Here is a 72,089-nt window from a genome sequence, read left to right as displayed (position 1 = left end):
GGGGAACACCTAGGGTTCGATTTTCTGCTTTACATTTTGGTGAACCCGACGTGAACATCCTAATTCTGATTATTCATGGTTAGATCTAAAAAATTGGCTTCCTTAATTACATTTCCATGTTTGATCTTTTGGCAAATTTTAGAGGTTAATTGCATAAAAACCCTAAATTCTCTTTTTAGTAATTGAGCTTGTGAAATGTTTAATTGTTAATGCTTGTTTCAGATCTACCCTTCTATTGTAAATTGTCAAATCATATTTGTGCTTTAATTCTGAAAATTAAGTGGTTAAGTGTCAAAACCCTAATTTTTAAAACCCTCTTGATTCAACCTTTGACCGACGATTTCACTGATCAAAACACCTCCAAATCGGCTATAACTTTGGATTCCGCAACAAAATCACAATATCTCTCATCCCTGAAAATTTTGAAAAAAGTTGCGAGGACCGTGTGCACCCCGAGCGCCATCATCCCCGACATTTTTTCTAAAATTTCAAGAGCTAGATCTTACTGTATTTTTCTGCTAAAATCCAGAATCTTGGCTGATTTCGTCAATTCTAACACTTTCAAAATTAAAGTCAAAGTTGGTCTAGTGATTGCTTGGATAAAGGCTTATAATCATTCAAAAATTGTTGAAATTGAAATTTTGTGTTAAAATTGTGTTTCTTACTGTCCTAAATTTGAAAAGTGTGTTGGCATTCATTCGAAATTTCAGTGCTTTATTCAAATTTTTGCAATTTGTGACTTTTGAAATTAAGTGTTTAATTGCAACAACCTTGATTTCCGCTTTCAAAATTGAATTTTGCATAAAATTGAGTCAACTTTTAAATTTCAAAGCTTGCATTGCTTTCAGTATTTCCTCTAAAATCATAAAATTCAAAATTTCAGTTTCCCTCTCTTTTTCAAAATTCAAATTTTGCATTTTTCAACAATCTTGGTAGGGTTCAATTTTGAGATTGCAACTTTAATTTGGCCTATCTACAGATCGTAAAATCACTCAATTTTTTCAGATTAGCTTTAAAATCACCATAACTTTCATCTCTGAAAATTTCGAAAAAAGTTGCGAGGACCGTGTGCACTCCGTTCGCCACGGTCCCCGACATTTTTTCTAAAACTTTGGGAGATTGTCATGATTGCATTTAACAGCTTAAATCTAGGAGATTGGCTGATTTTATTGAAATTTGCTACCTCTAAATTCAAAAATAAATTCAAAATTCAAGTTTTCAATTTTCAAGATCTCAATTAAAATTAAGTGCTACCCCCTTGGCCCTAATTTTCAATTGTGCCTACCTTTCTTGGAAGTTGTGCATGAGTTTTACAACAATAAGCCCTACTTACACTATTCCCATTAGACGAAGCCTTAGAATTAAGTCTTTCCAAGGTTTAATTACCGAAGAGATGGAACCTAATTTGAATGGCCTTTTTAATGAGGACACGGGTAATTCCTCTAATCCTCTTAATGATGAAGAAGCTCTCCATGAGGTTTTTGTAGAACAACTTTCGAAATTGGATAACCAATTTGATGATTTTCAGCAATGGATGTCTCAAGAATATCCCGATAGTCAAGCTCTTTCATTAATCGAGGGTCTAAAACGTATGGTTCAAAGTGATAAGAATGGAATTGATATTTTGCGTGGTATTTCACACATCGTGGATTCGAATGTAATGCCTATGAAGAGTTGTGCCGAAACTTTAGGTTATACACAACCTCCTACTCAAGTCAATCATTCTATTCCTTTGACAACTTCTATTGCTAGTATACCTACTTTCACATCAAACATAATGACTACCTCAATACAAAACATTCCACCTATGATCACTAGTCATGGGGGCAATCCTTCTTCTTCAATCAACCCTCTTCCTTCATTCAATCCGACTTCTTCATTCATTCCTTCAATGAGTGCTCCTATTACATCTCCACAAATGAACCTAGCGCAAGGGGGCAATTCATTTAACCATTCCATTCCTCCTTGTAGTGCTCCTTTTTTCCAATCATCTCCTATGACTAACCATCATAGTGTCCCGCCACCTTACTCTCAATCAATACCTTCTTTCAATAACATAATACCTCCATCACAATCTAACATGTCTAATATGAACTCTTCGACTGAAGCGACCCTTAACAATCTTGCACAAACTGTCTCTTCTTTACATCAACAAATTGCCTCTATGAATCAATCTAAGTTTAGTGTGCCCACATTTGATGTTGCGAGCCCACTTTCTCTTGACATTGTTCGAGCTATCCCCCCTAAGCATGTTGAAATCCTGCAGTTGGAGCTTTATAATGGTAAGGGTGATCCTCTAACACATGTTAAGACATTTCAAACAATATGTACCGATTTTGCTCATGACCAAAGGTTGCTTGCAAAACTGTTTACTAGAACATTAAGAGATAAGGCTCTACAATGGTATTGGTCATTGCCTTCCTATTCTATTACTTCTTTCCAACAACTTGCAAATGCTTTCATTCAACAATTTCAAAACAATATAAGTCCTAAAGTTACTTTGATTGATTTAATGCATTGTAAACAAGGTGTTAAAGAAAAAGTGACTGATTTCATTGGTAGATATAAGCATTTGTGTGCTCAAATTTCTTTTCCAGTACCTGACAATGATATTCAAAGAATCTTTATTTCTAATTTACAAAAAGATATTAGAGAAAAACTTCTATTTTCTGAGTTTACTTCTTTCCAACAGTTGTGTGCAACTCTTCACAATTATCAACTGACTGTGAGTCAAATGGAACAAGCAAATCCTATGGCTCCGAGTGATAAGGGTGATAGTAGTCAACAACCATTTGGGAAGTTTAAACCGAACAAAGAGTTCATTAAGTTCAATGAAAACATCATCAACAACAATGTGAATGCAGCATCAAGTGTGCCTCCTATTTCTAAGTTTTTCAAGAAAGAAAGGAAGTTTACTCCTTTGAATGAATCATTGCATAGTATTATGAATAAGTTATTGGAACAAAATGTGCTTACTCTCCCTCCTATAAAGAAAATAGATCCTGCAAAGACTAATTCACCCTATTTTGATAACAAATCTTTTTGTCAATTTCATCGTCAACCTGGGCATGATACTGAAAAATGTTTTGCTTTAAAGGGTAAAATTCAAGATTTGATTGATAATAATACTATCTTTGTTTCTAGTGTGAATGATAAAGGCAACACATCTGTAGCTCTTCCTAACCAAAATCTTAAAATTTTTACTGATCCATTACCTTCTCATACCTCTAATGTGATTGAGACTAATGATTCCTCTTTCTCACCTGATGGTCTTGTGTCTATGACTCCGAATGTGATTAACTTTGTGGAGCAGCAAAAAATCCCTAAAGAACCTTCCATCACATTTGATTCCAGTGAAACCATCAGGGCACCTGATGGTCCTTTATATATAGTTGCAAAAGTCAAGAATACACCTTGCCATGGAGTGCTTATTGATCCTTCTTGTATGGTTAATGTCATTACCGAAGAATTTCTTTTTACTTTGCAATTGAATCAAGTGATCTATGACAAAACAAATGTGGTTGTGAAATTATTTGATGCATTTTCTTCTCCTGCAATTGGTTCTATTACATTACCTATTGAGGTCCATAACAAATCCCTTGATGTGAGATTTGCTATTATTCCATTGTCTGAACAATTTCGTGTGAAGCTAGGCTATCCTTGGCTATCTTCCATGAAAGCTATTGCTTCTCCTATTCACAAGTGTTTGAAATTTCCCCATAATGGTGAAGTTGTTACTATCAATCATAGTCTCTTTAAACCAGCTGAAAGAGCTTCTAGCATTCCTATTGATTATTTTTGGCCTAAACAATTTCAATCTCTTCCACCGCGAAGTGATCATCTTTTCAAATCTTATCAAAAGTGGAAAAAAGATATGATCCTATCTCTAAGTGAACCTAGAACACCCAAACTTGATATTCCTATCATTCTTGAGAAGGAAGTTCTTCCTTTGAAAGATAAAACTAATGTCTTTCCTCAAGAAGATTCCCAACCCATCCTTATGGATGTGACTATGTTTATATCTAAAAAACTTTCTAAAGGTAGACATATACCTCCTCGTCATGATGGACTTGGTCTCCTTCCTAAACCAAATATTCCTCCTTTATATGGAGCAGTTCCTCCTCCTTCCTTTTATAGAGAGAAGAGACCTTCCTCTTCTCCTATTATTCAACCTAAGAGACCACAACCTAAACACCCAAGTGATAAGGATGAGTTCAACTTCCTACTAAGACTAGACAAAATCATTCTGCGCGTGAACGCCGATGAAAGCGTCGTCTTAGAGCTCGTGTAGCTGTGTCTCAAACTTTGCAATCCCCAAAAACACCTTCAGCTAGTATTATTCCATTTTCTCCTCGGCCGAAAATTGAGCCAAAATCTCCTAAACATAAGATGCATGATGGTTTTGATCCTGTGCGAGTTAAAGATCCTATTTTTATAAATCTTGATGATGATATAGATGAAAATGTTATTCATGATGAAAATGTTACTCCTCTTTCTTCCGATAGCAAATATGAATATGTTGATGTTGATAGCCATTTATCTAACGCATTTTCTAAAGCACTTATCCTAGCTCCTAGACAAGAACAACGTGGCTTGGAACATGAACATAGCCCTTGTTTGGATCTTGTGATAGCTCCATCTGCTGTGTTGGATGTTCCTCCTCTAGCGTGTTTCCTGCCTTCCCGAAATATTGATCAGCAAGATCGGGGGGTGGATGATGTGCTAGAATAGTTCATTAGCATAGCAGACTCTCTCCTCCTCTCTTGATATCTTTTGTTACTTCTTCTATGTGTTATTCTCATTCTTCTATTTGTTGTCCTTAATGTTGTCTACTTGAGGACGATGCAAAGCATTGAGATCTCTTTTGGTCTCTCTCATGTTGACTCAAAAGACACATGTGTTCCCTTCTTCTGGGTGACCTTCCTTGATTGGGGAATGAAGAACAATTATGCATACATACATATGATATACATGAATTATCATACAACATACTGACCCCAAGGAAAGCGAAGTCACCTCGTGCTTTGTGTTTTGTGTCTATTATCCTTGGGTTTATCTCACGCTTGGGGGCTAAATCTTTGTGATAACGTGCTCCTTTCCCTTCTCATTTCTTATACGTATCACTACCTTAAAGCAATCACCCCCGATGAGGCGTGTGCGATCGCTTTAATGTAGGTGGCATACACCCCGTTCATATCTCTTCAAGATACTTGAAAATCTCTTGGCGAACTTAGCTTTGCCTTGAAAATTTTTGGTATTTTTCTTACATGACTCATAGTGAGGGAACCTTACTACTGATAGTCATGGTTCTCCCTTGTGATCTTCCCTTTTACTTTGTCAATCGAAGTCATAAGATCCTTAGTCCACTAGGGGCTTGGTGTATCTTGCCTCCTTGACGTGGTGAAAGTCTTGCAATGTTGTTTCCTTGTACTTTACCGGAAGTATGGGTGTACGCTTATACTCCCGCTAAAGTGGGGGCTAAATGTAGCGTCCTAAAATTATGACACTTGCAATTTCGACTGCATTTGGGTCTTCACGATGGCGGCGCAACATTGAACCTGAATGGAGACCCCGAAACCTATTTACGACATCAAAAACTGCATCTTTCTGCACCTTGGCCTGATCCTCCTTGCACCCTGCTGTCCTGGGAGGTGGGACCATGGCGCCCAGCGCCCTGGTCCTTCAGGACCATGGTGCCTAGCACCTTGGTCCCTCAGGACCATGGTGCCCAACGCCCTTGTCCCTGGCCCTATTTTGGGCCTGGTCTCTTGTTGGGCATCGGGTCTTTAAGTTTGCAATTTGGAAAATAATGTTCCTGGGTCGGCCTAAGGTTGGAATAATCAGTCTCCTAACCCTAATTGACAAGTACATAAACTACATTTCCTCTCCCAAAAGCGGAGGAAAAACAGATGTGTGCAAGACGCGGAAGCGATAGGCAAATATTCAAACATTCAAGCATTCAAGCATTCCTTCAAGCAATTGAGCATTCTAAGTCTCCATTCAAGGCTAAGTGTTGCATTTAAGACAAGGATTCAACCATTGAAGAGGAGATCACTTACAACATACAACATACAACATCATTACACCTTCGCATGTAAGAATACAAACATTCTTACAACAAGGTATCAATACTTGATTACATTACAAACATTTACATTTACAACATTCTCATTTCTTGGTTAATTCCAAAACAGGGGTTTGACCTGAAGGCAAACCCCTAATCCCTAACCCCCCAATCATCCTCTCTTTTCTGTGTGTAGGTTGCAGGTACGCAACTGTAATTGAAGATCTTGAATCCTTGTGCAGAGATGAACAGATCCCCTTTCGTTTCGCGGATTTTTCGAAGGACCGTGTGCCCTCCAGGCGCCATCATCCTGTCAACTTTCGCTCAAATTTGCAGGACAGCTTCGTCTCGACATTTTATTGCTAATTTCAGGTCTGTATCTTCATCCCGTGTCCCTATCTCTGTCTACAAGCAAATCTTTCTTACTTTACATGCATTCCTAGTTCAATCCTTTTATCTACATTCTTTACAAAAGAGGGTATCCTTGATGTCTCAACCCTTGAAACTCATTTAGAATCCAGTCTTGCATTGTGTGGGATTGGATCTTGTGGGTTTTAACCCCTCTTTTGAATGTAAAGTCTCTCCTAAGTGAAAACCGTCAATCCTAGTGACCTCCTTTCTCTCTCCATGGAGTGGGGGAACACCTAGGGTTTGATTTTCCGCTTTACAGTTGCATATTCCACATTCATGGTAACATTCAACATTGATCAGCCACTTAGCTTTCATGCCAATTTGTTTGCTTAAATGCCTGATGGCTGTAGGTATACATTGGGATGCATGACAAGTGTTTGTCTTAATGTCAACTAGCTGTACTAGTTAATTTCAGTCATTACATGTGTGTGTAAAGGTCTAAAATAGCTAGTATATCATTTCTATAACAACTTTGCATTGTTAGAAGCTTTCCATAACTTCATTTGCAGCCTACAAACCCAGAGAAGATAAATAAAAAATTCATAACATCGGCTTCAAACATTGTATGCCAAGTGTTTGACAATATTCCTTGGGGTTCAAATAAGCGAAACAGGGTCAGATTAGCCAAGGGATATTACAGTAACCTCCCCATGAGTCTAACCAGAATAGTGCTTTCTTGCAATTCCCTAGATTCCATTTTAGCTTTTTTTATACTATTTCTGTGCAGTTCATCATGAAATTCCATATTTTGGATCCCTTGGGGGGTGAGAGTACTCTAAAGATGCTGGGTGGATCATTATTATGGAGATATTTTTTGTATAGGATCCTAGCTCATTTTAAATGGGGATTGTTATGCATTCTCCATACCAATTTTGCCCCAAGTGCTTTGCTTTGTAGAATCATATCTTTTATCCCCAAAACCCCTTCCTCTTTAGGTTTGCAGATTTTTTCCTAGGCCATCAAAGGCATTCTGAATTTCTCACTAGCTCCCTGCCAGAAGAAGGTCCTAATGTATTTATTTATTTCATTCTTTTTTACTAAAGGAAGGTCTATACAAGAGAGTTGGTAAATGGGCATAGTAGATAGTACTGATTTTATCATAGTGGCCTTATCAGCTGAGGATAGCCATTTCCCACTCCATGAGCTAATTCTATTTTTTATTTTTGATATAATTTGATCCCACAAATTTGAGGATTTGCAACCTTTGTCCAAGGGGATGCCTAGGTATTTGCATGGCATTATGCCTTTGTTGAATTTGAAGGTTTTGCATATCTTGTCTACTAGTTTCTCTTCAGTATTGAAGAAGAAAATATTTGATTTTGTGGTGTTAATTTATTGTCCTGACACCAATGAGTAGGTCTGTAGAATTTGTTTAATATCTTTGGCTTCTTGAACATCACTATGTCCGAAGAGCATGGTGTCATCCACAAACTGTTGATGTGTAGTTGCTTTCAAGCCACTGGTAATTTTAATTCCCTGAATAGATGATTGTTCTTCTGCAGTATTTAATAGTCTTCAGAGGGACTCAACCATTAGTATGAAGAGGAAGGGAGAGATTGGATCCCCTTGCCTCAGTCCCCTGGAGATATTGAAGAAACCAGCAGGGGACCCATTAACGAGGATTGACATTCTTGGTGTTGATATACACTCATATATAAGATTGATCCATTGTCTAGCAAAGCCAAAAGCTTCAAGGCATTTACATAAGAAGTGTCAGTCAACCTTATCATAGGCTTTTTTTATATCTAGTTTGATGAGAATACTATGGTCTTTATTAGTTTGAACTGTATGTATCGCTTCTTGGGCAATAATGATTCCATCATAGATTGAGCGTCCTGGAACAAAACCTGTTTGTTCGTCACTAATTAACAGAGGGAGTAGATTGTGAAGTCTGTTTGCTATGGTTTTAGTTAGAAGTTTGTATAGTGTATTACATAGAGCAATAGGTCTGAATTCTTCAAAACTTTCAGCTTTGTCTTTTTTTGGTATCAAGGCTATGAATGTATTGTTTAATTCCTTAAGGATCTTCCCTGAATTCCTAATTCCTTCTAATGCCTCAGTGACTTCATCCCTAATGAAGTGCCAACATTTTTGAAAAAAAAAGAGGCAGGGAATCCATCCGACCCAGGGGCCTTGTCTGGATTCATTTGGAAAAGGGCTCTCTCAATTTCTATCTTAGAGAATTTAGCATTTAATAACTGGTTTTTATCCTTTTTTATTATCTTCGGAGTACATTTGAGCACTTCATTCCTTGAGGATAATCTAGAGCCATCTTGATTGTTAAAGATGTTCATAAAGTATTCAATTGCTTCTGCACCTATGACTTCCGGATTACAGCTGAGAACCCCAGACTTGGTTTTGATTTTAGCAATTCTATTAACTAGTCTCCTCTACTTTGTGCTATTATGGAAGAACTTGGTGTTTTTGTCTCCAGACTCCAACCAATTTTCTCTAGACTTTTGTTTCCAAAAGATTTCTTCTCTGGCCATAGTTTCCTCATATTCTATTAATAAGGATTTTTCCTTCATGTAGAGGTTATTGTCCATACCTGATTTAATGACCTCTTCATTCACTTCTTTAGAGCTTCCTCTATTTCTATTTTTTTCTTAAAGAGATTACCAAACCGATTTCTGTTCCAGGCTATTAGATTTTGTTTAACTATTTTTTATTTAGTGACTAATTTGAAGGGTTTAGAGCCTATCACTTTAAATTTCGTCCATCATTTTTCTATTAATTTTAAGATGTTTTCATCTCCCAGCCACATTAATTCAAATCTAAAAGGGCTTTTAGTAGAGGGAATGGTTTCAGAGATAAAAAATTGGACCGGGAAATGGTCTAAACCTGAGAGAGGAAGGATTTTTGCTTCAAAGGTGTTTGAAATGTTGGCCAAATTTCCTCGTATGAAGAATCTATCCAACTTTTCTACAATGTTACAAAAACCTTTCCTTCTATTTTTCCATGTGAAAGAGTTTGTTTCTATTTTAATCTCCATGAGGTTACAATTGAATATCCAATCTCTGAGATCAATAGTGGCCTGGTTGACTTTTTTTATGCCCCCCCTGCCCCCCTCGTTTTTTTTGATAGGTCAATAATGGCATTGAAGTCACCTCCAATGATACATATCTAATTTGGGATAGAGGTAAGAAATTGTTCTATCTCATCCCAGATTTTCTTTTTGTCTTTATTCTGAATAGGTCCATAGATATTGAATAAGACAAAATTTAAATTGCTATTAATATTATTAATCCTGCCACACATCCAGTTAGGGGACTTATAAAGTAGGTTAAAGGCCACGATCCTGGGGTCCCATATTACTGTTATTCCTCCTGAAGCCCCCTTGGTAGGGGAGCCTTCCATTCTCCTTATTCCCAAATTTTTGTCAAATATTTCTAACTCATCTTTACTTAATTTGGATTCTTGTATCATAATTATATCTAGGTTAAATTTAGTTATGGAGCATTTTAAAATACGCTGCTTGTTAGGGGCATTCAGGCCCCTAACATTCCATGTAAAGAGCTTTGTTTCTCCTTTGGAAGGACCTTCCCCTTCCCTACATGAAAGAGATTAGTTAAAGTAGTTTGGCCCTTAGCCTTGTCTGCTTTACTAATAAGTTCTAATATTGATTTCCTACCTCTTCTTTTTACCTCTCTTGCACAATCTGGGGATTCAATATTGTTCAATGTTTTGGTTCAGCCCAACTCCTCTTCTTCTTTATCCATAGAAGATTCAACTTCTAAAGTTTTAGCCTTTGAGATTTTCCCTTCCAAAAGACCTGTCATTAGTAGTCTTCTCTGATAAGAAAGTTCCTCATCATCTGCCACTTCATTTACAAAGGAGTCAGTCAAGTCATTAACTGTTTCATTGCCCACATACTCCAAAATGATTTTATTCTCTTATGTGATCCTCCTGCCATACTCCTCCTTTGTTTCCTCTGTATCTAATATCAGGGGATTGATGGGCGATGACTCAAAGCCATCGTTTTCATGTGTGGTATCTAGTTGGGTAACCTTTTCCAGGCTTTGTTTCATTTCCTTAGGACAATCCATATATGTCTTCTCTCTTGAGTGATCCTCCATGCACCATTTAAGGAGGGTTTGGTCTCCCATGGGAGGTATCGGGATGTCTAGGTCCATTAGTGAGGGAATTTTGGATACACCCTCAGAGCTGCAATCAATTTCCCCTTCCTCCAATTCTAGGGTTGGGATTTCTCTTGGTAGTGGTTTTGGATCTGGTTTGCACTTTGAATTTATTTCTTTTGAATTTGTGTTGGTAGATTTTATCTCCCCCAATTTTTCTCTAATGAATCCGCTTCCAACCGGGCTCTGGGTGGCGTTTACCATATCTTCATATGGTATTTTTTGATCTTTTTTGTGTTGTTTAGGTCTGGGAAGGGTTGGACATGGTAAGATTACTTCAATTTGTTCCACCCCGCCCTTATATATCTTTGGTCTTACCACATACATCGAATGGTTAGTTATTATTTTAATAGGTTCCAAGCTTAAGTCCTTTATATGTAGTTTAGCCATTATTCTGGTTGTTGTAGAGTCTCTATAATTTTCTTCAAAACCTTCAAAACCACCCAGTGAATCCCCTATTCTAATCAGGCAGTGCTCATTAAGAAGTTCTACTAGGAGATTTGGCAGTTCTACCCATCTGGGAACTAAGCAATTCTCAAACATTTTAGCGGAGAAATTTTGCCTCCATTTAAAAAAAGAAAAACACTAACCTTTAAAGAAACAAGGTTGATTGTTAAGTATATTCTCCCTTAACACTGATGAATTGAAGAGAATAAACAAATAATTGTCCTCTAAGGTTGTGATACTTACATGTCCTTTGTTGGTCGATACCAGCCACTGGATGATTTCCGAGGTGGAGGCGCCATATCTGCACCATTTTCCAAACAACCCTTGACTCATATATTCTTCCCAAAGGTTGTTTGTGTATTGATTGCTGATAATAATTTTTTTTTGGTTCGATTTGGAATAACATGTTGCTTGTTGCTCCCCTCCATATTTCAATCTTTTATTTTCAGGGATGGTAACCTGAGGAGGGTTCACTGGATGCTTTGACATAGGCTCAACCCTGTTCCGTTTTTCGCCTAGTTTTGTCAAATTCGCACCAGTGGCGACAAAATTTCCAGGGGGAGATGACTTTGTGGAGGTCGCCTATTGACCATCCCCAGGATTTGAGCTGGTCTAGGGTTCTGTTGTTTCCCATACTAGCCAGAAACTCCTGCGGCAGATGCAGGGGTTATTTTTTGAGATTTCTAGATCTCAATACTGATTGGAGGACCCCTAGGGACCCTAGCCGCCTCCTTGCATCTTTGATTCAGAGAAACCGGGATAGAATTTGCTCCCGTGGCACAGGTGTTTAAGGCCTCGAGTTTGTTTGCAGACCCCACCTTATTACTGTGAGCGAATTTTTGAGGTTGTCCTGCTTGCCATGGTGAGCACTTAGTGATTCCATGATTTTTCTTCTGCCTTGATCTTTTTAAATTTGCAGTCACATTTTTCTGTAATCCACTTTTCGTGGATCCGAAATTTTGCAGAGCCATTATAGTAAAGAGACTTTGTCAATAATTCAATGTAATTATTATTATTAATAGGATGTAGAGCTTTTATTCAAGCGGTTACTACTAATTAATTATTAGGTAGATAGGCACAATGGCAACAATATAGGAGCTCACAAAAAAGAAAACAAAAAGAAAAAATGAATAATAGACAAAGAGACAATATGGACATGTTTTCATTTAGAAAATTTAATTTCATATTAGATTTAAATTCTATTTTTATCTCCACCATCTAAAACAAAAAACATGAGAATGTTTTCATTTAAAGAATTTTATTATTATTATTATTATTTCATATTGAAATTAATTTGATTTTAGAGACAATAAATTTTTATTTTTATTGCTTTTAACTACGACAATTAAAAAAAAAAGTTTATTTTGATTTAAAATAAAAATAAAATATTATCATATATATTTTTATAAAAGATATCTAAAAACAAATTCTATATAGATTAATTTTAAGATATATATACTAATTATCCTAACAATAATACTTCTACTCATTAACTAACTGATTGCATATCTAAATGGCAACTAATGCACCTCTTGTTTATAAAAGAAAAACATTTATCAATGTTATCTTTACCATCAATATTATTGTCATAATTTCCCTAAGTCAATAGCTCACAAAGACATTCTATGATACAAGAATGGGTCGATGCATACTACACGTATACTATCCTCTAAAATCTTCCTCCAATATGTTTTTATCTACCCACCTAAGTTTATTGGAACCAGTCAACAGTAGCCTAGATAACAAATGATGGCATCTGCAGCTTCATATCCGCTTAAGTCCCTCCGTGTTTGTTGTGGGACAACTAATGCGTCCGTTCCAACCGGCGTTGCTGCATATAAAAGTCGTAGTTCCACTCATATTCATCTTACCAAACTCCGAATTCAGCCCATGTTTAAGTTTTTAGCTGGGTTAGGAAAAAACAGAAGTGGGTCGGCGTTTGCTTCAACTGGTTCTGATTCGATGGCTGTACAGAAGTCAGAGGACGAGTGGCGCGCGATTCTTTCTCCAGAGCAATTTCGCATTTTGAGACAAAAGGGCACTGAGTAAGTTCTACTTCTTTGTTTTTCATCCAACTAGTTTTTCCCAATGCCTTTCATTTTGTTGAAGTTCAGGTGATTTTTCCCAATGATTTTCAGTCTGTTGAAATTCATGTATTTCTCCCCAATTATTTTCATTCTGTTGAAGTTCGTATTCTAGTTATATGGCACAATGGTTTTGTTTTTGGTTTCGTGTGCTTGTCTGTGAGAATTTCCACAGGAGTGGCCACGGATAGATGCTTTAGGTACGATACAGTACCGTACGCTATTTTCTGTGCCAATTATTCTTGCTGTCGTGTGTTCATTAGCTGCACATTGTCATTCTTCAACCCTTTGGGCTTTGCAGGCAATTCTCTTGCCGTTGCGAAAACTTTTATGCACCATAAATCATAACACAAGATACCCAAAAATTTCCTCTGCAAATTCTTCTCGCTGTTGTGTGTACATTAGCCGCTCATTATTACTCTTCAACCTTTTAAGCATCGCAGACAATTCTCTTGCCGTTGTGAAAGCTTTAATGCACCATAAACCAGTATGTACAAGATACCCAGAAAATTATAGGAACACAAAGGAACTCTCTTATTTGCTTTCTATTGCATGAGCTACTGGAAAGACAGGAATACTCTAATTATGGCAAGTCGTTTTAAAAAAAAAGATAGATTGGTACTTGTGAGGCTATGGTCCCGTGGAGGTGGCTAGCTTAGCTTTTTCAGGAGGTGCTGTTCAGAAAATAAGTAGACTTTTTCAACCAAATTGTCTCATGGTTTTTTTAAGTTTTTGTGGGGGAAGAAAATTTTAGTGAGACACATGGATTTTTGCATTTATCTTTGGGAACAAATTTTTTGTGGAAGTGACAAATTTAATATGAAAAATTTTAAGTACTATATGTAAATAGATAGTTCCTATTAAAAAAGAAACTAAAGCTTAATTGAAATGAGGAATTTTTAATTTTATATGAGAAATTATAGAAACTATATGCAAACTGATGATCTATTCTTTCTTCAAAAATAATAATTTAGAAAGAGATGTACTGGAAGCTGCTTCATAGCCACATAAGTCCCTAAGCTGGTGCGGAAAACTTTCAGTCTCCCTCCCCAATACCAGCTTAAAACTTATAGGAGATTAAGCCCCTTTGATGGGGCTGCATCTTAAGCCAGACAGTGAAAAGAATTGCGTGAAGTAGATATTATGTGGGGCAGGAACATATCACATTGTTCTTTCCAATTTTTTCGATGATATTTTATCCTGTATAATTGATCTTTGTATCATTCTTTCCACATTTGAAGGAAATTTGATCCTCTTGGTTGGGATTAAGAATACAGAATGCTAGAAGAACGAACCCATCTATATTTCATGAATGTTTTTTAAGCCAACCATTTCTTATCCTCATCACATCAGTGAATGAAGTTTATTGCTGCGGGTGCTAGTAGTAATTGACATTGCTTCTATGATGCATTCAATTCCTGCTCTCATTTTGTTTGGTAACTGATTCCGTCAGTTCTCCACATTCTAAGCTGGATCTTCATTTGTTTCTGCCTGATATGCATGGAGATTGGATCAATATTAAATTCCCCTGACCTATCAACAGCATAGGTATTATTGCTTCTTTGTGTTGCAGTTTCCCATACTCAATATTTTCTTCCTTTAGCTTGTTGTACTTGTACCTACCCTCAGGAAATTAATCGATCGAAAGATACAATATCACTTGATTGCCTTTCTTGAAAATTGTTTTTATAGCTTTTTGTTTTTTCCTGCAACTTTTATTCTGCCTGTGCTTGGACTTATTGGCTGTCTTCTGCAAATGCTAAGGCATCTCTAAGAATATGTGTACCTGTTGGAAATTTTACTAAATGTAGAATGCCATTTAGATTTCTTATTTAAATAATTTGGAATCAAGATCATTGTCTAAAGCCCTTCACACTAAATTTATAAGGATATTCAGCTAGGGGCATTGCCTTATACATTTTTCAGCAGTTCACGACCTTTGTTTGCAATACATTTGTGAATGTCTGGTACAATGATACTGAAGTCTGTTGTCAAATTTTCACCTTTCACCTCGAAGATCCTCAGAAATGGCTGTAGAATTTAGTAGCCATATCAGTTTTGATTTTTTATAGAATACCTTGCAAAAACAAATCCTGATTAAAGGATACATCTCTACCAGGTGGGTAGCATCACTAGTCTTGCCATGAATTGAGGTCTTTCCATGAATTGAGCCATCTTGACATTCTGTCTGCAACAATGAAACTAGAATCATTTGAATGAATGAAGCTCAAAAACTATTGGCAATGATATGTGCATGGATTGTTGGCATTTGATACTGAGTGGTTCAAAATGGGTTAGTTTGATAGTGGTTTAAAATGGATCAGATATGTTTGTGAAGTTCGCTAACATCTTCATGAAACATACAATCGTAGACTTTTTAATTAACCACTCAAATTTACAAATGGTGGTTGGTTCTGACAAGTTTTCCATGTTAGATGGCTTCTTAAGCATCGATCGGATTTTGGTTAAAGAAGCCTAGCACAAAATGACATTCACCATGAAATGGGACACCTTTTCCTACTAAAAAATGCCTTTTGGGCTATCTAATGCTAGAGCAACAATTCAATGAGCAATGGACATTGCCTTAAAGGATCTAATCAATTAAATTATGCTAATATACCTTGATGATCTCCCAGTTTTCTCCAAAAATAGAGAAGATCATTTTGACAATTTGAAAAAGGTTTTCCAAAGATTGCAACAATTTGGAACTTTGCTCAATCCAAACAAATGCATATTCAGTGTGCCTCAAGGGAAATTGATTGGAAACGTGGTCTCCAAAAATAGCATTGCCATTTATCCCAAAAGAGTCTTGTCTATCCTTAATCCTTCACTCCTTTAACATAAGAAGAGCCTAGAATCTTTTTTGTAAAGATAAGTTTATTTAGGAAAATTGTATTTAACTTTGTAGGCATCGTTGGCCCAATGACCTTAATGCTCAAAAAGGATTAGCAGTTCAAATGGATTGAAGAAGGCAAATAGGCCTTTGAATAAATCAAAAAAGCCATTGCAAAGGCACTAGTGCTCACTAACTCGGACTTCTCTAAGGATTTCATTCTATATGTATATGGAGGAGAAGCCAACATGGCTGCAATATTAACACAAAAGGATGGAGTAGAGGAGATAGACAGACACCCTATTGCATTCTTTAGCTAGACACTCAAGGATGTTGAAAAAGGTTTAATTTTGTGGAAATACAATCCTATGCCTTATTGAGAGGGCTAAAAGCCTAAAACAAATCAAGCTTTTGCCACCTTTCAACCAAATTTTTTATTAATATTATCATTATCCGCTCAAGCATAAGGGAATACATTTTGGGTGGAGAAATCAGTGGAAAAGAGGTAGTTGGATCATCAAGATCCTAGAGTATGACATTGATATTAAAATATAGTTACACGACTCACTTGGAATCACTAAGACTTGGTGAGTCGTAAGGCATTGGAGCAAAACGGATCCTGGGGACTTGTGACCTGGGTACGTGGCAAGTTTGGACAAACTTATCGAGTTTGCCTATCTTTTTGGACCTGTTTAGTCCCATCAAGTTGATTCAACCAGGTTTATAAAAATGAGGGGGGAAAGCATTAAAAATTGAAATGCTTAAATGTAAAAGCATGAAAATCATATTTTTTGAAGGGTTTGGAGGATGGTTAGAAGTGATAGAATTAAGAAAAATGGCATGGGTTTGTGTGGTCTCAAAGGCTTTAATTTGGGCTTGGTGGCGCTACCTCTTGACTTGATTGAGGGCATTGTCCCCAAACCCCCACAAGGAGCGTTGCCCCTAGGGGCATTGTTCCTGACCCCACTAGGGGCACTACTACCAAATCTTTGCTTTAATTTTATAATACAAAAAATGAAAATCTTTTTGGTCCATGTTGGATGGAAGAGCAACATTTTTTTTAACATTTTCCCAATTAAATTCCTAGTTATTAAATTACATTTATATTTCTAGCTTGCTAAGTCAAACTCTATCCTAAGTAATGCTCCTAATGCTGTAGCAACATTTGCAGACTTGTTTGAGATACAAGCGCATGATTCCATAGAGTTAGTAATGTTGGGTTGAGGGATAGAAGCTCCTTTCTACTATAGCTCATGACTCCATATTGTGATTTTGCTTTTTATGCTATGGATAAATAATCCATGATTTCTATACACTTTAAACAATATTTATATATCTAAAAATGTTGTTTCTTTTTATAGCTAAAATACACTTTAATTCTCATGTGTTTGATGTATACTCATGTGATAAAAATATCTTCTATTTGATTAGTTTATTGTGTTTTTAATGTTTATTTGTTAAAGTGTGCATGAAACAAGTTTTAAACCCTTGAAAATATCTATATTTCATGGTTTTTTCAGTTTCTCGAGTGTTAGCCAAGTTTGATTTTGGGTAAAAAATCAGTTTGCTGAGTCCTAAGCGAGTCTAAGTCTTGTAACATTGCATCAAACCCACTAAGATAGTCAAAGGGAGAGCCCTATATCAACATTTAGCAAAAGGCATTTTGATACCCAAGGGTCATGAAATAGAAGAAAGTGAAAAGGAAGAGTAAGATAATAGGTGGACATCTCTCTACTAAAACACTAATGATTAAGATTATGAAACTAGGATATTATTGGCCACAAATATTCATTAATGCCCATAAATGGGTAAGAAATTGCCACAATGACCAATTTTATAATGGAAAATTGACGAAGGCACCTCTTCCCTTACAGCCCATATTTGTAGATCAATCATTTACTCTTTTGGGTTTGGTCTTAATCAGAATGATCAACCCCCCATCCAAAATAGGTTATTTGTTTATCTTTACTACCATAGACTACTTCGCTAGTGGATTGAAGCTATGGCACTAACCAATACAATAGAGGTTGTCATAATGATTTCTTGAAAGGGACCATCTAGAGGTTTAGTGTGCCAAAGACAATCATCATGGATAATGCTTAAGTATTCATAGGAGTAGGTGTCATCCAATTTGCTCATGAACTCAATATCTATTTAAAAGAGCTCTCAAACTATCGTCTTCAAGGAAATGGATTGGCAGAAGCTACCAACAACACACTGATAAGAATCATCAAGAGGATTGGAACTGATTCCAAGAGGTAATGACATAAATTGAAGAGATCCCTCTAGGCATATAGGATAACACTAAAGAAAGCTATAGGAGTATCTCTTTTTACTCTAGTTCATGAAGGAGAGGCAAGTTTGCTAAATTCACTTGAAGTTCTAGCTTTGGAGGTGGTTTGGCAATTCAAAATTGATGAAATTGGTGTAATAGGTTCCAGGCTAGACAAATTACTTCAATCAAAGAAGCTAAGAACAACGACACAGGATTAGTTGAGCAAGCACTAGGATACCATCGATTGTTGGTTTGAAAAAAGAGCCATGGGGAAAAACTTGAAGGTGTGTATTTGATATGCAATTGGGATGAAAACATAGCGAAATTAGGTTGACATGAAAAGTTAGATTCTCTCTAGAGTGGCCCCAATATCATCACAACATGCAAGCAATTCAATGCATTTGAGCTGACAAAGCCTGACAATTGCATTACCAATTCTAGTGAACAAGATCCATTTTAAGTCGTTCATGTAGGTGTCTTACAACCCTTGTACATACCTCCTCCTCCCTTGTATATTCTCTTCTTCGTGTATTCACTTATGTCCCCTTGTAAATTCCTTTAATGTTCTCCTTGCTATGTACATTTTTTGTTTCCTTTTGTGATTTTCTTGCATTTACCTCTTTTCATTCTAAGTTTTACCATCAATTAATGCCCTAGGATCAAGATGGTTTAAAAATCCACGTAATTGCCAAGAGAATTTGCATGCTAGTAAGCATTGTGCTGAAACAAAGCACCAATCGTTGATCTTACTATGTAGACATGATCCTATGATTCTTGCTACTACCCCAAAGTTATTTACAAAGTTAGAGTTATGATTCTTGTCGATCGTCCAATATTCCAACTAACTTAATCCAAACCATTAATCCTTCCTTAGTCATCCTTCCAAGTTAAGTAAAGGATATAATGGGATCATTGATCATGCTCACTGAGTATAATTCAATGGCTCCTACTACTTTTCATAAGTTTCAAACTAGATAAAGCCAAAAGCTTCATAAGCCATCCATTATGTTAAGTGTTTTAATCTTGACCGCTAGTTGCAAAAGTAAATTATTATGTACTAATGAAAGATAAAGCTCATCACTAGCCACTAATCGTGCCACAATGGACTCATCCAACGATGCATGCCATTTCAACAAAGTTTTAGGAACCAAAAGAGCAAAAATCCTTGAAATTGTTAGATGAAGCTCTAACATGCAATCATAACCATCCATTCAAAAAGAAAATGGACTCAGAGAAAAAGGGAGTGGATAGTCTATGTTGTCAAACTCGCATGTGAACAACATGCAAGGCATGAGGCTGGGCAAGTTAAGGCAACAAATCAATCATAGGTCCACCACACCAATCATATAGCAAATATTACAAGGATAATTCAAAATTACAAAATTGGTGTGATATAGCTACTTGTGTGGTAGAATTAAAAGTAATTTTGATCACCCTAGCTGCACTATGAATTTAAAAGCCTATAAATGTTTGGTGATAGGCATATTATCAAATATTTGATATACAAAGGATTATGTAGTAAGCTTAAAAATAAGTTGGTGGTCTTTCTAAAGAAAAAAACAAGCACTGACTCATATCTCAGTCTAAACACTGAGCAATAAGGCCATCATAGAAGCATTCACAATGTGCGAGAGAGCTAAGGGCAATGAGCCTATCAAGTAGCCACCCTTTCTTGCCCCCCCACCCTTAGAGAGAGGGAAGCTAGACACACTTGAGCTTTACCTTGCATATTCATCCTACATCTCCCTTTACCTAGATGACAATGTAACCAAGCTAAATAATCCTCTTCCATATTCCCATACAAGTAGCTCAAAGATAATGCAAGATGAGGCCGATTTCATTCGAAATTGTCGTACCTCTACTAGCACCACCTCTTTAAGAGAGGACACATTTGAGCATTGCAAATCTGTTCTTAGAAAATCCCCTTTCCAAGTCACATATAGCTATGCAAACAAGATTTGAACCTCCTTCATTTCTAGATATCTTATGCCCATTATTCACCCCTCCTTAGAAGTCATACTAGCCTATACAAAGAACCTTGATGCATCCTCCCAAACTATGAAACCATCAAAGCAAAGAAAAAAAGGTGCCCTATTCAAATGCCATATATTTGAAAAGATGATAAGAAAGATGCTTGGGATCTTGCTTGTCTCAATTTATTGCAATGATAGTTTATATAATGCATGGGAAAAAGTGCAAATAAATTTGCATTTTTCTGCATTTTTTACCCCATGCAACTGTTGGACTCCATGTTGAAATTTTCAATGGACTTGAATCAATTCAATCTTTTTACCCAAGTAGTTTGTTATATCGTTGCCTACCTACTAGGGGAGAATGATAATAAGGTTTATGCTAAGTAGGTGGCCATTGTTCACAAGCTAGGTAAGCCACAACAAGAGAGATGCTGCGGCTAGACTTCACATTACATTTGGAGGTATGTATTGCAATCAATTGAAGAGCTTACTTCTACCAATATTACCCTCTCTATCTTGACCTCAAGCTCAAGGTAGTCCATATCACCAAGGGATACGATTCAATGAGTCTGGATTCCCCACCTCTATCACCAGCCATACTATTATGTCTTCATGTAGGAGTTCTTCATACCCATACTTTCCTTGCTCAACAATGAGCATACTCCAAAGATTACCAAGGCTTGCGATCTATCTACAAGGGAGATTGGTTCTTCAACTTGGAAAACTCAATAAGTAGGGTATATGGCTACTTAGGTTGATTATACAAAATCCCAAGGCACATTACTAATAGAGTATTTGCTTTGGAGTTTATGCACTAGGTTGACACTATGGACCAATAATATGGCAATGGGAGGAAAAATGGGTTCCTATCACCTCCCGCACCCTTGCAATGAACTAGTGGTAATCAAAATGAAGTTGGCTAAGGTTGTAGAGGCCAAACTCAAGGAGTTACAAGTGGATATGAGTGAGGGCCATTGGACCTATGATCTAATGGGTTCCTTCTTGGTATGGTTAAAAAAATGAATTGTAGCGAGCAAAAGTTTGCTCACCAACCCTAGTTGAAGATAGAATTAAAGAGGAGCCTAAAGGATGAAGAAGCTATTAAAATAATTGATGCATGGTCCATTGCAGTTCGTCCCTTGTTTTACAACCAAATTCGACCTTGAACTAGAAGGTCGAAACATACAGTGTAGAGTTGAGAAATGATTGGTGGATCTTACTCAAAACGCAATAATGGAGTGATAAGATGGCTTCTTGGTGGAAATATAGGCAATAAGTCATATAGGTGAAAGGCTAGGGGGTTTGCTATTTATGATGAATAATGGGAAGATTTGTATGATTAAGCTTGTTCAAGCTTTGCATTCTCCTACTCTCCTCCCATGTCTAAGGGGAAAATTTGAGTCACCTTGTCGGTGGAAGAAGGTGAAGTTGAGTGAAGATGCCTCTTGGATTTAGAGTGGTGCTATAAAAAATTATTGAAGCTTAATCTTGCACTATGTTTGCTAAGGGCACAAGACCTTCAATGCTGGTCACTAGCACACAACAAGAACAAGAACAACAACAACAAGTGACGATAGTGGCCACCATGACTATGACTGTTGGACAAGCGCCAAGTGGCTAGATAGCCAGGTGATATTTCAAACGAGGGGGTAATTTGCCACTTTCAACTCCTCATTACAAAGGGCCTCAATAGGTAAATAAGAACTATTTCAGGTCATTGTAGCTTGTGATGATGATCTTGAGGTAGAAAAGAAGAAAAAAGAATATAAGTTGGATGAACCACCAAAGAAGAAGAGCAAAGAGGCTTAGGCCAAAACAGGGAGAATAGACACAATCGAATGTTGTAGTTGCACAAGGAAGTATCCCTTTCCCTTCTCAATCTGCAAACCAACCTCCTCCATGCCCATTTCACTTGCAACTCCTCTTGGTTTCATCCCTTTTCCCTCTCCTACCCCAACTCCACTCCACCCCCATACGTCCAATTCGCTCTTCCCCCTCCATTTCACCCCCACCACTCTCAGCTATTAGATTTCATATCAATAGTAATTCATTCATATGCCCTCACCATTTCATACCCATCACAATGCTACTATGAATAGTTCTTCATACTCAATTAAACGTCCCAATTTCCACCATTGGTTAGGAACTATTATCTCTTAGCATTCCAAATGCCCATGCTACCACCCCCACAAGTCTTAGATCACAAGACCCCATTTGCAACAAAGGTTGTGTAGTGTGTTGCTCCTCAAACATCAATTCCTATCCAAATTTCACATCAAGTAGCCCCAACAACTTCCATATTCTCCCTATGGGCTACTCAATTAGTACAAGGCATGATTGTGATAAGGGACCATGTCACTTGTTAACACCCGATGAGCCAAATGCAATTGTTCACACAGCAAGAAGAAAAAGGAAAGAGAGAGAAGCTGCCCTCACCACCAAATAGATTAGAACAAAATATGACCTAATCTAAGACATCACGCACTTCATGCTGTTGAAAAATGATCTCAAGGGAAATGCAAGTGATAGATTATCAAATTGAAGCCATCGATGTCAGCATAATAAATTTGTGGGTAGAAGATAGGATGGAGTTCCTTAAAGAGGCACCAAGGCAGTTGGCTCTTCTCTATTTTCGTTAGAGAGGAGGCTTAAAAAGAAAATAGATAAGTTGGAAGCAGCTAAATAGACCTTCAAATTTGCTAAGGTGAAAATGACTACCTTGGAGGATCATGTGACTATAGTCCTCGAAAAGGTTGTAAAAGCGGACACATAAGAGGAATCTAAGAAGCAGCTAGAGGGAGATTAGGCTTAGGTCACTTAGCTAGAAATGAAGCTAATAGTTGCCAAAGTTGAAAGGGATGCCGGTGCAGCCACTACCGAAGACCTTAGAAAGCAAAGAGAAGATTTGAATGCTCAACTTGCGTAGGAGAAAACCAATGCAGTTGCCTCTACAACTCAACTAGCAACCATGAAGCTCAAGACAACAAGTTGCAATGTTTGGACACCTAGAGGGAGACCTAGGCTCAAGTCATAAAGGAGCTAATTGAGAAACAAGAAGGCCTAGAGGCCGAGTTGGATGCGACCAAGTAAGAAATAAAGCAACTTTAGGCCAAAATTAAGGAGATGAAGTTATTTGTAGGATCCATTGAGTTATTTAGTCCTCTTAGGAGAACTTAATGGAGAGAAACTGAGTGCTAGCAATTTGATTGCTGGAATTTGTGAGGAGTTGACATAATTGAGAAGTGGATTTAGTTCAAGAAAGTTGCCATCTCTCCTATGGTTAGTGATGCTTGAGCATGCTTCCCTCAGCACAACATGGCCAACATGGCCAACCTAGGAGTTGTTGGCATCACAAGTTATGTTGCCACCGTACAAGATGTTTTGGATAGAAACAAACTCATCTTGAAATGTAGGGCAGAAACCCAAATGGTGGCAACATTAATATAGGGCATTCAGGCCCAAGTTCAAGTGTTGACAAGGCAAGGAATGCCTTCACCATTTGATTAGGACAAGAAGGATACTTCCAACTGCTCACTTGTAGGAGCAAGCAAGGAAGTGATCGTAAGATGATTTTGAGTTAGATGGACTATCCCCTTTGTCCACCATGAAAGCAATGTTGGCTATTCTCAAGCCAATAGTTCAATTGGAGATGATGGTGAAAACCATGGCTGCTTAGGTTCAAGGCATATCTTATGAGTAGATCAATCAATTGGAGTGGCTATACATTTTGGTGCAAGGGATAAATCTGCTCAGTAATGAAGAGTGGGTAGAGTTGAGAAGAGTGGATAGAGTTGATGACCTTCATTGAGCAATTGTACAAGTATCACCTCCAATAAATTTTGAGATTTTGTTCTTTGATGGACTCTATATCTTATAGGTATTTTGGGTTCACATCCATTTGACATGCTCAAGGAACTTGAGAGTTGCCAAGGCCCCAAACTGTAGTGAATACTTAATGATAGAGAGTAGAATTGCTCTTTCCTTGGTTGTGATGAATAACAATGCATTGCAGCATTGGTGGATTTTAAGCGTCATTCTTTTTTGTAATTTTGGTGCGTCTTGGTTAGCTTGTTGAAAAGTTCAAGTATCAATGCATGCGCATTGTTAGTCTTGCCCAGTCAATTCAATCTGGGGATTTGTGGGGCTTCCCAATAATGCCAGGAGGCCATTGCTTGTAAAGTCCCACCATTGGTCCACGTTAGTAGTCAGGTTCTTTTTATTAACACAGTGTTCTGATATATGATTGACAGTGACACCATCATTTATAAAAGTGTATAGTGCTACTTAGGCATTAATTGCCAAATGTTGCTTGGCATGCTCTTGGGGTTTTTCAAAAGGCAAAGCTTTCACATTTCTTTAAACTTTTGCTAGTTGTTAGAGCTGTCACCACAAGTTCATCTAATGGCTTATGAGATACACAAGCATTACCATGCAAAGTTCCACTACAGCAGTCTCATTCTTCAATTCATGGATTCCATATGGCGTGAATGCACTATTCCTCAATCAGTCACCCTCTTGGTAGGATACATTGCTCTTTCAAAGATGAAATCATCTATAGTGACCAATCTAGTACTGTTCTACATGACACAACGATGGAAATATCACTCACCTAGCACTACGTGGTGCTGTATTTCACGGCAGATTTCAATGGAGCTGTACCAGAAAGTCTACTTACTACACTCCAACCACTCGTGGAAGAAATTATGGTGTCAAACTTGCAGGCATGTGACATCCTCCTCAATTGGCCTGTGGACTTGTTTTTGGGAGGGAAATTGCAGAATTATGGTTGAGGAATTCTCCATAGATATTGATTTGTATCCCATTTATAGGTTAGGTGCTTTCTACAATTGATCTATAAAACTTGCTGTAAAAGTTGATTCTCAGGTTGAGTGATTAGCAGCTGAACCTGGTGCTTGACCTTTGTGTAGACTTTCTTAGAGCTATATAGGGGAGCCTCTGTGCATGTTTCCAGAATTGTATTCATGCAACCAACTGTTAAGTGGCCAATGAAGTTAATATAAGAAGCAAGCTATTGTCCCAATGATTCTAAGACTTGTCTTTGTTCATTGTATACTATCATGTGTGTTAACTTATGCTTAGCTTAGGACAGGTAATGACCTACCTTTCTAATTCCAAAGATTGACTTGCAGGTTCCATCACATGTTAACTTGTCCTTCCATTGTTGGTGGGTCCGACATGGCGCATCTACTCATTAGAACAAATGACACTTGACCTTCATCAATAGGACAAACTTACAAGTGTTGTTTGTAGGTAGCACCATCAGGATTTATTAGAGAACACACTAAGAGCTTTTGGATTCAGTAAACCCATAATTAATTGGATCAACACAACTGAATAATATCTTCATTATATTCTGTTTCAATTAGTAGGGATTTAGGTTGTCTACTAGAGGTTTGTGCCATGGGAATCTCTCAGGCCTTATTTATATATATTAGCATTTTGAGAATTAAAGAAGATTACCTTAAGAAGCAAATCTTAGTAGTAAAATTCATGGACTTACAGCTATCAAAAGAGGAGACTGGATGACACTCATCTCTTCTCTTATCTCATTATCAAATAAGTAAAATTGTCTGATTTAATTCATAGAAATGTCCAAGTGACATCAAGACAGCACATTTGGATAAATCCCATGTGATTTGTTTTCAATCTTGCCAATAAATAGAAGGGGAATTTTTCACATGCTTTGGTTTCAAGAAGATATTCTCTTAATGAAATTCTTAGGATTTCCACTCATATCAAAAGGAAATTCAGTCTATGGGATGGCACAATTTAGTGATTGTGGAACAAATTAGTCCATTAGACCTATTGCTGCCTTTGGTCTGTAGGGAAACTTCAACTCGTGAAACGTGTTGGAAATGTTGTCATTGATGTCAAGGTAATGTTGTCTTTGTTTGTTGGATATATTGTCATTGGTACAAAGAGTATTGATGCATTGATTGTTGACGTCAAAGGTTGTTTTGTTTAAGCAAGAAAGAGATTGTTGAAATTGTGGTTAGATTGAATCAGGCTTTGGCCCATAAGAGTTCAGTGTTTTGTTGGCAATGTGTCTGTTGGTAGGAGGGATGAGGGAGGACCTGTTGGTGTGTTTTTTAGGACTACGCCGAACACAGAGTAAAGTACCAATGGTCACCTTACTCTCTCTTGATCAAAATTAGTCTGTATGCTAAGATTGCATGAAAAGTTCAAACGGCTAACTCCAAGGTTCCTTCAATGCGTAGACGTGACTCAGTCAGTTGATGGGTTTGTTGTTAACCAGAGGGGCTTTACGTATGTTCACCGAAGATTGGCAGGTTCAAGGATTTTTTATGCGAATGATTTGCACTGAAAGCTCTATTTTTGGATTTTTGGGGTTTTAAAATATGCTGAAAGTAAATGAGAACAGGGTAGAGAGAACTATGCTAAGTCTAATCTAATCCTAAGAACAAGAGACAAGATCACTCATGCAAAATCAAACCACGCTTTGTTTCGCCAGTAGAGCACAACTAGGCGAAGGCGGTGCAATCTTCAAAGGGTGTGTAGAGGTTTTTCAGATCACCAATGTAGACCACCAAATCGAACAATCTTCACTGATAATCGAAGTTAAGCATACACATATAACCGAGGCTCAGGCTAACTTTGCACAGTATGCAACAATCAGTTGCACACCAAAAGTATGAGCTCGGACTTTGCAACAAGTAATCCTATCAAATCCAGTTCTTCTAACAACATAAAGCAAAATCTATTCTAACTGAAGAGAGCAAGACCATGCAAATTGCTAAAATAGAACAAGAATACACCATCAAAATCGAACAATGTATTAAGTTGGCTACTTCAACAATCCTTAGCAACAATCTCTGACAACAATCTCTCCTCCTTTCAAATGAGGGGGGGTCACCCCTTTATATAGGCTTCTGGCCTTGACTACATGCAAACCCTAATTAGGGTTCTCCTAAAAGATTCCCCACTCAAGATGCAACAAGGTGGGAATCAACTATTAATGCCCACTAAGCCCATATACAATTAATTCAAAAAACCCAAAAATGGTGTTCGTTTGTGCATTAAATGCACCCCATTACATCAAACTTGCCCAAAATACAACAAATATTCCCATGCAAGAAATAAATGCCCATCATTCCCCATGCGATGGCTACATGCGTAGAGAATCTGCCATAAAACCATTAATAAGACGGCTGCATGCAAGAAGATTCCTCATGCATTCAACATGCATTGACGAGGCTGCCACTAGTCTCATTCATTTATTGCATATGCAATGAATTTACTGATGATGGCTTCCAGCTCTCCGATGGAGATACTTGGCACATTTTCAATATCAAACTCCATCAAGGTAATTTCTTCCTCGCTCTTGGAAAAGAAGCTTTCCCATTCCATCATGATTTCCCGTGTCCTCTTCATTGTACTGGAAAATGAAGAAACATTTGCAAAATGTTCCTTAGTGAATGAGCCTACGAAAAAGAACTCGTGCAACTGAGTTTTCAGGGAGTTCACTGTTAACTCCATTCTCATTGAGCTTCTTTGCAAACAGTGCTTCAATTGCATTGATGACTTCTTCTTGCACCCTTCTGATTGAGTCTTTCAAGGTTAAAGACTCCATGCTAAATTTGTCAAAGGTGTTCTTTCCTGAGCAAACAATGCAAAACCACTGGGGAAAGTCATAAACATCGTTCTCCTGAATTACTTTCCCGTCAATTAGTGCTTGCCTTGGAATCTTTGTTAGAGCCTTGAGCTGCAGAATAGTTAAGTCCTGATATATATGAACATCTTCCCATAATCCTTCCGCTACCTCCAATCTGTTCAAAAGGGCCACGAACCTTGAATGAAGCTACGCCAAATTCTTGATGAATTTTCCTGCTTCAGTGTAAACATCCTCTATCCACTCCCTGGAATTTTGTGCCATTGCTCTAATTACCTCCGCATCATCAACCACTTCCTTAGGAAGAGAAGGAGGAATGAATGAAGGACCTGCTTCCCTGAGTGGCCATTTAAAACTTCTAATGTACTCGCATAAAGCTCTATTTTCTTCCCTCGGCCTTTTACATTTCGCCTTTGTCTTCAACATCTTTTCCTTCATGGCTAAGGAAGATCCTTCGAAGTCTCCAATATCTTCTTGCCCAACTTCATTCCTGTCCTTATCCACTGCAGGGTCAGCAATATGCAAGGTTCGGGATCTGGATTCATCCATCAGGACTTTGGAAAATTTTCGGGGAGCCTTCTTTTCTACTAGCTGATCCATCCTCTTCAACAACTTCTAATTCCCGAGATGGATCAACTTCCTTTTTTGGTTCCTTCCTCAGCATCTGTATCAGCCAATCAGGAGCGGGAAAGGAGTGACTATGGATTTCCATGTGCTCTTGCTCCTGTGATTCTTCTTCCATTTTGCCAAGGATGGCTTCTATGAAACTATCTTGACGAGTCTCTTCCTGGTGTGGAGGACTTTCTTGTCTTTGACCTCTTGACTGATTGGGTCTATGTGAAGCACTAATGCTGAGTATATTTGGTGCTGGAGTATTACCTAGAGGTGGATCCGCTGGATTTTCTTGTGCGAACATCTCTACCTCCTGTACACTGGAAGAACTTGCCGGTGACTGCACCCTTTCTACCCTTGCTCTCTTTTGCGGAGGTTCTTCTTGCTGCATTTCTTATCGAACTTCCTGATGGATTCCATGCTGGGCTTCATGATGAACTTCCTGCTGGATATCTTTCTTCCTTGCCGTCCTTGGTCTCTTCAGAGCACTTTTCCCTTTATCAATCCGGACTTCTCCTTCTGCTTGGGCCTGTGCGGATCCTTCAGTTGTTTCACTATGGGAATCTAGGCTTCCCATCAAATGATATGTCAAATGAATATTTCGTTCCATCAACTTCCTTATCTGCCGATCAACCCAATTCTTAGTGAATTTTAGCACCGGTCGAGCCAGGATATTCAAATCATCAATTTCGGGCTCTGACCAGTTTGGCAGCTGAATGGGTTGATCTTTCACTTTCTCAAATTCAGGTTGCGTTAAGTCCGAATCCTCTTTCACCTAATCCGGCACGTGGTATATTTCACTTATCCTTTTGGTGTCAAGGGACAGTCTGTAATACATTTTCCTCTGGACTTCAAGGTCATCCTCGGCACTTGCCCAATAATCTTCTAAGTGAAATTCGAATTTTTTACTAGCAACCTTTCTGATTTGGTGGTAAGGATCATACTGAGCTCTGGATGTCTAAAATGGCAGGCGATAGAATGCTAACTCCTCCGTTGCACTCTCAACTGCTTCCAAACCTGGGCACATTTCTATGAAATCACCTAGGACAACTGGGAATTCAATAGACTTCTTCTTCTTCTTCTTCTTCTATAGTTGATCATAGGCTGTCAACTTCCTCATGAGTTCCAGCAGTATGAATTTGTCGGATGGATACCTTGGCAATTTGTATGACTGGAATGAGAATCCCTGCGTCCTGATGTAGGTGAATTTTGGAAATTGTAAGAACGTGGCTCCATACTCCTGAACCAGGGCCCTTGCTTATGGTGACACCCTTATGTGCAATTGTTTCTGCATAAGCCGTGTCGGGTACATAGTGAAGGTATCGTTCACCAGCTTGTAAGAACTAACATTGTGAAGATGCAGCTGAGGATAACACTCATGCACTTGCAGCTGTGTTGGTCCGCAACCCATGATTCCACTTGCTGGTAGACCATCAAATCCTCCCCTTCATGCAAGCATATAAATTACGTTGGAGCTCATGAAGAAGGATTGAGACTTTCTTTTTTTCAAGTTCCTCAGCTGTCCGTGCAAGTAATGACTAATCAATCTGGCCCAATCAACTAGCCCATTTGCATTCATGATCTCGCCGATGTAGAAGAACATCCATGTTTCAAAATTCACAGTATGTGAACATCCCATTATCCTGCTCAGCATCTTTATCAAATCCACATACTCCTGTTTGAACTCAAAGATAGTGAGAGTCTTTGGCGCTTTGGAAATATGTGGCCTAGTCTTCAGCAGCCATTGTTTGTTGATCATGTCAGCACACCAGGCAGGACCCGCATCATACACTGCTTGAGCTCCGCTAATAGTCCTGTATGTCATGGAATGGTGCGAAGGAATTCCGAAAGCTTCACCAATTGACTCCGAAGTCAATGTCGCCAACAGTCTGCCATCTGACGTTGAAATTGTTTTCCCTCTAGATTGTAATGCTTTGCACATTCCAGAATCAAATCTGGACACTGAATAGCAAGCGGAAAACCAGCTGCCGCAACAATTCCACTCTTGACAAACTTGACAGCCGTTGGTGATGGATTATATCCTGCTGTTCAGAACATTTTGATCTTGAAGGCAGCCAGGTTGAATGTGCCCAAATTTGTATCACTGATTTCCTTCTGCCTGGAATTCATCTGGGAACTAGGAAGGAAGCCTTTCATCTCCACCTTGATCAGCGCTTCCCTGGTGATGGTAGTCGTCTGGCTTGATTCTGCCATCTTGAAAAGCACCTTGAAAATGATGAAAAAATCGACCAAGTATGACCCTTCTCACTTTTCCAATTCTTCTTTCCTAAATCTTGCACGTGAGAAATGAAATGCTTCTCCACACTTATATAGGTTTCTTCAAATCATACTCTATTTTTTAGGGATCTCCCTAAAATTTAGGAGTCGGGTCCATTAGAGAGAGAAATCTCTCACGATTCCAAATCTATAAAAATTTCCAGATTCTGATAAGATTTGGTGTCTAAAAATGGAAATATAAAAAATTTTCCCGAGGGGATTTTGTTGGTGGCAATATTGTACACGGAAATAAAACTAGTTAATTAAGTTGTAATTGTGTTGGTTAGTTGGCAGCCGAGGGGTGGCAGTTGTGGTGCGACGGTTGGCGCTCGCACCCCCGCAGCATCTTTATATACTTCGGAATGTAACTTGTAAAGGGACAACAATTAGGAATGGAATAATATCTCATATACTTGTCTGATATCTATGGCGTTATCATTCTACATTACGTGCTTTATGTTTTAAGTTATTCACCCGAGAGGGTAAACATTTGGCACCGTTGCCTAGACGTACTCGGGAACGGAAGACGTGGATGGCGCACGGACACGATGGGCCTACCCGTCGGTGAGATTAACCCAAAGGCCGACGACGCGCAAATGGAACAATCATTGTGGGTCGCAGAGCGTGATGGCAAGAGGCGAAGGGGAAATTGAACCCTGTAATAATCCGGACACAATGTTGAGATAAATTGTGGCCGAAAGGAAAAATAATAAAAGTTTTTTTTTGTGTGTACATGGCGTGTGCTTGCTATGTATGGAAGTGATTTATGCCCAATATATTAAATAAAGATAGAAATAAAAAAGCAGAAACAGACAAGTGGGAGGCTGCGCAGAGGGCCTTGATTTTGGAGCAACAAGTAGAACGTAGACGGAGGCTGAGGTAACTTGCCGAAGGACGACCTGTCGAAGGGTGGCCCGAGGGGAACCAAGGAGGTGTCACGGAGGGTGCAGAAGCCGAGGGGAATTTCTATGCGTCGCCAGACCACCGTAGGATGAGAACTGAGAAGCCACAAAGAGTTTCTAGAAGAAACAAGGTAACGGAGAGATCTAGTCGAAGAGACCCGGGATTGGTTCAGAAACTTATCCCTTACACCACAAAGTGAGGATCACCAAAGGGAGCTAGGAGTGGGCGCGGGTGACAACGAAGGGGAGGATAACCGTACGGTAGGTGCCACACTCGGCAAGCAAAACACCGTACCTCCAGTCACCCACGCAGGACACACCATCGGCATCAGAGGGAGCGGCGCAGGGGCCAGACACAGCCACAACCACAACCACCCCCATCGATGGGGAGTAAATAGAAACTGTCGAAGTTCAATGGTGACGGGAAGGAAGATCCCGTCCGCCATTGTCGAACGTGCGAAACCATATGGTCAGCGAACGGTGTTACCGACCAAGACGAATGGGTAACACAATTCCCAGCAACCTTGAGAGGAGTGGCCATAGACTGGTACTCAGTTATGGACAAGGCCAAAGTCGGCACATGGCCCGACCTGAAGGAGTTTGTGATAGAGTTCCGCCTCTTGAGAGATGACAATGAAATAGTTGCTGAGATCTATGGAACGAAGCAGAACAAGAACGAGATTGTCCGAGCCTATAGTCAACGGTTGAAGGAACTGTTGGGAAAAATGGAGAGTCAACCAGCAAATGGGTTGAAAAAGGGATGGTTCGTGGAGGGACTAAAGCATTCCCTTCGAAAGAAGATGAAAATCGTTCCACTACATCGTACGAAGACGCATACAATAGAGTGATGGATCTCGAGAGCGAGACCAAGACATCGAAGAAAAAGAAGAAGGATAGCTCGTCCGAGGAGGATGACTTGTCACAGGAAAGCAACAGCGACAACGAGGCTGGCAAACGGGTGCAAGCGCTCCAGAAAGACATGGAGCGAATGAGGAGGGAATTCAAAACAATGAGAAGCACCGGTCGGACCGAAGGGGACATATGGTGCACTGAGTGCAAAGAGGAGGGGCACACAAAGGGTATTTGCCCGAAGAAGGCATTCTGCGAGATTTGCCAAGTGATGGGACACTCCACCAAGGAGTGCCCATACAACATGAAAACCCAGAATACCCAAATGAACCAGGTGTTGTTCATGGAGTAGGCCACAACGTCCGCACCAGCAGGTACGGGCCAACAAGCGAACAACAATGCAACCTCGGGAGGCTACCGAGATAACCGGTGGGGAGGACGAAACAACAATAACAACACAAGGAGCCAGATCCAATACGACTCCAAAGGTCGACCGATGGTACAATGCAAAGCGTGTAGCCAATGGGGACACTTCGCTCGAGACTGCCCGAAGGGAGAGGCCACACAATATTTGTGCAAATGGTGCGGACCGGGAGACCACGAAGACGCCACCTGCCCGAAGTCCGGCGTCAACTTGCTCAATGTCGAGGAAACCAAAGAAGAGAAGTGTTGGCCGTAACCCACGCCCAAGCCAAACATGCAATGTGCGCAGACTCGGAGATGGAGAAGCGAAGGGCATAGGAAGCACGAGAAGAAATTGAGAAAGAGATATGAGAAAGGGCGAAGGCGAAGGGTACGGCGAGTACTTCCAGCCGACCGAAGGCGGAGGATGCTATACTAAATCAAATTTTAAAATTAAAACTGGAGGTGCCTGTGAAGGTACACGACCTCCTCCAGATGATGCCTCAATTATGAACGGCGTTGCCGAATAATCTCTCCCAACCATGCACTAATACCAACCACCGCATAGATGTTCCTGGGGGGTCTGCAATAGACCCCATGCTGCTGGCAGTTAACACTGGAAGGAACCCAACCATTGTGGAGATGGGTATCCTTGGCACCATTCTAACCGATACCATTGTCGATGGTGGATCAGGAGTGAATGTTCTTCCAGAAGAAACCTGGTGGAAGCTGGGGAAGCCGACACTGTGGCCATCTACATTCAATCTACTCAGAGCAGATCAACATGGAATCAAACCCATCGGGACATTGATGGGCCAACAAGTTACCATCGGGACACAACCCTTCATATTGGACGTTGTGGTAATCCTACTAAAGAAAAAAGGGTATGATGCAATCTTAGGGAGAGGGTGGCTGGTGGCAGCCAAGGCCACCCACAACTGGAAGAAGAACACTCTGTCTACGGAGAATGGAGGAAGGAAGTTTATCATAGACCTTGGGACACAGTTAGTTAGTGAGGAACTGGCATCATCTTTGGAATCGGAGGGTGAAGGAGAAAGCAACCTGAGGAACGAAGGACGAGGCTGCAAGGAGCCCAACGATGAAGGGATTCTCAAACTAGGAGAGTGCTCCGAGGATGAGACGGGGTCATTGAACGGGCTCTTCCACTGGCAGATGGAGGATTATGAAATGTTCCAGAGCTACAGGCTCGAAGTAGAGGAACCAGAGCAAGTAACAGAGGAGGTGTACCTGCCAGAATACATAGAATATTGGAAGGGGGATGCCCCAAACCTCGGTGACGTAGATAATCCAAAGCTCAATTGTGTTGGCAACGATTGGAACCCTGTGTGTGTTGACGTGTATTTTGTACACAATCATACACAGAATAAAATACCTAAAGGCATCTTATCCTCTCTTGAATAAAGTCTCTAACTGCTGAAGATTCGCATGAAGGATCAGTTAGGATGACTCCAATGTTCTGGTTAGTAGGGTCTCTACGTGTGGATAAACTCCAGTGGTATGATGTGATTTGCTGGAATCACAAGGGGACTTACATCTGATGATTGAACTTCCGATCTGCTTTGCTGGAACACAGGCTCTTATTGGCTTAGATTTGAAAAAATGGAAAAAGGATGAGGGCGAAGAGAAGATCTAATCCTAATACTAAGAATGTAGGAGCAATGATTTGATTTTTGATGAAACTCTAACTAGGTCTTGTTTTGACATCAATGGACCATCTCCACAAGGCTAGTGCGATCTTCTAAGGGAAGCTTTATGATGTTCAAATCATCACCGCAGGCATAGACACCATCAAGTTGATGCATATCAATGAAGAAGCGACAAATTGAAATTGAGCTTAAGCTGAATGATTCCAGTTGACTACACAAGGCAAGTCTGCAATCAACAAACTGCTAGTAGTATGGATATACGAATTCCACCATTAATCAATCGCATTTCCTCCATTCATCTAATCATCTACCATCTAGGATTGAAGACTCAACAAGAAACCATGCAAATTGCAAGAAACGACACACTTCACCATTACTTCAATGAAAATGGAGTTTGTTTACAATCAATGGCAACAATTTCTTGCCTTGTCCTCCTATTCTACTCTAATTACTATTCTATCAATTTCTAACTACTCTCTATCTACTAACTACTTTCTATTATTTACAACTCTCTCTAACTGCTCATTAGCCTTTACAAATGAAATGCCAGGGCTTATATAGTGCCCACAATACAATTCGATGGCTTAGATCAATTCGAGATCAATGGCCAAGATTTTACAATGAAAACCCTAATTAGGGTTTGTTACAACCATTACATAGCATTTAATGCTTGACCAATGATAAAATTGTATTGCTTGGACACATGTGCCTCTAGAAAAATCGACCAATGGATAGCCGGGGTAGGTACATCGGAGTTTGTGCCACCTTCCATGAGTTAAGTACATTGAATCTGGACATGCTGAGGTGGACCTCACTGATTGGAGACGTGATGACTAGGATGCCACCTCGTCTGACACTTGATTGATACTCAATTTGGTAGCGTTGAGAAGTTATCTTTAATTAACTCTTCTAAAATTATTTGCTTCTTCAACGAGCCCTTGTCCTAACTCCATGTGTCCTTGATGTGTAGGATGATGATGTACCTCGCCTTGGAACGCTGGATTGAAAGAGGTCGCCCCTGTCCTGGCTTGATCGTCCCGGTGAAGACCGTCCTTGATCCGGCTTGATTTTCCTTGATGAGATCTCCATTTGATGCCTACACAACATTTCAAAATTAGCAACATGATTTTGCAATGAATAACTAGATTAGAGATTAAATTTAGGAAACTTCATAATAAGTCCTTGAATTATCATTTCCTAAACGACGATTGAGCTATTAGAATTCAAAATTTCAAAATTTAAGGCTATGACGATCAAAATTCGAAATTAAAACAAGGGATCTTGTCATACCTTACTTGAGAGTTTAACTCTAAAATGCAAAACAAAGGAATTCGCCTAGGCACAAATCAAAATTTGATGGCTTCAACGTGATCTCTCTCCAAATGAATGTCCACTTTAGCAATTCGCCACCTTGGGGGAGGAGTCTTCAATGTCTTGAAGATAACAAATTTGCCTTACTTGAAACAAACACGCACTCCTCTTTGATGATAATTTCGCACCTTGTCTTCTTCAAAATCGCATATGAAAGAGGATAAAATGATGATTTGAAAATGAAATAAACACCTCCCTTTATAGGTGCTCACCTTCACATTGACCCTAGGCCAACTTTGGTGAATAAGGCAAATTTAAAATAAACTTAAAGGCCGACCTTTGTAAAATGAAACAAATTTTAAATCAAGCGCCCCATTTTATTTATAATTAATTAATTTAATGCCTATAATTTTAAATAAACTCGATTTTTAAAAGGCAAAAATTAATTAATAAAGACCCATGCGCTAATGTTAAATGCTAACTTTAATTGGATTTCAAATTTATCAATTTTTTCCTAGCATTTAATAAAATCTAAAGAATGTTTTAGCGCCAAATTTGGAAGAGGTAAGGACACAAACCTATTGCTCTGGTCCCTGACTAAGGGACAGGAGCGAATTTGATGTTTAGTCTTGATTCTCTTGCCTTTTATGTTCAAAACCTCCATCCTCACGTTGAGACTGGCATGTTTGCCAAAAAACTCGAGCTTGATCGTCTTGATTTGGTGGATGAATGCCCTCTAAGGTGGATATCGCCCTGGTCCCTTGGTGAGGGACAGGAGCGAACTTCATGCTCTGGCCAACATTTGCTATCTCTCAAGCTTTACTCCTTGTTCATCACCTTGCAAATGATATCCTTGATCTTGCGAACCTTGACTTTGACGTGATCTTGAAGGAAAACGAATGATTTAATGAAAATCGCCCTGGTCCCTTGATGAGGGACAGGAGCGATATAGCTTCCTTGTTCAAATTGATAGTCTTTTGACGTTTGAAACCTTTGCATATCATCATCTTAAGACGCCTTAGACCCTGTGCAACCATGTACAATCTTGACTTGGCATGAATTTTGAATGAATTGGCAAATATGGTGGATATCGCCCTGGTCCCTGACTGAGGGACAGGAGCGAACTTCAATGTCCTGGGCTCATGCTTGCTTTCATCAACTTGCCATTGCTTTCATCGTGTAAAATGAAGTCCCTTGGTCCCCTTTGGACACTTGAAACATGATCAACATTCAAAATCTAAGCTTTCATGAAGATTTCACTCTGGTCCCTGCCTGAGGGACAGGAGCGAATTTGTACTTTCAAGCTCAACTACACTTTGCCAACTTCCAAATTTATCTTCAACGGTCTAGTTTCACCCTCCTTTCTTGCCTTCAAACTTAAAACTTGCTTGCTTTTGCCTGAATTTTACCTTATGAAGAATTTCGCTCTGGTCCCTGGGAGAGGGACGGGAGCTACAATGGATTTCGCCCTGGTCCCTGACTAAGGGACAGGAGCGATTTTGCATTTTGGTCTATTTTTCCTCATGTTTGTGCCTTCAAATTATATTCAACTGGTAAAAAGCACTTCCTTGGTTCTCCTCAAGTCGTCAAATCGTTCAAATCTTTCAAGGACAAGGAAATTTTGGATTTCAAGCTCCGGTCCTTCAGTGAGGGACAGGAGCGATTTTTGCCCTCCAGGCCCAAATGCTTCACTTTTCACCATGAAATGTCTTTGCTAGGGAAGATATCATCCTGCCTCATGCTATGAATAAAAGTTAATGTCCAAAAAAAAGGTCTAAAATTGTGCATATAAAGAAAATCGCTCTGGTCCTTCAGTGAGGGACAGGAGCGAATTTGACCTTCTAGGCAAAAACTTCATCATTTCATTGTTTTTGATCAAGTTTGGATGCTCTATCACGTTCATTTTGTCCTCCATCATGCCTTTGATGTCTCAATTTGTCCAAACGAGGTCAGGAATGACTCCATTAAGCTTTTTCGCTCTGGACCCTTGGTGAGGGACAGGAGCGCTTCGCCTTGGTCCTCCTGAGAGGGACAGGAGCGAAATTCGCTCTGGATCCTTAGTGAAGGACAGGAGCGAAATTTGACTTTTCGAACTCTCTATCAGGATAATTTTAATTGAATATAACATTTAAGTATAAGAAAGTTATATTCCATATATACTTTCAGGATGTTTGAGAGTGGTTTCAGACCTCCAGGAGTTATATTGCAAAATCTAGTTTTTTGAGGTTTTTCAGGTTCCAGACTTAGTCAAATTTCAGGATCAGGACATTCCAGACTTAGCCAAATTTCAGGATCAGGACCTCACTCAAGCCGGACTTGCTACCCTATTGATCTCCTGGGCGACACTCAAAATGCAAAGGCTAACTAACAAAACCCTAAAAAAAACCAAAGAACAAACCCTAAAAAGCAAAAAAAGCAAGGGTCCCCATTTGCAATGGGGCGATGTGTGAAAACGTCACAACAGTGTGGAAGGCCGCAACTTTCAAAATCTTTATTATTCTTCTTCTTCTTATGTACGGGAAGGAGACCGTGGTCCTTGTAGAATTTGTGGTTCTAGGTCTTCGGATGGCCATTGAAAATAGACTTGCCACCAACAGATCCAAATTGAAACCCTACCACGCGAAGCGCGCAAGGGACCCGAGAGGCCAGAAGGACACTTGAGAGGCCGGAGGGGGACCTGAGAGGATGGAAGGGGACTCGAGAGGCACGGGACCTACACGGGAGATTCTTGGGCGAGGAAAACCGAGAAGGATGAAGGGCGATCCCAGAGACAGGGGACCCGAGCCGAAGACTCTCTAGACAACTAAATTAGGAAAAAAAAAGAAAGTATTGTCCGTACGACAACCGTACCGTACGACGTATAAAAAGAAAAAGAAAAAAAATGCGGGGATTGTCACCGTGCGGTGGACATCTGCACACATAAAAGCCTCGCATAAGTCCGCACACGCAAAGGAGAAGAAATAAAAACCCCGCATGAAGAAAGACACGCAGCCCACGCCAAACAAAAAAACGGACGAAGCGAAAAAAAGGAGAGACGCGCACAGCAACGCAGCCATAAACGCAGCACCGCACAAACAAACACAACCGTATGGTGGAGGGGTGTTGACTGCACGGGAAGGTGGTCATACGATTGGAGGTATCAGTGATGTTGTTGACCGTACGGGGAGGTTGTATGGCTGGGGTGCCATCGGGGACATTACAAAGGAAACAAAAAAAAAAAAACCGACGACGACGACCAGATTGAAAAATCAATCGATGACATCTGGAGCCAGGACGCTGAAAATATTAGAGTGGAGAAGAAGGGTTTTGACATCTTAAAATATCACAGAAATGATGCGCGCCATGGACTTTCGTGTGGTTCTGAGGGTTGTAAATTGGTGTTGGCGGTGGGGGCGCTGCCTCTCGACCCTGCCTTGTACTACGACAGGGAGCGCACCTGGGGTGCTGCCCCAGACCCCACTGGGGCATTGTCCCAGACCTCGTTGGGGGAACTGCCCCCAGACCCCAGTTTATTTTTGAGCTACAGTACACTTGTTGGAGTTGGGCGAAGGGCATTAGAGATGTCACGGTAAGCGTTGTGGTTGTCCGTACTGTGAGAAGGAAGCCTGCAGCTAAGCATTGCGGAGTGAAGGCATTGCAGGTCCGCGCAGTTGTATGACACAAGGGAGTTATTCAGTTCAGTTATTCGCCTTTGGGGAGTGTGATGGAGGATTTGAGGTGTCTCCTAGCCTTTGTACCAGCGGGTTGTGGCCACCTCCAGGCAGGAATGGTACGCTTTGAGGAACTTGGAGTATGTCTCGGCTGGACGTGCGGTTGCCTTGGTGGATGCACAGAGGGCTCGGGAGGAGCTGACCACCAGGTTGGAGGCAGGAGTAGCGTGAGACTTAGCTCAGCGTACCTAGGAGTTGGATGCCGAGAGGGCAACGCGGGTGGCTATCGAGGATAAATTGGCTAGGGAGATAGTATCATTTGAGTAGTAGTTGGTGGAGGTTGAGACTGAAAAGCGTGTTTTGCAGACAAGTTTGGTTTAGGCACAGGAGGATTGTGATGTCAAAGGAAGCACTAATGGTGAAATCCGCACTTGAGCATAGGATGGTAGCAGAAAAGGGTTTTTAAGCGAGGACGCAACAGGTGTATAAGTTCCGAGCTCGACTGGCGTCAGCAATTTTGTTTAATGTCATCTCTATTTTGTATTAAGTCGTCCGGAGATGACTTCTTTTCTTTTGGGGGGGATAATGTTGGCGGCAATATTGTACACGGAAATAAAACTAGTTAATTAAGTTGTAATTGTGTTGGTTAGTTGGCAGCCGAGGGGTGGCAGTTGCGGTGCGACGGTTGGCGCTCGCACCCCCTTGGCATCTTTATATACTTCGGAATGTAACTTGTAAAGGGACAACAATTAGGAATGGAATAATATCTCATATACTTGTCTGAGATCTATGGCGTTATCATTCTGCATAACGTGCTTTATGTTTTAAGTTATTCACCCGAGAAGGTAAACAAATTTTTGCTTTTCATTCCTCCTTGCCCCTTGGATTTTCATGCCTTAGACAATTTTTCAAGTTTTCAAGCTTAAGCATGGAATTCCCTATGTCTTGGAATTTCATCATTTCCTTGATTCACCTTGACTTAGCTATTTCAATCATTCTTTCCTTGGTCAGGGCACAATTCTTCACTTGTGAAGGAATTTTGAGTCTTTCAACCTTTTCCATGGATATCTCCTTTGGCGCCCTTCCAAGGAAGGAGGAATTTTGATGTTTTTTGTGAATTCCATGGTACCTTAATTTTAGTGCCCTCCTTTGGCCTAGGGCGGAATTCTCACTTGTTCAAGGAGGAATAAATTTTTAGTCTTTTCCATGCATCATTCATTTTAGCGCTCTACCTGAGTGTTGGGTGGGGTTTTGCATTGGTGAAGGATTCATGCACTTCTTCATCTCTCCCTGCATACCTCATTATAGCGCCCTTCCTTGTCTTAGGGCGAAAATTCTTCATGGAGGAGGAATTCATGATTTGGTCTATCCTTCCTTGACCCTTCCAATTTGGCGCCTTCCTGGGGAGTAGGGCGGATTTTCCCTTAGGTCAAGGAATTCATAATTTTTTTATCCTTCCATGCATACTACATTTTGGCGCCCTTCCAACTCTTTGGGTGGATTTTTGCCTTAGTCTTGGAATTCACATTTTTTTTCATTCTTCCCTAACTACTCCATTTTGGTGCCTTCCATCATTCCTAGGTGGCATTTTGCAATTGGTGGGGAATTTCAACATCTCCATGAATTCCTTGCACCCCCCAATTTGGCGCCCTCCACAGTGCTAGGGCGCAATTTTGACTAAGGGAAGTGTTGACGTGTATTTTGTACACTATCAAACACAGAATAAAATACCCAAGGGTACCTTATCCTCTCTTGAGTAAAGTCTCCGAATGCTAAAGATATCGCGAAAAGGATCAATCGGGATGACTTCAAGGTTCTTGTATGTAGGATCTCTACGTGTGGATAAGCTCTCTGTGGTATGATGTGATTTGCTGGAATCACAAGGGGACTTACACTTGATGACTAAACTTCTGATTTGCTTTGAATATTGCTGGAACACAGGATTTTACTGCCTTAGATTTGGAAAAAAGGAAAAAAGACGAGGGCGAGGAAAGGATCTAATCCTAACACTAAGAATGTAAGAGCAATGAATGATCTTTGATGAAATTCTAACTAAGTCTTGTTTTGACATCCCAGGACCATCTCCACAAGGTTAGTGCGATCTTCAAAGGAAAGCTTTATGATGTTCAAATCATCACTGCAGGCATAGACACCATCAGGCTGATGCATATCAATGAAGAAGCGACAATTGAAGTTAAGCTTAAGCTGAATGATTCCAGTTGACTACACAAGGCAAGTCTGCAATCAACAAACTGCTAGTAGTATGGATATACGAATTTCACCATCAATCAAGCACATTGCTTCCACTCATATAATAACATGAAATCAAATATGAGAAGTATAGAGACCATGCAAATTGTCGAATCGACCCATAAATTTCACCATTTCTTCAATGAAGTTTTACAAGTCTTTTACAACAACATCTTGGCAACAATCTTTGCCTTCTCCTCTCTACTCTACTCTAATTGCTATACTATTAACTGACTAATCACCTTCTAAGTACTCTCTATTCACTAACTCTATTCTATTCACCTTTGCAAATGAAGAGTCAGGGCTTATATAGTGCCCACCATACAATTCGATGGCTAAGATCAATCTGAGATCAATGGCCAAGATTCAATAATGAAAACCCTAATTAGGGTTTGTTACAACCATTACATAACATTTAATGCTCGACCAATGATAAAATTACACTTTAAGGGCACATGTCTTCTCTGGAAAATTCGACCAATAGATAGCTGGGGTAGGTACATCGAAGTTTGTGCCACCTCCAATGAGTTAGGTACATTGAATCTGGTCATGTTGAGGTGGACCACACCGACTAGAGAAGTGATGACTAGGATGCCACCTCGTCTGACACTTGTAATTTGGTAGATATTCAACTTGATGTTGCTAAGAAGCTAGCTTTAATTAACTCTCCTGAAACTGTCTGCTCCTTCAACGAACCCTTGCTCTGACTTATTTTGTCTTTGATGTGCAGGATGATGATGTACCTCGCCTTGGAATGCTGGATTGGAGGAGGTTATTCCTCATGATGCTTGACCGAAGAAGGCCGTCCTTGTCGATGCTTGACTGGAGGAGATCACCCTTATCCTTGCTTGATTTTCCAACTCCGGGATCTCCATTTGATGCCTACACAAAATATTAAAGTCAGTCTTTTGAGCATCAAACCTTAAAGCATGAAATTTAAGACCTTTCAAAGGTAAGACTTAAGATATTAATTTGAAAAAGTCATGATAAATCAAGAATTATACATTTTCAAATTAATCATGAATGGAAATTGGATTTTCAAGACTTAGATTTTACAAAATTGCACTGGGATCACAATAAGTCTTGAATGAGATCTTCAAAAAAGTAATTCTTCATACCTTCCCTTGAGTACTTAACTACAAAACCTTGAAAAAATGAAGGAAGAAGACCGGATTTTGTTGGGCAAGATTTATAGTCCTCCCTTGGATGAAGTACGGCTCCTTTAGCCTTCAAAAGAGCTTCACCTTCCACTAGCTTCTCCAAAATCTGGAAATTCACCTTCAAACTTGCTTAATTTCACCTTCAATCTTCTGGATTTCGCTCCTCAAAATATGCTCTTCAAGTTTCGCATGAGAGATAATGCAAGAATGATTTGAATTTGCTAAAGAACCTCTCCCATTATATAGAGCGCTTACCTTGATTCTTGTTGAGGCCGACCTAGCAATTAAGCCTTAAAATAAAATAAAAAACCACCAAGAAGAAGGCCGACTTGATAAATAAAGACAAAATAATGCCTTGTGCGCTCAACCTTTAATCTTTTAATTATTTAAATTAATTTTAATACCTCTAAGATGTTTATTTTGATTATTTCAAGGTACAAAATTAATTTATTAAATTGAAATGCCTTTAATTTAATGTGAATTTGATTTAATCTTCCGAAGGCTTCAAAGTGAGCAAATTTGGTGAATTTTAAGAATATCAACGCTCAAACAATGTAAAAATGAAGGATATCACCAATTTCGCCTTGGACCCTTGGTGAGGGTCAGGAGCAACTTTTCAATCTAGACCTTGCATACCTCCTTTTTTTCGCCCAAAACTTCATCTAGATATTTAAATGGCATTTTTAACTGAAGTCTTGAATTTGATTTCATTTGATCACTAGGAGGAAAGTGGTATTAGGACTTTTTCGGCCTGGACCCTCAGAGAGGGTTAGGAGCGATTTTTTAATTTTGCTCTTAATCCTTCATCTTTTAATTGTCAATTTTCCTTGTGGGGTAAGCAATGATCTCCTTTACTCGTTCCATGCATGCTTGATTTGCTTTTGCAATGCAAAATAGGGGCTTCAAAGATTTTCGCTCTGGGCCTCCAGTGAGGGTCAGGAGCGACTTTTGCAATTTAGGCTAGGATCATCAAGTTTTGGAGGTAAATCCTTGTTCATCACGTTTTGGAAGACCCCTCCACATTAGCACAACCTTGCCTTAGCGCAATCTTGAAGGGAAGTTGTTGGTTTTGCAAATCTCGCCCTGGGCCTTCAATGAGGGCCAGGAGCGATTTTGAGTCTTTTTGCACAAATTCTTGATCACTCAAACTTCAAATTACCCTCAAGGCGTAGAATATCATCCTTCACTCCCTTTTGAGTCTTGGAAACAAAATACCATCTCGAAATACAAGGGAAGTGAGAACTCTTGGAAATTTCGCCCTGGACCCTTGGAGAGGGTCAAGAGCGATTTTCCCTATTGTCATCAAAATTTGCACTCTTAGCATCTCAATTCCACTTCAAGGCATTTCAAACACCGTTTCTAACTTGTGCCTAGGCTTAGCTTTGCTCAATTTTGGAGAAAAAGGTTGGATATTAGGTTTTTCGGCCTAGGCCCTCAGAGAGGGTCAGGAGCAATTTTTCAAATTCAAGCTTATCCATCTTTTGTTAGCCCTCCAAATTATCTTCAACGAGCAAAACACACCCTTCCTCATTCATTTCAATCATAAAATCGCTTTGTCCTTGCAAGAAAATTGTGCCTTTGAAATTTTCGCTCTGGGCCTTCAGAGAGGGTCAGGAGCAATTTTCTCTTTGTTGCCCAAAATTCACCAATTTTCAAACTTTCAAACTTTCAAATGCATCCAGTAACGTCCAATCTTCTCTTTGGGAAACCCTGCACAAAACAAGTTAGCCAAAATTAGCGAGAAATAAACTCGAACAACATTTTCGCCCTGGACCCTCAGCAAGGGTCAGGAGCGAAATTTACAATCTAGGCTAAATTGCTCGATCTTTTTAGTTTCAAACCACTTCACAGGGCAAGGTAAGATCATTTTCAAGGCCAGGAACAAGGTTTCAAATTCAAGCGAGTTGGCATATGATGTCCACAATGAATTTCGCTCTGGACCCTCAGGAAGGGTCAGGAGTGAGATTCGCCTTGGACCTCCTGAGAGGGTTAGGAGCGAATTTCGCTTTGGACCTTCATGAAGGGTCAGGAGCGAAACTTGACTTTTTGAACTCTTCGACAGGATAATTTTATGGAATATAACATTTAAGTTCTTATACTTTAAGTTATATTCCATATATACTTTCAGGATGTTTGAGAATGACATACTATAAATAGAAACTTACTAAAAATAGGAAGTTTGATTTTTGGCAAAATGATGACATTTCGGAACTCGGTAAAATCCCTAAAAATAGGAACTAGAAAGTTGCTCCGTTTTGGCTCAAATTTTAGTGGGAGGTTCCTTGAAGGGTCCTGATTCTAGTTATATGTTCAGTTTTTCCCAAACCCAAACAATAACCCCTAAAAACAGGCCCTAGACTTCATCAAATTCACTCAAACAAAAAGTAGACTTTTCCAATTTGACCCCCAAACATTTGCAAAGCAAAGAGATTGACAAGACTGCCACCCAAAAAAACACGAAAAACAAAACCAAACGACCATGAGGGCCAAAAAAGTAGGGGGTCCCCATTTGGGATGGGGTGATGTGTGATTAAAAAACAATAGGACCGACCCCTGAAATACCCTTCAAGATCATATCATTGATCAGACTTGTCATGTATTGTTTGTGAGCTTGATTTTTTGGTATGCAATAGGGTGAAGGGTCAACCCCCGACCCTCGATCCAGGTGATTTTTCTTTGCAAAATATGCTAAGGCAATCAGGCTTTGCCATCTGAACTTCTTGCTTAAAGGTTTCAAAGTTTCATTTTGGAAATTGGCATGATGTATTGTCGTGCTCCGACCCTCAAAATGTTTTTGTCCTCATCAATGTTTGGACCTGGTACTTGATTTTTGTAGTTTTTCAAGTTTGGAATGCAGTATGAGGGTTCCCCAATCCTCGATGAAGAAGGTTAAGTCTACGTTTTTTGGTTAATTCTGCATAAGAACATTATTGGGCTTCATATAATAAGCATACTTATTAATATTACATCATTCATATAGTATTATTACATCATATATATATATATGTAAACAATAAATACATTATATTGTATTATAAATCATTTATATATTTATTAATTACCAATTATTAATACATTTACTAATTACCTTTTTGTATAAATCACTAATACCACCACTGCCTAAAACATAAATTGTTAGTATAAGGGTGGCTGTACAGACAGATCTGACATGCGTCAGATCTGGTCTGCCACAAAATATCTAATATGAGTGTCATACTTATTGCACTCTATATTAAGATTACTATAAAATTCTGCATAGAGGCATTATAATATTAGGCAAATGTATTAAGCACATCCCCTATGCTTACCACCGAGAACAAGGATGTTAAGGGTGGCTATAAAAACAGACAGATCTGATGCATGTCAGATCTGGTCTGCCACTAAATATCTAATATGAGTGTCATACTTATTGCACTCTATATTAAGATTACTATAAAATTTTGCATAGAGGCATTATAATATTAGGCAAATGTATTAAGCACATCCCCTAATATACCATATATTTTATGAAGTTATTGGTGAGAAATGTATATATATATTCTTGATATAATATGCCCTACCTGATCTATTTAAATATACTAAAATATACTAAAATTTGTAATGTCCCCTACCTGATCTATTTAAATATACTAAAATTGATAGATTTTCTTCAATAAGTTATTAACAAGTGCTTGTCTATTTTCCTCATTAGCTGATTAATTTCATTATTCATAGTTCTTAATATAGATATCAAACCTTGCTATTACTTCAGTTTTAAGAGAGAAGGGTTTACATATGTTACCAAAGCGCTTAGAGACCAACTATAATAGGTTCCCTCAAAGTTTACAAATCCACGCCCTTACCTATTTTGGGTCTATACCCTCAAGGCTTATGGGTCACTGATCCCCACTCTATCTTGGGACTTAACCTATTGCTTGGATTTAGACTGCCCCTCTTGGGAACATCTCAATCTCATCTTCCTAAATACTGACAGTAATAACATGATTTAGACTATAAGTATATATATTTCTTATGTATTATGAATAGATATATGAAATTAAGTATGACTGTCATACATATTGCAGTCCATATTAGCATTACTATTAATTCTGCATAAGAACATTATTGGGCTTCATATATTAAGCATACTTATTAATATTACATCATTCATATAGTATTATTACATCATATATATATGTAAACAATAAATACATTATATTGTATTATAAATCATTTATATATTTATTAATTACCAATTATTAATACATTTACTAATTACCTTTTTGTATAAATCACTAATACCACCACTGCCTAAAACATAAATTGTTAGTATAAGGGTGGCTGTACAGACAGATCTGACATGCGTCAGATCTGGTCTGCCACTAAATATCTAATATGAGTGTCATACTTATTGCACTCTATATTAAGATTACTATAAAATTCTGCATAGAGTCATTATAATATTAGGCAAATGTCTTAAGCACATCCCCTATGCTTACCACCGAGAACAAGGATGTTAAGGGTGGCTGTAAAAACAGACAGATCTGACGCATGTCAGATCTGGTCTGCCACTAAATATCTAATATGAGTGTCATACTTATTGCACTCTATATTAAGATTACTATAAAATTCTGCATAGAGGCATTATAATATTAGGCAAATGTATTAAGCACATCCCCTATGCTTACTGTTATAAATTTAGTATGACACGTTAAAATATACCATATATTTTATGAAGTTATTGGTGAGAAATGTATATATATATTCTTGATATAATATGCCTGATTATTATTTCTTATGTTTGATTCAATATCATCCTTTTGTGCCATTAATATTTCATTTGGTTAGAGTTTAGCATAACTTACCTGTGCGTTCTATTTCAGAATCCAAATTACTTTTCACTCTTATCCGTGATGACTAGAGTGTCATTGTGCATACAGGTGGACTGAGCCGATATATCATTATCAATGTTGTGGATACTTATGAAATCGATTGAATTCCTATATAAATGTATTTGCACACAGTTACGGTTCTGCTCCTAGTACTTGTGTCTGATCACTTTTCTGGAATACCGTGCTTATGACCATGCATTTGATCAATCATATATTTGAGTATAATGTCTGATCATTCTTCCAGTCTTATTTCCATATGACCATACGATGATTGAAGGAGAGGATATGTCTTAGTATGCTTCTGTGTCTGATCTTGATCTTCGTGCCCATGCGATATGGGTGGATGTTATTCATGCTTGCTTAATCCTTCTTAAAAGGCCTTGGAGAATGGTGGATACACCACCTTCATTCCCTGTCTTAGCACCCCACTGTGTATCAAATATATTAATCCCCATTCCCTTACATACCCACCGATGGGGGTGTGATATGAAGAGTTATGCCTTTATCATCACATCTTTTGCAAATAATTAACCAAGCAATCTTAGCCTTAACTAATTACTAATGATCGGATTGCCTCCATAATCTTTAATCGCACCTTTTTTCCTCTTTCCTTAGTCCAAGAATCGTATTCAACATGATATTGTGATAACATAACTTGCTTTAATTATATATTCATATATTTATATTTAGTTTCTATGATTATATTAGTAATTTATTTTTATTTTAATGAATGATTAATACTACTATTAACATCAATAATTAATTACATAATAAATGATAATTTATTATTATTATGATGAAGAATCACAAAAACTAGTATTAATTACATCACCAGGATGTGGGGTTATAACAACCCTCTCACTTTAGAGGAAAAATCGTGAAGTCTCATAAATGAGATGTTTTTCCCATATTATTAAATGTTAATTAATAAATGTTTTAATTATCGTATTTATTTAATCACAATAATCCAATGTCCAAAGAGGGGTTATGACACTTTGCCATTTGAACTTCTTGCTTAAAGGTTTCAAAGTTTCATTTTGGAAATTGGCATGATGTATTGTCGTGCTCCGACCCTCAAAATGTATTTGTCCTCATCAATGTTTGGACCTGGTACTTGATTTTTGTAGTTTTTCAAGTTTGGAATGCAGTCTGAGGGTTCCCCAATCCTCGATGAAGAAGGTTAAGTCTACATTTTTTGGTTTAAGGCAATCAGTCATCAATGGTCGACCTTGTGGTTTGCTTTGTTCATCATCCTTTGGTATGAGTTAGAGGAGAACCCTGACCCCGAATAGGTCGACGAGGCAAAATTTTATCTAAGTTTCAATTGCTTTCCTTGCCTTTGCAATTGGTTGTTGAAGGTTGGTTGTGATTTTGGCATGAAGAATGGGCAACCCTCAATGGGCCAACCTAGCTTTGCAAAGTTTGAATTTTTTAAAGGCAAAAATTGAATAATATGTTTGGCTTACATAGTAATGGTCGTATTTTTTAAAAGGGTGGCCAACCTATGGATTTATTCCATTGTTTTTAGTGCCCAAAATGGGTATATAAAGGAGAAGTATTTTGGCAAGTTAGTTGGTGAAAAAGTGTGTGCGCGAGCATAATGCTTTGAACATAGAATAGAATATACATATTGTAGAGAAAATCTTGAGAAGTAGTGAAGTGCGGAAATGTCCCATCTTCTGAGAGCGAAGAAAAATTAATGTAGAGAAGAGCAGAGTAGATTTATATATAATGCAAATAAATGTTTGTGAAGAAGATTGAAGTGCAAAATAGGAAGTAAAAGTCGATATCATTCAAATGAGCAGATTGTTGGAGCAAAGCCATTGAATAACTAATTTTTAGAAAGAAAAAGAGGGTGGTGCCTCCTGTTAGAAGAGATTGGTGTCCCTTGCTAAGTTGGTGTTCAGCTGTGGGGATTGGTGTTTCCAGTAGGTTGGTGCCTGCAAAATATTAAGTGGGGATTGATGTTTCCAGCAGGTTGGTGCCTGCAAATGTTGTAAGATTTTTTTATCATTTTGTGAGGCTGGATTTGGACAATAGATCCAAGAAGTCCTTCTCCATGTTTTTTCTCTGAAAGGGTTTCCATGTAATTTTGGTGTTCTCCATTGTGTGAATCTTGTGTGTTTGTTGTTATTGTTGATGTTATGGTTGTTAAGTTTTAATAAAGTGAAAAAAATGCCTTGTATTGATTCATCCCCCCTCTTAGTATATGTGTGTGCTCATCAACTTGTCCTCTGTAAGGCACCTATCTTCCTCCTAAATTTTTTGCCTCTTCACATTAAATTGATAACATTGTAGGTAATCTTTAAAGAAACCTTTTATTAAGGAGAGTGGACAAACAACATAAGTTTCCTCTAGAAAAATTGGAAAAAATATTCCAGGCCAAATTTCAGGGAAATCTTAAGCATCAAAACCTACATTCTTTCAATGACGGTCTTGCGGTGAGAACTGCTTGGTGTTTTGGGAAGGAACAGCTCTCAATTCAATACAAGTATATTCTAATAGCAATATCGATTTTGGAAACTTTCCTTCAAATCTCTCTATCCCTAGCATCTGCAAGATCATTATGATTGGGCATACTTTCACCAAACTTTATGTCACAATGTTGGAGATGCAACTGTCAAGGTACTTGGAAAGGAATAATATCAAAGCAAAGGGATAGACAAGCTTTAGTAAGGACTTATAGACTACTGACCACGTTTTTTCACTTTGGCTATTATTAAGGAGGCTTGTCATAGGTCTTCTAAATTCTTTTTCTGTTTTGCTGACTTGAAAAAGACCTTTGACTCCGTTTCAAGGCTTGCTTTTCTACAAGGTCAGAGATATCAGCAGCCCATATTCTCTGATTATTGCCATTTAGTGGATTTATGAGACAATTCTTGGGCAGTTTCTTACTTCTCACAATATCTTTGACTTTGAAAGGAGTATCATTAAGGTCAAGCAAGGGTTTCCCTCTCTTATTGGTCCTATTCAACATTTACATTGATGAGTTAAAGAAATTTCTTTGGGGGCATCACTGTTTAGATGACAATTGTATTTTAAATGAGGTGGCTATAGCTATTCTTCTTTTTGTCGATGATGTTGTCCTCTCACGTTCTGCTAAGGGTTACAACAACAATTTGATATCCTTGCTTGTTTTTGTGAACTTAATACCAAAAACTATTTAATGTTGGTTTGCACTTTGAACAAAAAAATTGGGAAAACTTAGTACCAAAAAGCAAATGAAGGGGAAAATGGTTTTGTAAACTCATATGGTATTTACTTATATGGTTTATGCAATACAACTTGGTGGTTTTGTGCAAGCTTTTTTCTATAAAAGCAAGCATGTGAAGTTGTTAAGGTTGGCTAGTTTGAGCTTGGCTTATGTGAGCATCTCTTACTGGTTGCACATGTGTGGGTTTGAAGCATGGATTGGGATGTGTGGTTTGAAAGGAGTATCATTAAGGTCAAGCAAGGGTTTCCCTCTTTTATGGGTCCTATTCAACATTTACATTGATGAGTTAAAGAAATTTCTTTGGGGGCATCACTGTTTAGATGACAATTGTATTTTAAATGAGGTGGCTATAGCTATTCTTCTTTTTGTCGACGATGTTGTCCTCTCACGTTCTGCTAAGGGTTACAACAACAATTTGATACCCTTGCTTGTTTTTGTGAACTTAATACCAAAAACTATTTAATGTTGGTTTGCACATTGAACAAAAAAATTGGGAAAACTTAGTACCAAAAAGCAAATGAAGGGGAAAATGGTTTTGTAAGCTCATATGGTATTACTTATATGGTTTATGCAATACAACTTGGTGGTTTTGTGCAAGCTTTTTTCTATAAAAGCAAGCATGTGAAGTTGTTTAAGGTTGGCTAGTTTGAGGTTGGCTTATGTGAGCATCTCTTATAGGTTGCACATGTGTGGGTTTGAAGCATGGATTGGGATGTGTGGTTACATGATTCTCATTTTCTTGTTCACATGGAGACTTTGCAAATGCATTGTAACCTTTATTGTATAATAATGTATGCGTGATGGATGCTTTTGGAGCCTAAGTATTTCCCTCTATGAGGGTTTCCCATGGTATATCTTGTGTCATCATTGATGGTATTTTTTGTCTATTCTTGCATGTGGATTATGAATATTTGTTTGCATGAATTTTCCCTATTTGAATTATGTGGAAATAATCATATATAGTTACAAATTTTCTTTCATCTAGTATCAAAGTCATGGATGTGGTTGGTATAACCCTTGTATGAGCAGATTTGATGCATAGTTAAATCCATGGTTTGGCAAAAAAAAATGAAGACATTTGCAAGGTATGAGAGTTTTTTGTAGGTGTTACTTTTTGCAAATTTGGGGTTTTGGGATCTGCAGATTTGTGGTTTACTTTGCGAACCTAGGGTTTTGAATCCAAGTTGGAAAAATGGTTTTTTCTAGGTGTTCACTATGAGGATTTTATAGGGGAAGTTTCATGGATGATCTCATGAGACAAAATGGACCTTACTAGTGAATCTAGGAGGCTCAAGAGATGACAATTGACATAAAATTTGACCTATTTTGGTCACGAGAAAAAAATGATTTTTTTGTCCTCTACCTTGGATGTACATTTGTTTGTAGAAGACATTTTTTTTAAAAAGAATTAAATATTTATTGCGCATTTAAAACCTTAAAAAATAAAAATAAATAAATAAATTAAATAAGGCAGGGGGTTCGTAGATCCCTTGTAGTGCTTGCATCTATAGTACATTGATGTTAACGGGCCAAACAATGTTGTCAATTGACGGTTAAACCATGGCTGATAGGCCCTTAGGCTCTTGATTCCTAGCCCTAGTCATGTGGAAGCCTACCTCCAAACCCTCAGACGGTATCAAAAAAATCATTTAAACCCTTTTAAGTATTTTTGAATTTGTCACCCATGCATTGCCTAAGCATTGTCACTGTTGGCAGGCTGCCCCGTAGGCCACTGCCTAGCCACCCCTATAGGCTAAAGTGGGCAACATTTTTGTAGGAGGCATAATTTTCACCTTGGGTGTTGGATTTGCAACTTCTGATAGTCATTGGAAAGCTATTATTCAGCACTACGTTGTGGTATCAATAGTTTTTCCATATCCTATTGTTTTGGTAGAGAAACGCTAGTTGGAAATCAAATTTGTTTTTTAGACTTGGAGAGGTTGTATCTTGGCATATGGAGGATTTTGGACTTCTTATAGTAGTCACAAATCTTGTTCAAAGCACTATGTTGTGGATCATGTTTGGAGATATTTTTATGTGATTTGTTCATTGGTATTTCCATCTAACTTGTTTATTGGTTTCTCTTGATTATGGTACTTTTTGAGATAATGGCTAATTGAATATGAGGTGATTTGGTGTTTGAGCCATTGGAAACTTACATGTATTTTTTTTATTATCCTTTTCTGACATGGTTACTAGTGTATTATGGAATTTGTATGTCGCATTGTGAGATCTACGAGTTGTGCAGTGTTGTAGATTGTCTAACTTACAGGTGACAAATTATTTGAATGTGGATTTTATGTACCCGTAGATGTGTTGACGTGTATTTTGTACACTGCCTAACACAGAATAAAATACCCAAGGGTACCTTATCCTCTCTTGAATAAAGCCTCTGATTGCTGAAGATGTCGCAAAAAAGGATCAATCAGGATGACTCCAATGTTCTTTGATGTAGGGTCTCTACGTGTGGATAAGCACCAGTGGTCGTTGTGAATGCTGTTTCATCAAGGGGCCTTACGTTTCCGTACAGGAACAGGGTTTCCTAAAACTAACAAGTTCTCAAAAAAAGACCAAAAGGTAGGGTTTATGAGGGATAAATTCTAATCTAATCCCAAGAATGACCCAATGTAGGCTGGACTTGGTAAGATTCTACCAATTTCAATATTGCCAAGAAATAACAACTCAACTGAAATTGATGCGATCTTCTAAGGTAACAAATGATTTTTCAATTCATCAATGATCATAGACACTACCATGAAGGTACATATCCAAAGCTCAATGACGACTGAAGGTTTAGGTAATTCAAGTCTCTCCAGTTGACCACACAAGGCGTTCTTACAATCAGTAAGAAGCTAGTGGTTTGGAACGTGAATCTCACCAAAAATCAAGCCCAACACTTAGTCCTTCAAATTTAAATACTACTTCGACCAAGAATGATTCAAGAAAGTAAGCAACCATGAAAGTAGCCACAAGATTTGCAATAAAACACCATAACTTCAATATTTTATTGATCTCAAAGCCAAAATAGACAACAATTGCTCGAAATTCTCTCCTCAAAACTCAATCTTGTTACAAAATAACTTTCTTCTCTCCAAAAAGCTCTAATTCTATTCTGCTATTCTCTATCTATCTCTATATATCAAAATGAAAATGAGTGAGGGTATATATAGCATCCTCAATTACAATGAACGACCCAGATCAAAAGATCAACGGCTGAGATTTTGACACCTAAACCCTAATTAGGGTTTATTACAAAAAGTTCCCCTTTTATTGAACAATATTAAATGCATAGCCAAATATTTAATTGGCACAAAAATCTAGGAAACATAGACCAATGATAATTAAGGTGCCACATCATCTATAACAACCTCTCTTCTAGAACCTTGTTCCCTTTCCAATTCTCCTTCTTAGCATATGCAGTGAATCTAGACACAATTCCCTCGATCTCAGCAATAGGAATCTCTGGAAGATTCCTCATTCGTTTCTCCAAGTGGATGACCTGATCAAAAGCCTTGAGAAGAGCTGCATCCCATCCAGGCTCGAGTTCTTTGATTTTCTCAATCAGGAGCATAGTAGCGAACATTTGATCTCTTTGCTCATCTGTGATAACATTCTCATCTTTGCAAAAGATGACCTTGACCTTCTCCTCCAACTCTTGAAGATTCACATCTGTCTCATCTTCAATCCTTCTGCCAAGAATAGAACATAACACGTCAAACACCTTGTCCTGAATCGGATGAATGACCTCCTCAACTTGATTGCATTTTGTACTAATGTCTTCGAAAAGAACTTCCTTCATCTGAAGTAGAGTTGACCACTGGAGTAAATTATGAGCTCCTCCATCCATTATCTTTTCTTGTGCTAAGATCTTTCTTGGTGTTTGCCTAATTACTTGCAGAACAGGAATGATAACATCCCTAGTGTGGGCAAAGGCGGCCACTGTTATCATTAGGTTGTGAATGATCTCAAGAACCTGGATAGCTCGATGGGTAGTCTGCATCATTCTTGTTGCGAACTCAATGGCAACGGTATGGGATTTGTCAATCCAAGAGTTCATAAGTTGGACCAAGCTCTTAACTCTTTCTGCCTCGCCAACTGATTCAAGGGGAAGTGCCTACACAGGAGATACTGCTGGATCCTGACGTCCCAAAGGCTGATTGAGATGGCTAAAGTAGCCTCTCCAAGCACCGACCTCTCGCTCAAGCTTTCTATTCTTTTCCATTTCTTCTTTAAGCTTGTCTTTAAGTGCCTCAAATCAATCAGTTGCCTCATCCAGTGTCTGCTCGGCTGTGAGTGGACCAAGTTCAAATGTTTCTACATCATACTCTTCTGCAAGGATTTCACCTTCATATTTGTCCACTGCTGGTGTAGCTATCTGCAATTTCCTGGATCCTGTCTCATCTCTGATCATCTTGGACATTTTGGTAGCCTTCCTTCTCTCTGTCACTTCCTGAGAATTTCCAACAAGGCTTTCTAAATCAATTACATTATCTTCATCTTCGATCACAATCACCCTTGTTAGCCTCTCCTTTAACCAATCTGGAATGGCGGACCTTGTCTCTCTGACTTGTATTTCTTTAGGCACTGATCTCTCTTCTCGGAGAGGAGATGTCACTTCATCATCATTCTTGTCTTCATGTAGCTCATTGATTTGGGGAGATTGACTTGATGAACGTTGAGGTGCTTGTCTTTCTTCTTGTTTATCATTCTGGACCATTGATTCCATAGATTCCTCAACTTCAAGTACCCTCTTCTCTTGTCCTTGGCTTGTCCCTTTTTCATGTCGGGAAGATGTGCTAGATGAGTGACCTCGATGGGCCTCTTGCTTCTTCTTGGAGGGTTCCCTTTTCTCAGGTCTTTCTTTCCTCTTCGCACTTTTAGGATGAGGATTGCCTTCACTTACGCATCTAGGGTGAGGGTTGTCTTCATTTGTGCTCCTAGGATGAGGATTGCCTTCGCTTGTGCTTGCTCCTCCTCCCCCTGGCCTTTCCTCCAAAGTAAAAGTCACCGGTGTGTTCTATTCTCTCAACTTTTGATGTTGTATATCCACCCATCTGCGATTACATGACAAAACCGGAGCCATCAAAGTTCTCAAATCTGTAATCTCAGGCTCGTTCCAATCTATCTTCACTGTTTTGTCCTCTCGGTCATAAGATGATTGGAGATGTCTGCCACTGTCCTGGGCTTGATCGGCCACTCTGTAAACTTTGCATTTCCTGATGAGATCTAAAGGTAATCTGGAATGCATCTTTCTTTTCACCTCTAAATCACTTGAGAGATTCATCAAAAAGTCCTCTATCTGAAATTCGTGCTTGTACTTTCTACCAACTGTTTCTTCTATATATCCATAAGGATCAAAATTCTCTCTCAAGGCAAAGAATGAAAATGAATATAAGGCCAACTCCTTTTCTGCATCATCCATGGCTAGAGCATTAGGACATACCTCAACTGAATTCCCTAGTATGATAGGCACAGGAATTCCATTTCCATGCTTGTGTCTGAATGCCTTTGCATAAGCTGCCAACTGCCTAGTCACCTCCAGTAACACTATTCTGTCTGTCGGGTATCTTGGCAACATATATGGAGGCGAAGGACACCCATGAACTCTAATATATGTAAACTTCTGGAATTGGATAAACCAAGCACCATACCTCTTTACAAGCTCCTGTGCATCTTGAGATATCCGATTGTGAATCCCACCCTGCAATGTCCTGGTGATGTTCATCGTGAAGGTATCATTAACTAACTTGTAGTTAATTCCAAGTGGGTGATGCAAATGAACATAAGATTCACAAACTCTAACTTCCCCGGGTCCTCTTCCGATCACTCCTCTGTGAGGTAGTCTTGCATATTCAAAACTCCTGATCAAGGCATATATGATGTACGAGCTCATGTGGAATGACTTGGTAGCCTTCAGTCTTCTCAACTGCACGTCCAAGCAATGGCTAATAATTCTAGCCCAATGAATTGTTCCTTTTCCTTGAACTATCACTTGGATGAAGTAGAACATCCACTTCTCAAAATAGAAGGCCTGAGGAGTCCCTGTAACTCGATTGAGTAAGGTTATCAAATCTCTGTACTCCTCCTGGAAGTCGATCCTATGTGGTGTGTTTGGAATCTTGCTCAGGCGAGGACGACTTTTGAGTAACCAATTCTTATTGATGATGCTTAAGCAGGTGTCTGGATCATCTTCGTACATGGATCTAGCTCCTTCCAAGCTTTTGTAAATCATATCTTTATGTTCTGGTAGATGGAGAGCTTCACTGATAGCCTCTTCTGAAAGGTAAGCCAAAGTGTTTCCTTCCTTGGACACGATTGATCTTGATTGTGGGTCATAATGGCGGGCACACTCGATCATCAGCTCATGACACTGGACTGCTGGAGGGAAGCCGGCCGCCTTGATAATGCCACTTTCAATTATTCTTCTTGCGACAGGTGATGGCTTTCCAATATAAGGGACCTCTCGAAACTTCTTCACATTGAAGTTTCCCAAGTTGGTATCTCCAATGTTGCTCCACTTCGACACGATCTTGGTCTCCAATTCTTCATTCCTTTGATCTTCCTTCATGAGAGCTGGACGACTGGTGGATGCTTCTGCCTTTGGGGTCGCCATCTTGACACCTACACAACATTTCATAATGAGCAATATACCTTGCAATTTAAACATATAGAGTAGATTCAAGTTTTAAATTTAGGAAACTTCATGATAAATCTTTGAATTATCATTTCCTAAATATAACTACGCAATTGGAAATTCAAAATTCAAAATTTCAATATTGAACAAGGGAGATCTCGCCATACCTCTTCTTGAGAACTAACTCTAAAAAACGATGCAAAATAAGGAAATTCACTAGGCAAAATGTGGATCGAAGCCCTCCCTTCAACAAAATGGTCTTCTTCTAGACTTCGCAAGCATTAACTTTACCACCTCTAGCCTTCAACGCCTTGAGGAAAATTCGCTCCACCTCTAGCCTCCAACAAAGTTCGCACTCCTTCTTAGACCAGATTTCGCACCTCTTCTTGAATCAAACTTCACACTTGAATAGATGATTAAATGATGTATTAAAATGCTTCAAAACACCACAATTATATAGGCGCTCATGATTGCAATTGCCCATAGGCCGACTTGGAAAATAGGCCAGAAATAAATAAAAATTAAATAAAAGAAGAGGCCGACTTTGCAAAAAAACATTAAAATAATTTCCCCAAGCGCTCTATTTTTGAATTTAATTTAATAATAATGAATTTAAATGCCTTTATAATTAAAAATTTTGATTTTTTAAAGGCTTAAATTAATTATTAAATATTAACGCACCTTTATTAAATGCCAACTTAATTAGAATATTCCAAGGTTTTAGCGAATTTGGCATTTAATACAAGTTTTTCAAGGTACGTGCTCAAGCATGGGAAAATAGTAGACATGACTAACATCGCTCTGGTCCCTTGGAAAGGGACAGGAGCGCCCATACGTTTTAGACCTCGCATTTCTAGTTTTTTTACGTTCAAAATCCCATCCTTGACGTTCAAAATGGCACTCTTGCTTGGAATTTTGAGTTTTATTCATGCGACCTTTGGAAGGAGCTTGCTTTAAAACATTTTCGCCCTGGTCCCTTGGTGAGGGACAGGAGCGATCCCACCTCTTGTCCTTGGACTTCATTTTCCAAATTACCAATTCATGATGTGAGGTAGGCAAGGATCATTATTGCTCGTTCTATGCACGTTTAACTCGTTTCTCCAAGGCAAATAAGCTCATCCAAGGATTTTCGCCCTAGTCCTCCAGTGGAGGACAGGAGCGATTTTTGTTCTTGAGCCTAGGATCGTTGATTCTTGGGGTCAATTCTTTGTTCACCATCCTCTTAAAGACATTTTTTACTTTGCACAACCTTGCCTTGGCGTGGTCTTGGAAGGAAATGATTGATTTTAGGAAAAAATTGCCCTGGTCCTCCAGTGAAGGACAGGAGCGATTTTTAGCTTATTGCACATATTCATGATCGCATCAACTTCCAACGACCTTCGAGGCATAAAACATCATTCCTTGTTCCTTGGAAATGAAAGTAGCATTCCAAAATGTTAGGCTTTTAGGTAAATTTGAAGATTTCACTCTGATCCCTTGGTGAGGGACAGGAGCGCCTTGGCCATTTTGGGCTCACTTGTGTTTTGCTAACTTTCAAAATTATCTTCAACGGATTGATTACGCCTTCTTTCATTCATCTCAAATGTAAAACTTGCTTTTCCTTTGCCAGAAACTTGTCTTGAGGGAAAATCGCTCTGGTCCCTTGGAGAGGGACAGGAGCTTCCTTTGAGAATCGCTCTGGTCCCTTGGAGAGGGACAGGAGCGCCTATTGCAACTTGGGTTGATTTTCTCCTTCATAGGCCACTCAAGTTATATTCAACGAATAAAACATACTTCTCTTGACCTCCTCAAATCGCGAAATCACTTAAATCTTGCAAGGATAATGCAAATTTGGAGTTCAAGCTCCGGTCCTTGAGTGAGGGACAGGAGCGCCTTTTGTCCTCAAGGCCAAATCATTACAATTTTCATCTCAAACTTCCTTTGCTGGGGAAGATACCATCCTTTGCAAGCTATGAACAAGAGCCCAAATCCAAAAAAGGGTCCAAAAGGGTGTGTTTGAAGAAAATCGCTCTGGTCCCTTGGTGAGGGACAGGAGCGCCTTTATCTTTTTAGGCCAAAAGTGCAACCTTTCATTGCTAACGACTAAGTCTGGATACTCCATTATGCTCATTTCATCCTTCATTGCGTCCTTGATGCTTCAGTTCGATCAACCAAGGCCAAAAATGATCTAAGTAAACCATTTCGCCTTGGTCCTTCAGTGAAGGACAGGAGCGAATTCACCTTAAGCCTTAAAAAACTTGTCATTTTCGAGTCTTCAAAATCTTCAAAATCTTCAATTTCCATCCAATTATATCCCCTGGCGACCCTGCACAAAACAATTAAAACAAGTCAGTAACCAAGATGCTCCAAATATCATTTTCGCCTTGGTCCCTGGGAGAGGGACAGGAGCGATTCTACCTCTATAAGCCAAAATATCCAAAATTTAGGTCCTCAGTCACTTCACAAGGCATAATTAGGTCATCTCCAAGGCCAGGAATCGGTTACCAAGCCTTCAAAAATTTGGTCAAAATTGCACAATTCCACTCTCAAAAATGTTAACACTTAGACATAGCTTGAATTTTGCCCCCAAAAACCTTGACTAGACCTATCCTGAGACGTACCTGACCTTCCTGACAGGCTCATCTTATTTCAAAATTTGCAACCCTCGGGAGAATGCTTAATAACCTTCAAAACTTGACTGGACTTGGCTTGAAAATACCCAATAGAAACCCCTAAGGCTTAACCCTAGTCCAGACAACTCACTCACTTAATCAAAACCCTAGAAGCAGAGAGAAGAACAGGCAAAACAAAAGCAAAAAAAAAAAGAGGGGGTCCCCATTTTAATGGGGCGATGTGTGAAATGGTCACAACAAGATGTTTCACCATGGATGCAGATTTTGATTTGGTAACATGTTTGATTGGTTTTATTGTCAGTATGAGGTAGACAAATGGTGTTGCCTAATATAGTTGTTTTGTGGCACAGGTATACTTGTTGACCATGTGATGATGTAGTCATGTGTGACTCATTGGGAGTTTGGCAGTGATCATGGTGTCATGGATGTTCCGTGTTGTCTTTGGAACTTTGGCATGGCATGATTGTTTATGCAGGTGCATTGTTGGTGGTGTTGGATTATTCTTGATTATTTTATGATTGTGTATCTTCTTGGTTTGAGGATCTTGATTTTACATTGGCCTTTGGGAGCTCCTATTATTGTTGTTGATTTCTTTGAGTGTGTGAGGGTTGTTGATGATCTTCATCTAGAAGATGGTTATCATGATGTCATGGATAACCTGGTTACATAGTTTAGTGGGGGTTTTTGACAATGATAGTTTGGCAGTGTTATATATTCTTGGTTTGGAGATCGTGGTTGTACTCTACCCTTTGAGAGCTCTTGGTGTTGAGTTCTTTGGTTGTGTTGGAGCCATGGATGATCTTCAATTAGGAGATGTTTTGACAATGATAGTTTGGTGGTGATATATTCTTGGTTTGGAGATTGTGGTTGTACTCGACCCTTTGAGAGCTCTTGGTATTCCGTTCTTTGATTGTGTTGGGTCCATGAATATTCTTTAGTTAGAAGATGTTTATCATGATGCCTTGTGTAGTGCGCTATCACAGTTTAGTGGGAGCTTTTGGCATTGATGTGGATTCATCATTTGATGATGGGTGATCTTTTGCAGTGGTTGTTGGTGTCATGGAGGGGCACGCTATTACAATTCAGTGGAAGCTTTTGGCAATGATGTGGACTCATCATTTGATGATGGATGATATTTTGCAATGGTTGTTGGTGTCATGGAGGGGCTCTTGGATCCTATTTCTTATATGCAGTAAGAGTTCATTGACATCTTGATTTCTATTGATAAGAGATGGTTATCTTCATGTGTTTGGAAATGTTGACATCTTGATACGATGGAGGACTCTTGGAGTCGTTGGTTGAGGTGTTGATTATGTTTTGTTAGTTTGACAAGTGATCCTTGCTTTTTGGATGGTTGTTATTGCGCCATGATGTACTCTTGATTGCATATTAGGGTGTGGCATGATAAAGGTGCTCAGGAGCAAATATGTTCATTTGGAACTTGTGATCTTCTTTTGAGGAGATGTGAGATCATGATGTGTTCTTGATTTTGTGATTGGATCCTTGATAGTGGTCTTGTTGGTTCTCTTGGTATTGAGTACATTGGTCATATGCAGAGAGCCTCATGATAGTGTTGTGTTGCATTGAGCTTAGCATGGATTGATCGGTTGTCGATGCTTATGGATACTCGGAGAGTTGGGTGAAGCTAAAGTTAGCTAAAGTTCTCTTATGTTTAGTGACATTTGTTGAGAGGGTTACTCTTTGTTGAGGTTTAAACAGGAAGATCAAGGAGCCTGCATCTGGATATGGACATGAGTTCATGATGGACATATAGAGGAGATTGTTCTTGGAGAGAGTCATGACAACTTGGTTATTTTGGAGGAGCATTCTCATTCCCCACTCTTGGTCTACATGGTGGATAATCATTTGAAAGGTATTGCTCACCTTGTTTTCAAATGCATTTTGTTTCATGCTGTGTTTTCCCGTGGGAATGAGTCTTGAGCTATGATGTTGATTATGGAAGGCTTATTTGAGGTTTTTCTTAGCATGAATAGTTTGTTCTTTTGTCTTCTCATGGGAATGAGTGTAGAGCTTATTTGAGGAGTGTAGAGGATGTTTTGGGCTTATTCCCTTGGTTTGGGAATGGATTTTTTTGTTTGATCTTCCTTTGGTTTTAGAGGCTTACGTGTTAGTTATGGTTAGATGTGGATAATGCTTTACTAATTGGGGTTTAATGAAGGAGATATACTTGCTCGAGCATTGAGAGGTGTTTGTAAAACATGCTACATGTTTTGCTTTGTAGGATCTCTCTTCAGTCTTGTTTTTCCTAGATGTTTGTAGTCACATGACATTGGATTTGAGATTTGTGTGGAGTTATGGTGATCACTATGTTTGGGGTCATGTGTTGCTATTGCACTTCATTGTTCTTTGGTGACAACATGGAGGCTTCTTTATCTCTTTCTTTTGTTGAGTGTGGAGAACTTGGGAGAGTTATGGAGACTACTGATGAGAGTTATATTTCAATAGATTAGATTGCAGGTTTTGCATATGTTTATAAATGCTCCTTGGTACTACATGATATTGGCTACGTCTACGTGATGCTATTGGTGGATCTTTTGATGCTTTGATCATTTTCAGATTTGACATTACCCATGTAGTGGGAGGTTGGATGTGTATGTGTATGAATAGGCTATACACATGGAGCTTGTGATTGTATTTTATGGATTGGATATATTGATGGTATGAGATTTTCATGGTATGATATGTATACCTTGGTTTTGAGGTATGGTTAGTTAGATGTGTTAGGAGCTAGTTGTGGTTGCTATTTCAGCTATGGTGGTCATTTCTTGATAGCTATTGGTGCATATTTGTTACCATTGGATTTAGTGTTTGTATTTTGAATATTAGTTTTGAGACAATAATTATGGTTTTATGTGACAATTAATGTGACATCTCTTTGGATGAGATCTTATCTTTTGCACATTGGCATGATGGAGGATGAGAGGATTCATGTTTGAGATGGTGGTCACCTTGATTATTGTTGCATGTGTCTTGATGGAGCACATGGAGTACTTTGATTCCTTGATGATACATGTTGGTTATAGGGATTGTTTCATTGATATTTGATTTTATTTTCTACTCTTCATGCAATGAATACAAGAAGTGGGAGAATGTTAGGAAAAGATGTGTTGTACACCTTGCATAATGCTAATACTGTAATTTAATATTATTTGTGGTGCATTTACGGATAAGGATATGTGCATCACATGTGTTAGACGTTCTTGGGCCACTTTATGTGTTGTAACATTGGGATAAATATGTAATGTGGGTTTGCACATTGGGAAAATATTTTATATTGGAAAAACTTAGTACCAAAAAGGAAATAAGGGAGAAAATGGTTTTGTAAGCTCAAGGTGTTAGTCACATGTTTTATGAAATACCATTTGATGGTTTTGTGCAAAGTTCTTTCTGTAAAAGCAAGCACATGAGTAGTTGTTAAGGTTGGCTAGTTTGGGGTTGGCTTGTGTGAGCATCTTCTTTAGGTTGCACATGTGAGGGTTTGAAGCATGGATTGGGATGTTTGGTTACATGATTCTCATTTGTTTGTTCACATGGAGTCTTTAGAGGTATTCATTGAGACTTTGTAGATGAATTAAAATTTTTATTTCTGAATAATATGAGTGATGAATGTTTTTGGAGGCTGGTTTTTCCTTCTATGAGGGTTTTCCAAGGTATATTTTGTGTCATGATTGATAGTGTTTTTTTATTATTTTGCATGTGGATTCTGAATTCTTCCATGAATTTTTCTCTTTGGATTATGCATAAATAGTCATATATGGCTGCAAATTTCTTTTCATCAAGTACATAATACATATCATATAGGTGAACAAGAAGAATATTGTAACCTTAAGCTGTACCATAAAGTTGTGGTTTAATTAAATTTTTCATCACATCCATTTTCACGTTGGCCATTTTTACAATTTGATGAAACAATGTTTTGTTGGTGTAATGTTTGCTTCTTCGTGTTAGTTTATATATAACTGCTAACTGCTGCTTGACTGTGATGTGCTATGGGTAAGGTAGATGAGACTTTTGTGATGGTCCAATAGTCGTGGAATTACACATGACAACCATACTCACTTTACACTACTTTCCCTTCTAGCAGACTTCTGAAGGTTGATTTTCAGATTATAACACAATAGCCACCATGATAGCAAGCATTCTATAGAATCTCATGCTGTCAAAAGATTCCAAACAAGGTAATTCACACTTAATGATGGTTGCGAAAGTGTAAGAATGAATATTCTTCTGAATCTTTTACTGTTCAAGATTTATTTGATAGTTTGAATTTGTAATGCAATGACACATAAAAAATGTTAAATGGCCATCATTTAGGGTTTTAGGTGCAGATTTTGTGGTGAAAATGCCAAACAAAATGCATCCAAACTTGTGCCAGCTGCTGGAGTCACTGTGGAAACTCCATAGAAATGCCCTGAACAACCTGGAATTGCCTCTAGGAACCTTAATATAAGTGGTCACAATGTTCACATAGCCCCTAGAAACCATGTGAGTCTTTGGGCTATGATTGCACTAGGTTTTTATGGGTTACGAAAGCTAGACGCTATCCGTCATCTGGAAATGTTGTCCATGTAATTCATAATGTTCACTCTTCCATTATTTCCTTAAGCTAGGACATAACACAAAACTCTTCTTTCCTTTATAGTTGGCAGAGTTAAATTGCCATTATTGAGGGTTTTAGGTGCAGATTTTGTGGTGAAAAGGCCAAACAAAATGCATCCAAATTTGTGCCAGCTGTTGGAGTCACTGTGGAAAGTCTGTAGAAAATCCCTGAACAACCTGGAATTGCCCCTAGGAACCTTAATATAAGTGGTCTTAATGTTCACATAGCCCCTAGGAACCATGTAAGTCTTTGGGCTATGATTGAACAGTGTTTTATGGGTTACAAAACCTAGACACTATCGCTCATTCGGAAATGCTGTCCAAGTAATTCATAATGTTCACTCTTCCATTATTTCCTTGCTAGGACATAACACATGAAATTCTTCTTTCCTTTATAGTTGGCAGAGTTCACATACCCACTCATGGCCTCAAAATTAACTTTGCTGCATACACAAATTTTCCTTTTTAAATGACAAGGAGCCACACAAGTTTGAAGACAGTACTATGCATGCTTTCTTCTTCTCTTCTATGACCATTTTGCACCTACATGTACTTCCAGAGACATCAACAGCCATTGATAATATCTGTGGAACTGTAATTTGCAAGCACTAGAATCAAGGAAATAGTTAGTGTGGTAAATATTGTGCCTGTATACAGCAACACTGAGAAAGTGTTAGTTCTGTTTTGCATTAAGCTCACTACACATCTTCTTATGGACAGCAAGTCATCAAATTAGTTCTCTAGAGTGTTAAATACCCTCAAGAGGTGATGCCAAATGTGAGGATGAAAATACTTCAAGAGTGGTGGCTGCAAATGATAACCCTCATACACTTAAGTGAATCTATGACTTCCGCAAAGGTCATCATAAATAACATCAGAGAAATCTTTCTGCGGTTTTCAAGAATGTCTTTAAGGCTATGAGTTATAGGAGAAATTGCGGATTGAGTTATAAACGGAACTGCCACTTACTCTAAATGCAATTGCTATTTGAGTGAAATCAAGTTGTTAAAGGTGTATAAACAAAGAGCAAGCAGTAGATTGATATGGCAAACAATGCTTGGTTAGGATTAGAGAGTGTATCCATGGAAAAGGATATTCCAAAAAATGATCAGATTGCATAGGAGGAGCTAGTGACAAACCAGGTGAAATCTTCTCAAGCTCTTCATCTCTTCCTAGATGGCTCTTAGGTATGCACCACTGGTCTTGTTTTGCATCATGGAAATTTTTTCATAAACCATGACAGGATTAACCATACACTTATATACCCCAGGCCTCCAAATATTTACTCCATTTCTGACTTGCAAGTTTCAAACAGTTATATGCTGGAAGATAAGTTTCTCTGCTTTCTTCCCATCTACTATTTTAGGGAATTGCTAGCGCTTTACAATGTTAAATATCCCCAGGGTTACCTTTTACAATGCCCAGGGAATTAGTGGTCTTGAACAGTTAAAATCCATCTGCCTCTGCCAATAATAAAGGAAAGCAAAACCATGTTCAGGAACAAAGCTTTTAGGGAATGGATAAACCCTTGCCAGCAAAATTGTAGGCCTCCTATGGCTTATTCTGATTCCATTCCTAACCCCAGTAAGTCCTTGTTGACTAAGATTACCAAAATTTATATGCCTGGTAAAAGATGGTGGAAATCTGGATAGAAGACTTAATGTCTTAAGCAACAATTTGGGGGAGTATGGGATTCTTCTGTCTTGAGTGAATGCAGTGAAAGGTTTCACTCAACACTTTGGGGGAGTATGGGATTCTTCTGTCTTGAGTGAATGCAGTGAAAGGTTTCACTCAACACTCGACAAACTGAATGGAGTAGCCTCTTGAAAAGTAACCCGGTTTATTCAGCACAGTGTTCAAACACTTAAAAGCTTCTCCCTGCTAACCCAATTAAAATCTGTTTGGAGAAGCAATAGAAGAAAATGTTGACAGCAGCAGGGGTAATAAGAGGAAATCACATTCTGCAAGTAGCTCAAACAACAACCCAGGCACATGCAACGGATTGCAAGTCCAAGTTTATCATTCAGAGGCTTGTTATTACCCCTTTAACACCTGGGTCAATCCCCAGCCTATGCAGGAAGGAACTGCAAGAGCCTTCCATTAATCCAATCAAAGCGAAGAGCCAAAATGTACAAATAAAAAATGGCTGGACTGTTCATTACGTGTATTCTATTTGGTACAGTTTTTGCAATACACCAAGAACTTCTTTCCCTATGGCACACTAATTTACAGATATTTAGTGTTTGTAAGACTTCAATTTATGTAAAGTTCTTGCTATTATCAAGAGGAAGACGCCGCCTGCAAGCAGCTCAATCACAACCAGGCACATTCAGCAGGTTGGCGATTCCCGTTTATCATCCAGAGGTTCATTATCTTTCCCCATATCCTCGACCAATTGCATTCGCAGGAAGGAATTACAGGAGCTTCTCAGCAATCCAATCAAAGTGAAGACCCAAAATGAAGAAATGAAAATCAGATGGCTCATTGTTCTTCCAAAAAATTCTATCTGGTACATTTTGTGTAATTCACTGGGAAGTACTTGTTGTATGTCTTTACTATTCATATATTTAGTGTTTGCATGACTTTGCTTCATATATAATCTTGGTTGCATTTTGAAATACTAATGCATATGTGAAGTGTTTTTACAATCATATATGTTCTTGGTAGCATCTTGAAATACTAATGCATATGTAAAGTGCTTCACAACGGTTATTTGTTCTGGTATTTGGTTTGCAGATATTTGATCTGTTTTTGAACTTTTACTAGTTATGATAAGTTCCAGCTGAAAAATTAGTAATTTCTGGTGCTAGATTGTTTTCTAGTTCCAACTTTATGACAATTCCCTTGATGCATTAAATAATCAGTGAGAGAAAATTGGAATTCCAGTGCAGGTCTCCCAGGAAACTAATATCTAATAAATTATTACAATACTCAAATCTACAAATTATTCTGGAGGAAGACATTAAAAACTTACCTTGCAAATTAAAGCACATTATACACTGAATTCAAATTGTCTTTAGGTGATAAGCCTAATGTAAGTCCTAATCACATTATTCGGGCAGCACCACACAATTAAGACCAGGTATAGTGTCGGTAATCTCCAAGATATACTTCACTCCTTTGCACGTTGTATGTTTGGCATGCAATTAAAGATTCATTGAAGACAAAAATAAAAAGTTAAATATTGTGATTTGCAATAGAGGCACATATTGATGCAAGACAAATTGGAGAACATAGGACTGTGATTTTGTGGACTGAAGATGGTTTTTCGTGTTCTTATTGGAGATGATCACGGGATTTTTAATTGCATAAAGGTTTTTATATTTTTTTTCAAAGCATGTGTATTACCAAAAATGGAATTGAAGAAAGAAATTGAATCTATTTTTCTTGGGATGTATACCCTAGGTTCCCAAACACTGGAGAATACAACAAATTTTATGGAGAGGGAACATACACATGTGGTGGTTGTGGCACACCATTATACAAATCCTCAACTAAATTTGATTCAGGGTGTGGCTGGCCAGCTTTCTTTGAAGGTCTTCCTGGAGCCATCAAACGCACTGTATGTATTACCTCTGCCCATGATCATTCTATAGATTTATGTTGTCTTCAAATGCTAACTCATGATTTAAAATATACATATTACTAAGTTCATTCATTTCATTCCATTTATTACGCTTACTTCGAATTTTGAAACTTTAACAGTCTGATCCAGATGGGCGTCGTGTTGAAATAACATGTGCTGCTTGTGGTGGCCACCTGGGTCATGTGTTCAAAGGAGAGGGTTTTCCAACGCCAACAGATGAAAGGCATTGTGTCAACAGTATTTCAATTAAGTTTACTCCTGCAAATGAGTAAATCTCTCTAGTTTGTTGCCAGACTACTATTAGAAGCATGTATACTTGATATAATTATATAATACCCGTGTAATAAGTTATGAGGTACACATTAGCCAGGTTATAGTCTATATTTGTCGGCCATCAAATTTCTTGACAATGGCTTGCTCCTCAGACCACTTACACATATACTGGTTGTCAAGTTGGTGTTAAATCGGATTGAGTCAGTATCTATTATTTGACTGCCTATGCTTTATTGCTTTTCATCTACAATCATACTATAGCAGTGGGTACTTCTTGGTTTGATTACAAATAATAATTTAAATGTTGTACGACATTGTAGTTTAATGGTTTAATCGAATATCCTTAAATCCTACATAAAATTCAATAGCTTGCAAACATTAAGATTATGCATGTGAAAAATTGAGGCAATCATCTTGGGAGGTTCTAGTATATTTCATGTATTAAATGATTTTTATGGATATGCTTTGGACTCGATTGTTTCCAATTATGTGTTAGTGGCTCTAAGGAGATACCTGGGGGAAGGGTAGGGGACAGTGAGGAAAAGAAGGTAGTGGGGTGGTAGGGGACAGGGGTCATAGCACTGATATTTGTTGATCAGAAGCAGGGAGGTTACAAGCAATTCTAGAGATCTGTGATAACAAGAAAATTAACAACTGAAGAATGGAATTTATCGAGGAACATGTTGAGGAGTTTGTACTTTTTTTCATATTCGGATGCATTTTGGTTACCATTTTCATTTCGAGTAAGTTTAAGCAATAAAGTTGCTGAGAACATTATATTGTGGAAATAACGAAAAGAAATTCCATCTACATTGCAAGTCAGTTGTTGCAACATCTACTTCTTGTGGCTACCTTATTTTTGGATATTAAGAACTTATATGCTTGTTAACTATGTAATTTAATGTTGATGTGCTCATATTCATTAATTCTTTGATTTTGTGCCCGTTCGGTTAATTTTTCATATTGTTTTATTTTTCCAATCTTATCGTTTGCCGTTTAGTATATTGCTTCAGTGGCCAGGGATTGAAGAAATCGCGAACCCTTTTACTCTAATCTCTGAATGTTCCAATTTCAGTTACTATGACATTGTTCCAATTTCACTCATATTGAAAGCACATCTATTCCATAATGCTCTCAGATACATTTGTCACTGTGATACCATGTTTGTGAGAGAGATTCATATATGATATATGTGAAAATACAGCTGTGTTAAGTTTATTTATTCTATTTTTTCAATCTCCTCAGAAACCCTTTGCAAAAATATTCATTCAATAATATGGGTTTTGGATTGCTTCATTGTTCCTTAATTGGATATCCCTTGGAGAGTTGGCCATAAAGATTAAAATGTATCTACATAAATGAAACATTATTTAATGTTGTTGTCTGCTGTTATATAAAAGCAGAGATGCCCATATCCATATTGAATTTTAATTTTTCATTTGTCTAACCAATCATTGTTTAGGATTAAAATTTTTGGATGTTTATATTTAATTTTTATTTCAATGATTTAAGAATATCATTTTTTCTGTTTTTCTATTGGTTTGTGTAAGTTGAAAATTTATTTTTACGCCGAAGGCGTCTCTTATTTAAGAGGGACGAGCTGATTTTTAAAATCAAGGGTTGGACGTTTACGAAAACCTATGCAAGACCATTGAAACCGTTTCGTTCCCGTTGGTGGTGAGGACAACATAAAAATCTGCTTTGGCATGGTTTTTAAATAGTTTTCTTACAAACTTTATCCAATTATGGACAACATGGCACAATATACAATGATAACTACGCTACCACATTGGTACGAAAGATGTATGATTGTCCTGTACAATAAATGCATATCTATAGATGCCCAATAGTTTTAAATTTAAAGTAATTAAAATAGGTTGCTTTACATATATACCACCCACACAATTATTTGGAGCTCCCATTAATACATAACAAATGTGCTAAAATACAAATACGGTAATGATATTAAGTATATCTTATTTTAAAAGTATATGTAAGAAATTAATCATATAAGATTTATTTTTTATTTTATTTTTATAATTTGATTAATTATTTTTATATGACATAAAAATATTTAAATTAAATTGTATAATTATATTTATTATTTAATATAATTTATTTATATTATTATTATTATGTATCATATAATATATAATTATTACATAATATATTTTATATAGTACAAATTAAATTGTATTATTATATATGATATTTTATATTATATGAATTATTAATTTATTTATAATATATTATAAGTTTTATATTTCTATTGATAAAAATTAACTTTTATTAAGACTATTGGATTTTGCATGACGATATTTGATTCAAGTTTCATCATTAGTGACTTTTAGGCATAATAGCCTTGTATTAATAATATTAGTTATATTTATTAATATACATTATATTCTATAATTTAGTAATTATTATATAAAAAATATAATATAATCTATAATGTATTTTTAATATAGTTCAAATTGTATTGTCTCTAGGACCTCCTTCATCTTTGACTCTTACCATGTCTATCTATATATTCTTCTCTCCCTCTCTCAAACTTTATTTGCCCATCTCTACTTCTCTTTGTCTATCTTTCTACCAATCTATCTCACCATCTCTCTCTCTCTCTCTCTCTCTCTCTCTCTCTCTCTCTCTCTCTCTTCCCCTATATCTTTTCCTCTCTATCTCTCTGTCTTTATCTCTCCTTCTACCTCTCTTTATAACTCTCTATTTCTCTCTCTCCCTCTCGCCTTTATCTTCCTCTCTCCCCTACTATCTCTAGTCATGTCTCTTTGTCCCTATAAATCAAACATTATCTATAAGCTTGTTGATAATGGAGTCTAATTATCTTTCTAATTCAAACATGTATTTAATGTATGTTTGGATTTATATAGGTGGATGCATAGCTTATTTGGATCTATTAATATATATAACTATGAAGAAATATGAACATTATAATGATATTGACATTAAACACAATTACATGTATCAATAAAACAAAATACACATATATAAACTTAAAATTATATTTAATAAATATAATTAATAAAATATATAATTTATATATATAATATTTTTTTAAAAACACTTTTCAAAGTAAATGATTGAGTTTCTAAATAAATGTATTTAATTCCACATTAATTATGCCGAAGTCGTTTTATTATTTGATATGGACAGCCTATTCTTTAAAATCAATGGTTGAGAGTTAATAAATATGGTCGCAAAATGATTGAAGCAATATAGACCATTTGATTATAGTTGTACTAAATCATAGGTTTAATCTTCCTTACGTGCAAGGGATAGGACACGGTCTCTCATGCTCTGACGCCAA

The 72,089-nt window shown here is 38.3% G+C and overlaps 1 protein-coding gene across 1 annotated transcript; it reads left to right on the top strand.

Annotated features, from left to right (window-relative positions):
* Positions 1–12,738: 12,738 nt before the first annotated feature.
* Positions 12,739–69,076, top strand: LOC131043418 (peptide methionine sulfoxide reductase B5). The gene is made up of 3 exons (XM_057976612.2): positions 12,739–13,103; positions 68,311–68,467; positions 68,611–69,076. Exons 1-3 carry the CDS (start codon positions 12,805–12,807, stop codon positions 68,761–68,763), a joined length of 609 nt encoding a protein of 202 aa, XP_057832595.1. The 5' UTR covers positions 12,739–12,804; the 3' UTR covers positions 68,764–69,076.
* Positions 69,077–72,089: the final 3,013 nt, after the last annotated feature.

This window comes from Cryptomeria japonica, chromosome 5, assembly GCF_030272615.1.
Source record: "Cryptomeria japonica chromosome 5, Sugi_1.0, whole genome shotgun sequence".
Taxonomy (NCBI): Eukaryota; Viridiplantae; Streptophyta; class Pinopsida; order Cupressales; family Cupressaceae; genus Cryptomeria; species Cryptomeria japonica.
This window is presented reverse-complemented; position numbering and strand designations above follow the sequence as displayed.

Bases quoted from the DNA above. Each gene is read 5' to 3' on its own strand.
- LOC131043418 (XM_057976612.2), top strand. From the start codon at position 12,805: ATGATGGCATCTGCAGCTTCATATCCGCTTAAGTCCCTCCGTGTTTGT. The intron at 13,104-68,310 runs GTAAGTTCTACT...TGTATACCCTAG, and splicing joins TTGAGACAAAAGGGCACTGA to GTTCCCAAACACTGGAGAAT. The intron at 68,468-68,610 runs GTATGTATTACC...AAACTTTAACAG, and splicing joins CTGGAGCCATCAAACGCACT to TCTGATCCAGATGGGCGTCG.